General features: G+C 40.6%; 1 protein-coding gene across 1 annotated transcript; it reads left to right on the top strand.

The window, feature by feature from the left end:
• Nucleotides 1–20,916: 20,916 nt before the first annotated feature.
• Kl (klotho) lies at nucleotides 20,917–54,444 on the top strand. The gene is made up of 5 exons (XM_090341740.1): nucleotides 20,917–21,741; nucleotides 44,655–45,165; nucleotides 46,086–46,354; nucleotides 50,764–51,868; nucleotides 52,572–54,444. The coding sequence occupies exons 1-5, from the start codon at nucleotides 20,917–20,919 to the stop codon at nucleotides 52,907–52,909; spliced, it is 3,048 nt and encodes a 1,015-aa protein (XP_090197866.1). The 3' UTR covers nucleotides 52,910–54,444.
• The last annotated feature ends 17,645 nt before the right edge of the window (nucleotides 54,445–72,089 follow it).

Genomic DNA, 72,089 nt, shown 5'->3' on the forward strand with positions numbered 1-72,089 from the left:
CTGTGTTGCAGATGTAGAGGGAGCCCTCTCTCCCCATCTCTCATCATCTGAGGGTCCTGGCTCCATTATGGCAGTTTGGGGGTGACCCATATAAGCAGGCATTGGCATTACTCTGCAGGGCATTGTAAGTCTTCACATGGCTTCACCTGATGGGACAAAGACTAGGAGATGAAGCTGGAATGTATTAGGAGCTGTGTGGTATCTGTACCTACGGCAGAGCTTTGTGCAGGTTCAGGGATCTTAGGGAGGGGAATTGGCAGGGTGACGCAGGCTCTGCCTGTGCAGGTGCAAGTGGCTTCAAAATAGCAATGTGACATCTGGGTTGTTCCAATTCTGTCCTTTGTCTCCCTGAATCCCGAGTTCTCTGGAAAATATTCTGGGTGTGCTATTTGTGTTCTGCTGTTTTTTCACTGGATAGTATAATTTGCTTATACCACTAAATACATTTTTTCCCTCCAAGGGACTTAAGAATTATAAAACAAGTACCAGAAGAGGGAGGCAATACTGTCAGTGACCTCTCTGCACACAAGTAACTCTGCATTATCAAAACTTAGTACATAAGGAAGAGAAAATAAGATGAAGAAGGCTGGGTGCTGATGGCTCACACTGGTTTTCTGGGTCAGGAGGTTGAGACCTGAGGATCTTGGCTTGAAGCTAGACCAGACAGAAAAGTCTGTGGGACACTTATGGTCAAAAAATGAGCAAAATATCAAAAATGGGGTGTGGCTTAGTGGTAGAGCACCAGCCTTGAGTGAAAAAGCTAAGGGACATCTCCTAGACCCTGAGATCAAGCCCCAGTACTGGCAGTAGTAGTAGTAGTAGTAATAGTAATAATAATAATAATAATAATATTCATAGACAGATGTTTTCAAGAAAGTAATTGGCATTTATAATAATTGAGCACAGTTGTTGATTTATACTCCATAGACACTGACTGAGGCAAGAGACAAAGAAAAAAAAGGAAAAAAAGGTAATAACAGACTGGGCATAGTGTGTTATGCCTGTAACCTCAATTAACTAGAAATGGATATCAGAAACATTGTGGCTTGAGATTAGCCCAGCTAAAACGTTAGTGAGTCTGCCCCCTGGAACAAATAAGCCAGGTGTAATGGTGTTCTTGCCTGTTATCCCAGCTATATGGCAAGCACAGGTAGAAGGATCAAGATTTAATGTTTGCCCAAGCCAAAAAATATCCTTTCTGAAAAAGAAATAAAACAAAAGGAGTTGAAGGAGTAGCTTAAGTGATAGAGTGCCTGCCTAACATAACAAATGTTAGACCCTAAGTTCAAACCCCACTGTCAAAAACAAACAATAATAAGAGAAAATAGAGCCAGGTCTTGGTGGCTCATGCTAGAAATCCTAGCTACTCAGAAGGCTGAAATCTGAGGTTGGCAGAAAACTTGAGACTTTTTAATCTCCAAATAACCACCAAAAAAAGCCAGAAGTGGAGTTGTGGCTCAAGTGGGAGAGCTCTAATCTTGAGCAAATAAAGCTCAGGAATAGGGGCTGGGAGTATGGCCTAGTGATAGAGTGATTGCCTACCATGCATGAAGACCCGGGTTCCATTTCTTGGTACCACATACATAGAAAAAGCCAGAAGTGGTGCTATGGCTCAAGTGGCAGAGTACTAGCCCTGAGCAAAATGTGTCCAAGGACAGTGCCCAGGTCCTGAGTTCAAGACCCAGGACCAACACACCAACACACACACACACACACACACACACACACACACACACACACACACACACGGAAAAAAAGAACAAAATTTATACAATGTAGTTTGGGATACAAGATTTGAAATGACAACAATACCCCATAATTCTAGAGTTAAGTCACATTTAACAGTGGCATGAAGTATTTCATAGAAGAACACATGCTAGTGAATTGTCTGAGATTGAGTCATGAATAAATAATTGTTAGAAAGAATTTTGAACTTATGTGGCCTAAATTTCTCCCATGTGTCTCTAAGTTGTTATTCACAGTGTCTTTGGTAATTGATTTTGGAGATCACGATTTGCCCTACTCCAAAGTTATTCTGTATAGAACAGAAGCTTTTAGGTGCTTTGCCATTGTATACAGTAGCAGTTTGGTTCATTCTGAGTGCAAATAAATACTGAGCAGAATGACTTCATATCTTGTTTAAGTAAACAACCACCATCTGGACACAGTAGTAAATAATCTAATTATGCAAATAAAACATTACTACCTATAAACTTGTCAAACTCATACAAGAAAAATTAGCTAGGTGCTGGTGGCTCATGCCTGCCTGTAATCCTAGCTCCTAGGGAGGCTAAGGATTGTGGTTCCAAGTCAACCAGGACAAGAAAATCTGTGAGAATCTTCTCTCCAATTAGTCACAGAAAAAGTCAGAAGTGGTGCTGTAGCTTAAGTGGTAGAGTACTCACCTTGAACAAAAGGAGCTTGATGACAGACAGTTCCAGGCCCAGAGTTCAAGGCTCAGAATTGGAAAAAAAAAAAGAAAAAGGAAAAATTAGGCCCATGAATACCAAACCCAAGAATGGCATCAGTCCTCATCTGAATCATAGAAAAGGAGGGACAGGACATTTAATACTAGGCATAGTCAGTGACACACACCTACCTGATATCAGACCATCTGGGGCATATGTCATAGACTGACAGTGACCAAGTCTTGACACTGTCTCTGGGACTTCAGCTTAGCTAGAGCCTTCTGCTTGATGTGATTCACTTGAATTGCCATCGGTCCAGAATCTTGGAATGAACCCCTGGTCTTGACTCAACTCTGCCCCTGGAATTAGTTCTGTGTCCCTTGGACCAGCTCTGTCTGTGTTTTTAATGCCACCAAGCCTCAACAGCTCTGTGATTTGGTTTCTTGCTAGCATCCAATTTAACCATGTGCAGTGCTGTTGGCATCTATGTGGCTTTTATGCCTGTCTTTATGCAGGTCCTTCCTTTGTTTTAACCCATCTTTAGCTTTCTATAACATAGAACATTGTGGAGTGTAATATGTCTTCTGACACTAATGTTACTAATTGAGATTGGGCATAAAAGACCCATTATTCCTCACAGGTCAAGTGACCTCAGCAGTACTTGGTGATTTAACACTAGTGAAACTGATGTAGCTTGTGGATTTGTTGCTATTCAGTAACTTCTGACAATGTGAATGGACACAACTATCTATTTCTGAAATAATGTGCACACAACATTGTCTTTTCTATCCATCCCAACCCCTACCCAAGGAGAAGGGCTTGGATTGGGCATTACCATAGGATCAGAATAATTTACCCAGAAAAAAAATGTCTTCTTATGCACTCAATAAAATAAAATTGAATTGAATATATCATTATTGAATTATCAATTTAATTAATGTTATGAGGAAACTTCTATGGTACTTTGAAGATGTTTTGAGTTTGATTGTCCTAGAGATGTCAATAATTGAATTAGAAATGTGAGAAGGATGAAATAATTTTAGAGAAAGATCGTGAATGGCATTCTCATTAGTTTTCTGGAGCTACCATGGCAACGTACCACAAACAGAAAGCTTAAAACAATGGAACTTTATTTTCTTAGTCCTGGAGACCTAACTCTGAAGTCAAGGTTGCAGCAATGTCATTTCCCTGTGGGAGGTACCTGGCAGTTCTTGGCTTGTAGGTACTTAATTCCAACTGTGTCTCCATACATACATGGCCTTCTTCCACAGGTGTCTTGTTTCTTTTCCTGTTCTTTTCTTTTCTTCTGTTTTCTTTTTTGCATGCCAGGCCTGGGGCTTGAACTCAGAGCCTGTTTGTTAACCTTGAGTTTTTCTGCTAAAAGCCAGTGCTCTACTACTTGAGCCAGATATCAACTTCTGCCTTTTTTTTTCCAGGTAGTTAATTGGAGATAAGAGTTTCCTGGTCTTTCTTGCCCGGGCTGGCTTCGAATGATGATCCTCAGAACTCAACCTCCTGAGTAGCTAGGATTACAGGCTAGGATACTAGTCATATTGGATTAAGGGCTTGATTATTCAGTAGGACTTCAACTAACAACTTACTTCCAAATAAGATCATATTCTGGAGAGAGGACAAAATTCAACCCATAGCCTTGTCCATAATTAAATCTCCTGATGACAGTGTGTTCTGTTTAATTTTCCCTTCAGTCCTTTTAGGTAGTTTTTGTCTTCATTTTGTAGATGAGGCTCGTATAAATGGCATTATACAGTTAATATAAGACAATATATGGGCAAGCCAGGAGGCACATAATCTGGCCACACTCTCAACTTCTTTTTTTTTTTTTTGCCAGTCCTGGAGCTTGAACAAGTGCCTGGACACTGTTCTTGGGCTTTCTCAAGGCTAGCACGCTACCAGTTGAGCCACAGCATCAATTCCGGCATTTGCTGTGTATATGGTACTGAGGAATTGAACCCAGAGCTTTGTGCATGCTAAGCAAGCACTCTACTGCTAGAGCTCCTGGCCCCACTTTTCTCAGAGACATTTCTCCCTCCATTCTAGGAGCATTGACTAATCACCTACTATGTGTCAGACAGTCAGGCTGAAAATGCAGGAGGGAATCAGTTAATGTTTCTAGGGAAACTTGGTCATGAAACAAGATGAGTGGATGTGTGGTTATGTAAATGGAGACAGGCACTTACATAAAAGCAAAGTAGGAAAGAAGAGTAGGAAGCATTGAATTGAGACACTGCAATTTAAGATGGGGAATGCTCTCTTGGGAGGGTAATATTTGAGTTTTAAAGACCTGGAGAAGGCTGAAGAAAAACCACACCTTCATCAGAGAGACGAGGATCCCAGGCGGAAGGCTTTAATAGAGGCAGACACCCTGGGCAGGAGCTTGGTCAGGGAGGTGGGGAGAGGAGGAAGGGAAGCAGGGGGTGCCATGTAGGGCTTTGCTGGTGGTCCCACAGACTTTAGCTTTTCTGTTGAAAACCTTGGGTGAGGAGTTCCATGTTCTGATATGATGTCAATGGGCTCACCCCAGATGCATTATCAATTTTAGCTGAGCGGAGGGCAAGGACACATGCAGGAAGGCCAGGAGAGATACAACGGCAGTGATGGTGGTCTGGACTGCATAGAAACAGAGGAGATGGAAGTGCTTGGATTCTGGGCAGTTAGTAAATTCAGAGTGAAAAGAACTCCATGCCTCTTTGGTTATAGAGTCTGAGGAAAAGAAAAAAGGAGGAATGATTTGGAATGTGTTGGACTGAGCCACTGAAAGAATAGAGCTGTCAACACCTGTGTAGGAAGTTGGTACCATTGGAATCTGGAGTATTTCTACCTCCTTCCTGCTCCTCCCCAAAGTCCATCTGCCTCAGTCTTGGTCTCCAGCCTGCCACTTTTGGGAAGTGGTGTACACTCCAGCCCCTCCCCTCTTACTCCTTTCTTCTCCTTGGAAGCCATGAAACGAGCAGATTTCCTTTACTATGTACAAGTTGCCATTAATATTGAGCCACAGGCCTGAGAGCAATATGGCAAAACCAACCACACATGGCAACCTCTGAAATTGTGAACCAAAACGAATTTTCTCTCTTTATGAGTTGATTATCTCAGATATTTTGTTACATAAATAGAAAACTGACTAATATAGAGTGAGAGCAGTTTTTCAAAGGACTTTCAGGAGTTCTGTTTGGTTCATGAAATTGAAATGAGAGAGTAAGACAAGACAGAAGCATCCACCTGGCCTAACAGCTATCCCTTGCTTCAGAGACACTTGGAGAGAAATAGTTTTTGGGGTGGGCCATCTAGCCTACATATGAAAGTCTGAGTCATGCTTTGGAGAAGAAAGCAGCTGGCAGCTCTTGCAGCTGCCACATACAGAGCAGGTGTTCTGTGAATATTTGCTGTGTGGATAAATGAATGGGTAAATGACTGATTGAATGAATGAGATACGCAGAAGGAAATTTGTAATGTGTAATAGTACATACACATTCATGCATCACACGACTTTATTTTCAACTGCTACATGACTGTGTTAATACATGGAAGTATGTGTATGTATGTATGTATATATGTTCATGCTAGGTACAAGTTATATTAGTTCAGTTTTACAAATGTTTATTAAGACTAGTTTCTATTTCATGTATTATAAATTTATCATGTTAATTTAAATATTTCAGGAAATTTTCTTTTTCCCTCTTTTCCATTTACCTGTCTTCCCTTCCTTCTTCTCCCTCCCTTCCTTCCTTCTCTCTCCTTTTCTCCCTATTCCTCTCTCTTCTTTCCCTCTCTTACCTCTCCTTCCTTCCTTCCTTCCTTCCTTCCTTCCTTCCTTCCTTCCTTCCTTCCTTCCTTCCTTGCATGTTGAAGGCTAAGGACTCTGCAACTTAAGCCATGGTTCCAGCCCCAAGACAACTTTCAAAGTTTATAATTTAGTCATGTGATTTCCAGTGGAACCCATATCAGAAACTAGAAAATATAGCATAGAAAATCTGGCAAACAAATGTGAGTTCGTCTGAATTTGATTTAGCAGAGAAAATGTTATAGTCATGTGTCATGTTTAAGATGGACACATTGAATAATTTCCTTTTCAATAAAGTTGCTCAAACATAGTAATCATATAGTCACAAGCATCTGAAAGAAAGGCTGAGTCAAACATGAAAAATTTTCCATATTGCCAGCTTTATTACATGGCAGATAAAATTAATTAAAAATACTCTGAACATCTGGGATCTAATCGTGAAACAATGATGACAAATCTAGATATGAGTGTTCATCAAACACCTTAACTTTCAAAGTCCAGGCAATTAACTGAATTAATATGCTAATGTTAAGATCCCTTTAATTATTTACCTCAAAATGAATTGCTTAGTTATAATAATTATTGACTCGATTCTTTAATCAACCTACTTGATTCTCTGTATTCTGATTTTTATTCCTTACAAGCCATTAGAAAGAATATTAACTTGGGTCTTCATTGTGGCATACTTCAGGACTAGTCACACATTCTGGCACTGTATAAACCTCAATATTTTCCTCTTGTATTTTATTTTCACCCACCAAAAGCTGTGGGTGAAGTTCTGTATCTGAGTGACTCTTGGTCACCAACTCATGTCCTTTCAGGATTGTCCTTTAATAAGAACTGTTTCTGGCTGGGCACAGTGGCTCATGCCTATAATACTAGCTACTCAGGAGGCTGAGATCTGAGGATCAAGGTTCAAAGCCAGCTCGGGCACAAAAGGACCTGAGACTCTTAACTCCAATTAACCTCTAGAAAACGGGAAGTGGGGCTTGGTTCCAGGACAGGGTGGTAGCCTTGAGCTGAAGAGCTCAGGGACAGCCTCCAGGCCGAGTCCAAGCCCCATGACCCACAAAGAAAAATAAAAAAGAAGTGTTTCTAAAGCAATGCAATCCTTCCCCCTTTCTTTCTTTGGGGACAATGAATGTATTAGCACCCACTTTCTGTGTTTTCAAAATGTCTTGCTGAGCGCATACATTGCTTCATTGACGAGCTACTAAGTTCCACATATGTTTTACCTGTGAACTTCTTTAGTGTGTTAGAAGGCACAGTGAAGGGACTCCCTGGACACATAAACATGAGAAGGTACCCCCACCTGGCTGTCTCAGTAGCAAATGGAGAGGAAGGAGAAGCCCATCACGATTCTGTAGCCAACTGTTCTTTGACCTCAAGCTGATGTCAGAGGTCAGTTAATAAAAACTCTTCCATACCTTCATCCTCATGTTGTACAGTCTGACCAAGGAAAGGCTGTGTGGGCAATAAGATTCAGAACATTCTGACCCAGTTGTTGATATACCAGAAAGGCAGAGAGGATCTGTTTAATTCAAAGTGCTGCTTTGAATTCCCTTCAGCACCCTTTCTGAAAAGAAATGCAATATGAACTTTTTTGAGCTCTTTAGAGTTATCAAGTTCGAGAATACGAATGTGACAAGCTATGGAAACTACTTCCTTTCTGTTGTCGCACTTTTTTATTGGTGCAAATTAATTATCTAAAGGGGTAATATGTATATACAGTCTTATACTTTGGTCAAATTCATTTACTTAACTATTCTTTCTTAACACTCCCTCTTTCCCATAATCCCCCTTTTAAGTAGCTTTAATGGATTGCCTTATGCTATTTTCATACATGTGTTTCAATATTTCGATCATATTCACCCTCCTCCATCACTCTCTCCCTTTACTCTACTCATATTTCACACTGTGGAAGATGAATAGAATGTTGAAAAGAGAAAGTGTTTAGAATGGTACACCTTCTCAGATCTTCAGAGTTGTGGGTCGACTTGGACCTGTGGAAGATTTAAAGTAAATGTCATAGATGCTGACTAAAGCTGCTCCTCAATTCTGAGGGCTACTCAGGCACAGAGTAGCCTGTAGCCCGTGTGGACATCATGGATTTTTCTTCTCTTTTGAATTTTTTTTATTGTCGGGGTAATGTATAGAGGGGTTGCAATTACATGCACCAGGTAGTAGGTGCATTACTTCTCATACATTGATACCCCGCTCATGTTTTTGTCCCCATTTTCTATCCCCCCACACCCTCCCAATCTTGTCATTTGATTTTTGAAGAGGTAGGATGGGTGGATGCTCTTTCTATCACATGGCCCATCAGTACCTTAATCCCTTCGGTACCTTACAACACTCCTCCAAGTCACCGTTCGAACTTCTTGAAATCCCTGAAGCCCTACACTAACAAGCTCTGATGAGGATTGTTTGTGCTTTCTTACTGCTGCTTTCAGAGAATACCTGAGACTGGATAATTGATAAAAGAAAGAAATTTAGGGCAAGCCCTGGTGCTTCAGGCCTGTAATTCTTGATATTCAGGAAACTGAGATCTGAGAATCATACTTTTAAGCCAATCTGGGAAGGAAAGTCCATGAGATTCTTATCTTCAACTGACCTGGAAAAAACTAGAAGTGGAGATGTCGCTCAAGACAGAGTACTGGTTTTGAGGGGAAAAGCTCAAGGATAGCACCTAGGCAGAGTTCAAGCCCTAGTACTGGCACAAATAAGAAGTGCATTTCTTACAATTCTAGAGACTATGAAGTCCACAGCTGAGGGGCTTTTTAGAGTACAAGAAAAGTACAAGGCATTGCACACAGAGGTGGAACAAGTATGCCAGAAGCCCTTTTACATAACCAAGCCACTCTTGAGTTATTCTATTAACCCCCAAATGGGTCAATCCTTTTTTTATTTTGCCAGTCCTGGGGCTTGAACTCATGGCCTTGGCACTATCCTTGAGCTTTCTTAAGGTTAGCATTCTACCACTTGAGCCATAGCACCCCTTCCAGTTTTTGCCTGTGTATGTGGTGCTGAGGAATTGAACCCAGTACTAGGCAAGCACTCTACCACTAGGCCACACACACACACACACACACACACACACACACACACACACACACAGACTGGTTGATCTGTTTCTTTGTTTAGTTTTTTGTTTTGTCATTGTTTTTGTTGCCAGTACCAGGACCGGGGTACCGTTCTTGAACTTGTTTGCTCAAGGCTAGTGCATCCCCATTTGAGATGAAGCACCACTTCTAGCTTTTTGGTATTTTTTACGTTTTTTTTAGCCTTGCAGATGAGAGTATTTTGGACTTTCCTCTCTGGGCTGGTTTTGAAACATGATTCTCAGCTTCTCGGCTTCCTGAGTTGTTAGGATTACAATTGTGAGCCACTGGCATCCAACAAGGCAATTTTTTTTTGTTTGTTTTTGTTGATCACTGGGTTTGAATCTGGGCCCAGGCATGGTCCCTGAGCTATTCAGCTCAAGGTTAGCACTCTACCACTTGAGCCACTTCTGGTTTTCTGGTGGTTAACTGGAGATAAGAGTCTCATGAACTTTCATGCTCAGCCTGGCTTTGAAGCACTATCCTCAGATCTCAGCTTCCCGAGTAGTTAGAATTACAAATGTGAGCCACTGGTGCCAAGCAAGACAATTGTTTATTAGCAGCTCACAACATCGTATTTTAATTATATGCAGTCTCCTTAATCTTATTAGTACTTTCATTTATTGCAAAAAGTCATACCCACTGTGACATTTATTTTTATGCTATATGGCCTTTCTGTCCCAAAAAGTGATGATCTATTTATAGTAATATCGTAGGACATTGGGGACAAGGATTTGAGAAGTGCTTAGGCTCTTTGATGACACTGACACGAAGACTTGTTCTGATCTCCCATGGCATTTATTCACAGGAAAATGATTGCTTTGATATTTTAAAAGGTTCACGTTTTTGGTGTTGGTTTGAGAAATCAAGTTTCTCATGTCATACCACAAGGGAGGTAGAGAGCACAATGAAGGAGTCGTTGTAGTTCAGGATGGACATATGAGTGATGTAGGTGGAGGGTGGGGTGCTAAGTGTGTGTTGAGCCCTCATTGGATTTCAGACATCCATGAAGGTGGAGTCAGGAGGATTGGATCCTTCAGATAGCTGAAGGATTGGCTGAGATTTGAGAAGAGGAGGAAGGATGATCACAAGTCTTGAGGTTTCAAAAGCTTTTAGTGTGTTCATCTTATTCAAGGGGGAGACAGGAGGCAGCTGTGGTAAATATTGAAGATTTCTTTTCTCCCCCGTAGAGATTAAATTGAGAATTGAGAACCAACCAATAGATGCAGTGACACAGAGATTATTCATGAGCCCTGCATTGGTGGTTTTACGGAATTGACTAGAAGTGTGGATGAGATGGCTTAAGGAAGATTAAAGGAGCTAGCTTGACTGAATAAAAGAGGGACTTACAGAGTAAAGAGGTTGCTAGTAACCTTTTCTTCTTTTTCTTGCTAGTATTGGGCTTGAACTTAGGGCCTGGCCTTCTTGCTTAGCTTTGTCTCTCAAGGCTGGCACTACACCAATTGAACCATATCTCCAAATCCATCCTTCTAGTTCTTAGGTTGGATGCTAGGTTCACATGAACTCAATCGATAAGTACAAGTCAAATCTTACATGGATAGTATAGTTCGTTTTATTTACACACATGTGCATTTTATATTATGACTACATTGTCCCCTTCCCTCTCTCCATTCATTTGCCACTCGTCTCCTTGACCTCGCCCAGTCCCCCAACACATGTTCCAATGTGTGAACAAGTCCAGTCAACTTTCTTCTTGCTGCTGGACTTTCTCCCCTCTCTCTCTCCTCTCCCTAGTAACTAACTGCCATACTCTTGAAGTAACCCTCTCTGTGCCTGTAGTCCCATTGATTCTCTCTGCTGGAGAATCATTCCATCAGAAACACACATTCACATGAAGGTCTGCTACATGGAGGTCACTGCATCCCCTCCAGCCCCTGTTCTCTTAGCCCAAGCTCTTGAAAGAATTATCTGTGCCTACTACTTTCAATCCCTTTCTTTCCATTCTCTTAGCGATTATCTTTAGAGCACGTTTCAGTGCAACATTTGGTTCATAGGAAGAAAGAGGAAAAGGGGTGAAAAAGGGAATGGGAAGAAGAAAGGATATAGGAATTGTGCAGGGTGGCTGGAGGATGAGTTCTAGCTATGGCCTATAACCGTGAGCTTAAATGAGCTAGAGTTGTAAGAGGAGCAAATAGAGGCCTGGACTTAAGCAGGTTTGGGATTCGGATTTACAAGGGAGTCAGGGAAGGGTGTTTCAGATGATTACGTGATTTCGTGGTGGAGATCTATTGGAAGGAGGGAAGTGAGGCCATGTTGTGGGGAGGGGTAAGGCAGAAGGGCCAAGTGTTTACCGATTGAATGGGGTCAGAGAATTGTGGTTAAAAGGTGTGGCAGAGAATAAGATGGCAAGACTGGTTCTTTTTCTCTCTGTGTCTGTCTCTCTCTTGCTTTCTTGCTCTTAGTTTCTTTTTCTCTCTGTTTCTTTTTTTTTCCTTTGTGATGATGTAGTGAGAAGGTAGCTATAAGGTCAAAAAGGCACCCAGGAGGCTGATATCTGAGGATCTCAGTTTAAAACCAGCACAGGCAGGGAAGTCTGTGAGACTCTCACCCCCAAAAAACTACTCAGGTTGGTGGGTGGCTAATGCCTGTAATCCTAGCTACTCTGGAGGCTGAGATCTGAGGATCAAGGTTCAAAGCCAATCCGGGCACAAAAGGACTGAGATTCTTACCTCCAATTAACCTCTAGAAAATGGGAAGTGGGACTGGCTCAAGGGCAGGGTGGTATCCTTGAGCTGAAGCGCTTAGGGAGAAAACCCAGGCCCTGGGGTACTGTGGTAGCCTTGAGCTGAAGAGCTCAGGGACAGCGCCCAGTCCCAGTTCAAGTCCTATGACCCACAAAACCAAAACAAAAACTACTCAGAAAAGGCCAGAAGTGCAGAAGAAGCTCAGGGTCAGCCGCTAGGCCTTGAGTTCAAGTCCCAGGATTGGCAAAAACAAAATTTCAAAAAAATTCTCTTAATTTATATTCAATTTAATGACAAACAATTACATCTACTTTATTTGTATTATATGTAGCATCTGTGGAATTATTTTGAACTTTAACCAGAACTTCTTTTTTTAACCCCATGCTTATGCTTGTTATTATTATTATGTTTTTAGATACTGTCATAATTCTCCTTCCTTCTTGACATTGATTTTGTAAGAAGTCAAGCTCTATGTTTGAATTTGCATATAGGAGATCAAACCTTTACCAAAGATGAAAGCAAAAAAGTGCTGCTGAGGTCAGCGATGTCCCTGTGAACACTAATATTTGTAGATGTCTGAGCCCTAGAGTGCTACAAAAATGAGTTATAGTCTCATTGTCAGTGTTTGGTCAAATGTTTCCCTCTTCCTTTTTTATTTTTATTTATTTTTTTTTTAATTTTTTATTGTTGGGGGTAATGTATGGAGGGGTTACAGTTACATTCACCAGGTAGTAGGTGCATTACTTCTCAACCATTCATACCTCTTCCAGCTTTTTCTGTGTATGTGGTACTGAGGAACAGAACCTGAATCTTCAAGCATGCTAGGTAAGCACTCTACCACTAGGCCAAACTCCCAGGCCTGTAACAGTGTTTTTGTTCTTTTTTCTATTAATGGATACTGGGAATTTTTCTATTGCTAATTCTTGCCAACAGTGCTACATGAGTATTTAAATTAAGACTCACAAGATTTTTCCCATAGAAAGTTAAGTTAATAGCCAGGTGTTGGAGGTCTGCCCTGTAACATTTACTTACTTGGGAAGCTGAGATCTGCCAGCCCCAGCAGAAAAGTCTGTGAAACTCTTATTTCCAATGAACCAGCCAAAAGCTAGAAGTGGCTCAAGCAGTAGAATGCTAGACTTGAGCACAAAACCAAACGAGAGCAAGCATCTCTGACTTCAATCCCCAGAATGCTTGCATTCTTTATCACCACTACCTCCACAACCTCCACCATCACCACGACCACCACCACCACCAACAACAACAACACTGACAACAACAGGACAAAAAGAATGGAAGCACTAGGGACTGGGAACATGGCTTAGTGGTAGAGCGCTTGCCTAGCATGCATGAAGCCCTGGGTTTGATTCCTCGGTACCATATACACAGAAAAAAACTAGACGTAGAGCTGGGGCTCAAGAGGTAGGGTGCTAGCCTTGAGCAAAAGAAGCTCAGGGACAGTGCCCAGGCCCTGCATTCAAGTCCCAGGACTGGTCGACCACAGGAATGTCTAGCTGAAACAAAACAACAAAACCAAGATCTCCATTCTCTATGTGCAGCTATGACCTTAGTGGTATAGCTTCAATATCAATTTGCTTATGGCTGAAGTTCTGTAATTAGCTCTGGTGTCACTTGCTCAGGGTTCCAATCCCACTCAAGTTTTATTAGTCAGAGAACAAAGCACTTTGAGCTTTATTTTTATGCTACTCATACATTTCAACTAGTGAATTCCCTTTCTGTCCCAACTATGCCTTGATGACTCAGTATATTGATTTTTGAACTTATGGCCAGGAACAGGGTGACAATCTCTGAGAATGTGCCCCATGCTTACTAATTGGACCACCCAAATTCTGGACTGTTGACCTTCCTCAAGGTAATAGAAAAGCTGATTTTTCTATTATGTGAGCTGTTTCATTAGCTCAGTGAGAAATAGGTCACAGAATTGTGATTTTTAAACACTAGCATCCAGACAACCTGAAATAATGCATAAAATATGTGGAATAAATTGATTCATATAGACAGTTGGTTTTAAAATACATGTTTTTTTTTTTCCAGTCCTGGGCTTGAGCTCAGAGCCTGAGCACTGTCCTTGGGTTTTCTCAAGGCCAGAGCTCTACCACTTGAGCCTCAGCACCACTTCTGGATTTTTTCTATATATGTGGTACCAAGGAATTGAACCCGGAATTGAACTTGCTAGGCAAGCACTCTACCACTAGGCCAAACTCCTGGCCCTAAAATACATGTTTTGATCCCACTCTTCAGTAATGTCTTAATTATCTATTGACTATTCAGGAAATTCATGACATTGGCTTTTCTTTATTCATATTTACCCAACTCATTCTCAGCAGTTTAACCTTTTATTCTCAAGGACGTAAGCCACTAAGTTTTCTGTTATTTCCCACACTTTCTATCAACCGATCACCTCAAAATATATTTGTGTCTACCTTTTTCTCTCCTGTCAAATGTGCAGTCGCTGTGGCTCCCTCCACCTTTCTTCCTTTTGTCTCCTAGAATGGTACAATATTTCTGCTAGGGCCAAGACTTATGGGGCCTGTGATTCCTAAGTTTCAATGCCAAATTGTGTTGAAAGATTTATTTTGAAATCATCGGCCCTCTGGTTTCATCTCTTTCAGCTTTTCTAGGTGTTTCTCCCTTCCTTGAGATTCCACCTTCACGTTTTAAATCAACCCGCAGACATCAGTTTCTCTTGAATCATTTGTAACATTGTCCCATGTAGTTATAGTCACAAGTCTCTCTTCCACACATACCAAGTATAAATATGTAAATTCCCTTCACAGCTGAGCCAAGTAATGTACTATAATAACATTTCTATCATTTATTTATTCACTCATCTATTTTTGAGTCTAGCTCTGATGTGTATTGTCTCCTCAGACTTCTCTCCTTTTTTGTGTGTGCCGGTACTAGCAACTGAACTCAGGGCCTTGCACTCTTACTTAGCTCTTTGGCTCAAGACGGATGCTTTACCATTTGACTTAGACCTCTACTTCTGACTTTTTTGCTGGTTAGGGGGAGACAGAGTTTCTCAGATTTGTCTGCCCAGGCTTGCTGTCAACCTTGAACTGCTATTCTCAGCCAAGTTTCCACTTCTGGGTTTTTGATGGTTAATTGGAGATAAGATTCTCACAGGTTTTTCTGCCTGGGCTGGCTTTGAATCACAATCCTTAGATCTTAACCCCCTGAACAGCTTGATTACGTGAGCTTCCAGTGTCTGATGATAGCATGTGTTTGAAAGAGGGCAATGGAAACATCTTGACTCTAGTAACTCACGATCCCAAGTTCCTGATATGGATTCTCTCAGCATCTAGACAGTCTTGTGACAGGGTACAAGTTGATGTCCCGAGTTGGCATCCACCTCGGTTTCATGCTATGGCAACAGTGGAGATATTTAGGAGGACATAATAGATCCATGAGGCTGAGAGATCTAAGCCTAAGGTTTCCTGTTCCACTCAGAAAAGATGACGCCATCCACAATCACTAATACTTCATAGAATGCAGAAGCCTGCAGAGCACAATGTATGGCCTACTTTCTCTCCAGAGACATCCCTTGCTCTAGGAGCTTGTTTATGCTCCTGCCTCCACCGTTACCTTCTTCTGGCTGCCTGCTCTTGTTTTTCTGATCATTTTCTTGTCTCCATGGGACCTTAAAATCCATAAACAGCTACTGTAGACCACAGCTATGCTGTTTTGTTTCATTTCCCTTCTGAAATTCTCAGTCCCTTTTCAATTATTCCTTCATTGTACATAAATATCATATGCAGTTGGTCATCGTGCAAAACATTTCACGGTGCTTTGTTAACTCCACAAATGGCATCTTTCCTCCTTCCTTCTGCTAGAAAACTTCTAAGTAGAATGTGTACTTGTGGATTGTATTTCCTGGTTGTCTATAGATTCTCATTAACGTCTTAACCCTGTAATCTGACTTTGCCCTCCATTGTGACAAATGTTTATCCTTAAAGCCACCAAGTGTAAAGTCACTAACTTGTAAACTAATTGTCTTTTATAATAAGCTTAAGCCTCTGCTTTTTGGTAATGCTCATCTCCTAAACAGAGTATCTTTTGTACTCTGTTGGCTTTTTCTTTCTCTCTACTTCCTTCTCCCTTCCTCCTTCTTCTTTCTTTCCTTCCTTTTTCACTCTACCCTATCCACCTTTCCAGTTGAATATGTATATATATGTTTATATATATGCTAGAGCTCAGTACCTTGATATTACTGTTTATTTTATACTACCCTCATTTTTTTTGTGCCAGTCCTAGGGCTTGAACTCAAGGCCTGAGAACTGTCCTTGGACTTTTTCCTGAAGGCTAGCACTCCGCCACTTGAGCCACAGCACTATTTCTGGCTTTTTCCCATGTATGTGGTGCCGAGGAATCGAACCTGGGTCTTCATGCATGCTAGGCAAGCATTCTACCACTAGGCCAAACTCTCAGCCCCACTACCCTCATTTTATTTTATTTCATATTCTACTATCATAGTTTTTGACAGATACCTCAGAATGAATCTATTTAACATTTATCTTAGTCTCAAATTAATTGCATCTCTAGATCACCTTTCCTATTTTTATAGTCCTGTCATTTTAGCTCAAGCACAAAATATTATCCATTTTTATTGATTTTGTTATCTTAAGTAGTTGTAGAAAGGAGTTGCCATTTAACAAGGACATGCCCTTCAACATTCCCACCCCATTCTGTCCCTGTTCACTCCTTCCCTCACTCTTAATTTTCTAGGCTATGCATTGGATTCTTGTCCGCATTTTCATCCTCTTCTCTTCATTCATCTACCTATGTTCCTTTGGCCACACCTCACCCAAATATAGTACACCCTTCTGGTGACCTTTGTTTTTTACTTTAATTTCTGGTGTTTTTCTTTTTAATTTTTTTTTCAAAATTATCCTTTAGAAGCTGTACAAGAGTTGTTGCCATTTAGCAAGGCAGTTTATGAGTACAATATATTTTGATCATCACCCTTTTCAATATTCTCACCCATCCCTTTCCCTTTCCCTTACTTTCTGAATTTTTTCATGATGTACATTGGATTCTTTCTTTCCTTCCTTCTTACCTGCCTCCCTTCCCTTCCTTCTTTCATCTTCCCTTCCTTCCCCTCCCCTCTCCTTCTCCCTCCCCCTTCCTTCCCTTCTTTCTCTCGTCCTTCCCTACTCTCTCTCTTCCTTCCTTCCTTTCTTTCTTTTTTCTTTTCCTTTCTTTCTTTCTTTCTTTCTTTCTTTCTTTCTTTCTTTCTTTCTTTCTTTCTTTCTTTCTTTCTTTCATCTCCCTTTGATGTTGATCATGGGGCTTAAACTCTGGGCCTGGGTGCTGTCCCTGAGTATTTTAGCTCAAGGCTAGCATTCTACCACTTGGAGCCACAGTGCCACTTCCTATTTTCTGGTAGTTAATTGGAGGTGGTTTTGAACTGTGATCCTCACAACATGCGAATCAGAGACTGAGGCCTCCTGAGTAGCTAGGACTATATGCATGAGCCTCCTGGGGCTTGAACTCTTGAGCCACAGTGCCAATTTTCTGGTAGTTAATTGGAAATAAGAATCTCATGGACTTTCATGCCCAGGCTGGCTTTGAATCATGATCCTCAGATCTTAGGCTCCTGGGTAGCTAGGATTACAGGCATGAACCAATGGTGCCCAGCTTTGCATTAGATTCTTGAGTGCATTTTCCTCCTATCTTCTCTCCTCTCACCAATCCCTCATATTTATTTCACTGGCATTCTTAGTATTGACTTACATTGCTTGCCTTTTCCTTCCTTTTCATTTCTTTTTACAGTACCAATGGTAGGCATAGAATTTTCTTAATCCTTTGTTCAGATTACTTCAGTTACTTTCAAAGTGCTTTTCCAGGTTCTGGAATTCCTTTTTAATTTATCCTGTATGTTACTACCAAGTCAGTTAGCTGACTAACAAATATTGCCCCTTTATCACATACATTGGAGGAACCTATATAAAGTGGGGGCAATGCCTGCTCTTTCTGGATTTCTCTAGTAATTATCCAGGATCTCCTTTAGTAATGTTCAACAAACCAAACAATTTACTTAGTATCAACCTTATCCTTGCTCTCCAGTTCTGTATTTCCTTTGAGGGCAGGGTTCTAGTATGTGCTTTGAACTCTATTACTTCCTATTTTCCTGGATTATAGTTGCTGCTGCTGCTACTGCTAATGATGCCTTCTCATGGAAAGTAGATTTCTGTAATGGGTAAATGGAGAACTTGGGAGGTGGATATTGTGCTTGAACTTAGGAGAACTGGTGAATCTCCTGTCTCCTAGGCAGTAGAAGTCTACTGTGGTACCAGAAGCAAATAGAAGAGTGGGTGTGAAGGCACTGGATAAAGAAATGTGGGTGATGGAGGAAACGATCAGATTATTGACCACTTTTAGGTTGTTGACAAGCTTATTATGATTCTAGCTAGTCGGTAAGTAAAATTTCAAATGTCTCTTCCCTTGATGTTTTGATAACTTTACCTTCATATTCAAAGTAGGACAAGTAACAAGTGACTAATCCTTTCTTTGTAAGAGAACAAAAACATTTGAATGTCACATGGAAAGCAGTAGCAGTTATTTATGCTTGAGGAACTCAGAAGTTAACAAACATTTGGAAATAAAATTATCATGTCACCTCTTTGGAGTTGAACTACTTATCAACTAGAAACTCTATAGAAAAGCTACAATGTCCAAGTTAGGAGATTCAAGAACCTAAGTCCCCCTCAGAAATACATTTTAAATGGAAAACATTTAATCAACTCCAACTTACTTTTTAATCATGGCTCTAAAAGAAACTTCCCTTTATCTCCTCTTTTTTTTTATTATATCAATAGATACCATTGACTCTGAGCAAAGAGACAATACATCAATACTTAGCCTAAGCTATTTTCCTTGAGACTCATGAAGCATTTCTAATTGAAACTGAACAAAACTCCACCCCAGCAAGGCCTGCTCTTCATCCAGAAAAGGGATGCAGACATAAAAACACTATAATTTAGCTACAAGAGAGGGTGACTGCAAGTTGTGCAGTGTCATTTTTTTAAATTGCTGAAGTGTCATTGTTTGTTATCTCATGCTTATTGAAAAAGATGCAAATGTCACATTGAACCGAATAGCAATAAGCCTGTTCCCATCTGATGACTTAATCTTACTAATCATGATAATACATGCCAGTTGAAGTTGGGTTATTTAATAAAAGGCTGGAATAAATTTGTTGTGCTTATATTTCAAGTGCCTTCATCTGCAACACTTAAGACTTAGTTGACTTTAAATTTGTATGAACAGTGCAGGGAGAGTCACTATTGCAGAATAGATATGAGTCATTCAGCATACGTGTGGGGAGCTGAGACTGAGTTATAACCTCCTGCACAGAAAGGTAAAAAATATGAATAAAATCTTTCATTTGTCTGGGCTTCCCATCTTTGACTTATCTTTGTGCAGCTTTTCGCATTGGAGCTTTATGGTCTTCTGATGTGCAGGGAAAACAGCTCATCTCTATTTGTTAGTTTATTATACCAATAAATTGGCACTTGAATTCAAGGCCTCTTGCTTAGCTTTTTTCCGTGCAAGGATGGTGCTCTGTCACTTGAGCCACACTTCCAATTCCATCTTTTGCTGGAGATAAAATTCGAGCAGACTATTCTGCCAGAGCTTGCTTTGAACATCCACCTTCCGATCTCAGCCTACCAAGTCACTAGGATTATAAGCATAAGACACCAATACCTGGCTCCTTATTTTATAGACGAGAAAACAGACCAGGAGAGATTCTCCTGTGCAAAATCACTAAAGTGGTGCCTAGGTCTTGGTCTTCTCCTCCTCCTCCTCCTCCTCCTCCTCCTCCAATGCAGATGCCATTCACAAATTATTCACATATTCATACATATGGATATACATATATAAGGAACACCTGGACTTGCTTCTTACAAAGGCCTTTGTAAACACCTGAGAAGCATCTTCTCTTCCTTCTTTCTGGAGGTGGGAAGCCAGGGACTTGGGGAACTTTCTTCCCAGCAGAGCTATACAACAGGCTTTGCAGAGAAGGTACTTTGCTAAGGCATAGCCCAAAGGTAAAATTGTTATTCACAAATTGTTGGAGAGAGAGAGAGAGAGAGAGAGAGAGAGAGAGAGAGAGAGAGAGAGAGAGAGAGAGAGAGAGAGAGAGAGCAGACAGACAGACAGACAGACAGACAGACAGACAGACAGACAGGAGAGAGATATTTAACTGATTAGAAATGATTTTAAAAAGGAGAGAGAGACTGGGAGCTAGGGAGCCAACAAAGGCCCAAGGGCCTGTCTTTCTGAGAAGCCTCCCAGACTGGCTGCAGAAGCAGGGCCACCCTCTCCAGGGAAGATGGAGACGCACCCCACCCACGGGTAATTTGAGTTCTCTCCACAGGCTTCCCCCCTGGCCCTCCTTCCAGGACCTGCGATCGTCGTCAGCTCCAGCCTTGGCAGTGGGAAGTTTCCCTGGGCCTCCTTCTAGGAGAAAGAGAAAGCAGGTGGACGCTTCCTTGGCTCTGGTCGGGGAAAGTTGATGGACCAGCCTCGGTGCGCCCCGACTCCCGCCAGGCGGGCTGGGGATGGCAGGAGAAGGCGGCACGGGGCTGGGCGGAGATCTGGGCGGAACAGGTGCCTTTCTCCGACGTCCTCCTCCTCCCCAGCCTGCAGCCTGGCCCTGGCTTGGTAGCCTCCGACCCCGGGGCAACCCTGGGCGCCCTTTGCGCCCCTGTCCTCCCTCCCGGTGCCAGGGCGGAGGGAGGCGCCTGCTCCCGTAGGTAATTATTGCCAGCGGGGCCCCCGGGGAGCGGGGGTGGGCGCGCCGGCGGAGGGCGGGTGGCAGCGGCGGGGCGCGGGCATAAAGGGGCGCCGCGCGGGGCCCCAGCGCCCGGCTCCCGCGCGCCATGCCCGCCAGCGCCCCTCCGCGCCCGCCGCTGTCGCCGTCGCCGCCTTGGCGGCGGCTGCTGCCGCTGTGGCTGTTGGCCCTGGGCGGCCGCTGTCTGCGCGCGGAGCCCGGCGAGGGCGCACAGACCTGGGCCCGCTTCGCGCGTCCTCCCGCCCCGGAGGCCGCGGGGCTCCTGCACGACACTTTCCCCGACGGCTTCCACTGGGCCGTGGGCAGCGCCGCCTATCAGACCGAGGGGGGCTGGCGGCAGCATGGCAAGGGCGCGTCCATCTGGGACACGTTCACCCACCACCCCCCGGCCAGCCCCGGAGACCCTCCACTCGCCGACCCGCCGTCGGGCGCCGGATCGCCTCCCCCACCTGCCACTGGAGACGTGGCCGGCGACAGCTACAACAACGTCTTCCGCGACACCGAGGGGCTGCGCGAACTCGGGGTCACCCACTACCGATTCTCTATATCCTGGGCGCGGGTGCTCCCCAATGGCAGCTCTGGCGCCCCTAACCGCGAGGGGCTGCGCTACTACCGACGTCTGCTGGAGCGGCTGCGGGTGCTGGGCGTGCAGCCCGTGGTCACCCTGTACCACTGGGACCTGCCCCAGCGCCTGCAGGACACCTACGGCGGCTGGGCCAGCCGCGCCCTGGCCGACCACTTCAAGGATTACGCCGAGCTCTGCTTTCGCCACTTCGGAGGCCAGGTCAAGTACTGGATCACCATCGACAACCCCTACGTGGTGGCCTGGCATGGCTATGCCACCGGGCGCCTGGCCCCTGGCATCCACGGCAGCCCCAGGCTTGGGTACTTGGTGGCGCACAACCTTCTCCTGGTGAGTGTGAGCCAGGCTTAGGGTCACCTGTGCGAGGGGGGGAGGGGGGAGTCTCCAGCTTAAAGAAGGCCTCACTTGAACTCTTTTGTGGGGTCACCCATAGAAGCACCTCTCAGCCGTTCCCCCAAGCATTGTTTGAACTTAGAAAGTACAGGGAATTAGCACGGGGTGGAGGGAGGCACATGTCAAAAGGAGCCCAAGCATCAAAAGGAAATAAGCCTTTTTCCCCTGAGGAAAGGAAACTCCTTTCTTTGGTTGTTGAGGAATTCCTAGAGCTAAGGACAGCATGTATTTGTTAGTGATTATGATAGGGAAAAGAGAGTTGGAAAGAAACCCGTTAACTGGCACAGGTGAGCCTGGCATTCTGCCAGGGATCAGAGCTACTCCAGGAAGACTGTCATGCTTGTGGCATGAGGTCAACTACCATGTAGCTGTCAAACCACATCTCCAGGAGGGTGGGGTGTCAACTGTGGTGGCAGTGTGGCAGGAATTGCACCCATCAACCTTGATAAGCAGGGATCTGAAGACTGATTTAATATACTCCCAAACGAAGTCAGGCGTGAGTGATTGGGAACAGACGTCAGAGAGGGTGCAAGTTGCCTCTGAGACATCTGCATCGGCACAATGTTGTTTCTAGTTGAAAGAACTCATGGACAGTGTGAACAACAGTTTAACGCCTCTGTGTGTGCAAAAGATCTCGTAAATGGTGACACCCAGGAATATTGATCCCTCGTGATAAAATAGTTCCTCAATTATTCCTTCTTTTTCTGGTTTACTAAATATTCAGATACTCCTGAGTTTGATGGTTAACTGATAAAGGCAGCTTGCTGGCACATTTTTGGCAGGGTTTTGTATCATAGTAGAATGTTTTTATGTACATGTGTAAACATTTTCTCTAAATGTTTACATCAACAACTTTTGCTGTAATGTACCTATTTTGGTAACTTTGGGACCTACTGGATGATCTGTTTCTAAATTTTGAATCAACCACAGGTTCTGAACAAATTCAAAATGAAGACTAGATTGAAACACTTTTAATTAAGTCCATAGATAAAGGAGGCAGAACAGTACCGGGCTATTGAGCTGACTTAGTGCTCTGAGCTGCTGGTAATGTAATAAAGGCTAAATTCAATTGTATGTCAGCTTCACAAAACCTGTTCCTTACCATTTCCCATATCGCAGGGCTGGATTTGTTCGACAAGTTGCGCATTTTGTGATTTCATGCTGATATATATCTTCTCATAAGGTTACCTTAGAGCAATGGTTCTTCAGTTTTTCAAGCTGTCAGTCCTGTTAAGGAACCAACAAAACCTAAACATCACCAATTAATAGTTGGTATAGAAGAAATCTGGGAAAATTTGTGCCATGTTTTGAAGGAAACAAGGAAATTATCAGTTCATACCAACAAGTAGATTGATGGATGGGTTAGTGGAGCTAGTAAAGCATACTTGATAAACTACTCTTTAAAATTTTAAATACTACATATTCTCTTTTCAAGTGGTCTAGTACACTGCATACAAAAACAGTCAATTGTTACAACAGTAACAATTGTCCTTTTTTCATAAAAATTGTGTGAACTGATTGGTTATTGTGATATTTTAAATAATCATCTTTAGGTTCTTGTATCCACTCTTGGCCCTGTGGTTAAATTCAGACAGTTATATTTTCGAAGAATGACATGCAAATTTTTGTCAAAGGCTGACCATCCTTTCTAGAAATGCAGTGGACTTTGCTTTTTTTTAGCAATTAGTAACTGGTAGACATGCTGATGCTACAAACAGCACATTGGAGGCTGTAGACAGATCGCTTTTGCTTCTAAATTTCTTTGGGTTTGGGATTTAAGTCATTCTTGGGTCTTATGTAGATTCTTTCATGCTGTCTCCAATGTACTGGTGTGAGAGGGCATAGGGATATTGGACTTTATCTGGAAAAGAGAAAACATCTGCAGAGTTTGTGGAAGGACATTTCAATTGGGGCTTAGCTATTGCTATTTTGCAGGTTAGGAGCCATTGAACCCTTACTTAGCATGACTTGTATGGAAGAATCTAATGCTGGTGAGAATAAAATAAGTTGGCATTCCTCACCTGTGTTTCCATTTACTCTAAGTAGGCAAAAGAAACTCTTCAATTGGACACCCCTTCCCCATTCCAGAATCACTGACTGATACCCTGGAATGTGGGGGCAGAACAAATGAACTGCCAGGCAAATAATGGGAGGGCCCTGTGATCTTTTGTGGGGTCCAGGTGTTTAGTGTGAGCCTTGACATAAAGTGTGTGTATGTGTGTGTGTGCGGGGGCGGGAAGTGAATATGCTATTTTTTTTTTGTCAGTCATGGGGCTTGAACACTGTGTCTGGGCACTGTACCTAGGCTAGTCAAGGCCAGTATTTCCCACTTGAGCCACAGTACCACTTCTGGTTTTCTGGTGGTTAATTGAAGAATCTCACGAACTTTCATGCTCGGGCTGACCTTGAGCCTTGATCCTCAGATCTGAGCCTCCTGAGTAGCTAGGATTGCAGTCATGAGCCACGGGTATTTGGTCTTGGATATGCTGATTTTTAAAAAAGGATTTTCCTGCAGAACATGGAGCCCAGCTGCTTTGTGTATCTGAGTATAAGCTAAAAGGAGGAAATATCTTCTCTGTCTGGCTTGAAGTTAGGTGACTCAGCTTCTTCAAAAATCCAGCCCTTAGAAGCCAGGCACCAGTGGTTCACACCTTACAATCCTATCTCCTATTCAGGAGTCTGAGATTTGAGGCTCTTGGTTCAAAACCAGCCTGGGAAGACATATTTATGAAACTCTCATCTTCAATTAACTAGGGGAGAAAAAGCCAGCAATGGAGGCTTGGCTCAAGTGACAGAGAACTAGCCTTGAATAAAAAAGCCAAAGGAGAGCTCAAGGCCCTAGGTTCAAGCCCCAGTATTGTCACAAAACAAACAACAAACAGAATAAACAAAAAATGAAGAACCCTTCTGAGTATTACTTCTGAGTTTCTGGGAGGACCAGGACCAAGTGAAGGACACACCCATATCCAACCCTGTCCACACCACTGGGAGTTTTGCAACTATTGATGAGCATTAAGCCTTGGCATTGAAACACATGTCTCCATCATGTGTCTAACCCACCTTTCCTTCTTTCCTTCTTTCTTTCTTTCTTTCTCTTTCTTTCTTTCTTTCTTTCTTTCTTTCTTTCTTTCTTTCTTTCTTTCTTTCTGCCTTTCTTCTTTTTTTTTTGTCTGCCATGGGGCTTGGGTGCTATCCCTAAGCTTTTATACTCAAGGCTAATGCTTTACCACTTTGGGCCATATCTCCATGTCTAGTTTTTCCAGTGGTTAATCAAAGAAATGAGTTGTAGGGACTTTCCTCCTTCGACCCTCAGCTCTCTGCCTCCCCAGTTAGCTAGGATTAGAGGGGTAAGCCACAATGTCCAGTCCATTGACCTCCTTTCTCATCACACTTCCCTTGGCTTGGCTTCTAGACTCCCCCTCTCCTTTGTTTCTTTCGGCTCCTTGTGACTCTTCCTTTGTTGTTTCTTTCTCCTGAGTAGAGTGTCCAGGGTTTTTTCCTGGGCATCCCATCTAAATTCACTCTAGGAGATCCCTTTGAAAACTGTACATTCTGACAATCTAATCTGAGTCTCAAGTTCCAGACTCAAATGGACTCAAATTCCTTAACTACTTAGCTAATGGGTGAGTTACATGTGAAGCATCCCAACCGAGACTTCAGCTGCTTTATCTCTGTTATGGAACCTGACTCATGCTGATGGTGGGGCTCAAGTCTTAACTTTTTTTTTTCTAATCTTTATTTTTTTTTGCCAGTCCTGGGCTTGAGCTCAGGGCATGAACCCTGTCCTTGGACTTTCTCAAGGCTAGAGCTCTACCACTTGAGCCTCAGCACCACTTCCATCTTTTTTCTATGTATGTAGTACCCAGGAATCGAACCCTGGTCTTCGTGCATGCTAGGCAAGCACTCTACCACTAGGCCAAACTCCCGGCCCCTCAAGTCTTAACTTTAGATCTCTCCTATCTTATTTGTAATCTGTCAACAAATCTTATAGGTCTACCTACTAGAATGTGTCCCCAATCAAATCTTTTGTCATCATTTATGGCTATAAATGGGCTCTGCCCACTCACTGGTGTCCTGTGTCATGCTCTGTCCTTTGATGGGAATTTGCCATTATGTGGGAACAAGACAGGACCTTCCTTACAAAATTTTCCACCTTTCTTCAAGAACCAGTTGAACTCTTTGGTCTTACACCTAAAGATCACCTCTACCTTGTATGAATTCCCACAATACTTTGCTTCACATTACTTTCTTAATGTATTCCTCCTTTTTTTAAAATATATTTTTTCATATATTTTTATTGTAATTAATAGAAGGGTTACATTACATTCGCCAGATGGAAGGTGCATTACTTCACATACATTGATACCCTTTCTCATGTCTTGGTCCCCATCTTCTTTTTTATTTAACCATTCTCTCCTCTCCCTCTCTCCCGACTTCTCCCTTTCTCCATCTCCCTTCCCTCTCCACCCTCTCTCCCTCTTCCTCCCCCACCCTTTATCTTTCTCTCTCTCTTTATCGTGCTGGTTGGAGGAATTCCTAAAATGAGGAATCTTTCACCAACTTATCCTCTATCATGCTCCTGGAAGTCACTCTGGAGGGGCCTTCTGTCTATTAATTAGCCTGATTCTTTGCTATTGTAAATTTTTGCTTTTGTGAACCGGGAACAAGGAATGTCAAATCCTATGAAAATGTGTAAACATAATGGTTCCTCTATAAGTGGTAGCTTTATTGTAAAAGTGTCCAACTAAAAACGATTTGTAGTCCACTATATAGTATGAAGATGGTTAAGGGTCTTGGCTAGCTGTAGAAGTAGATATTGGAAGGGGCTTGATTAACTTGATTTTCATTCCTCATATCATAAGTATAAGTAATTTACGCACATTCCAATGATATATACTATGTACTTTTGAGAAGCACTTTACAAATTTCCCTCTCATGAAATGTATTTGATATGTGGATGGAACAATCTACTGGGTTAAAAGTAATTATATTGTATAGAATATGACTGAATTCAATATACATTTGAACAGTTAACATACTTCCCAAAGAATTTGACTCATCCTTTTTTTGAATATTTGATTGAACACAGTGTTTTCTGAAGTCAAGCCCAGCAAAGAAAATTAAGATAGAAAAAGAATGAATAAAATAGCTTTAAAATGATAGCTATGTTTTAACAATATTAGTTCTTTTGAGTTGAAAAAAGATGGAAAATACAAACTGATAAGCACTTAAATGATACCACTGTGTTTTTCCCAAGCGTGACATGAGGAATTTAGGTTTAGGAGAATGGAATCCATGTCTACTGGAAAGAAAGTGGATGAAGAGTAGGATAATTAAAGTATATAGTGTTATTGAGTCTTCCAAAATGCACATCTCAGGAAACCCAGAAAAAGAGAGCCCTTTAAATAGTCTATTTCAGAGGAAGCTGGTGACAAGCTGAGGGGCTGGAGGTCTCCATGTCTGGGCCCTGCAGAGAACAGTCAGGAAATTGCTGATCTGTGTTTACAGGGCTCTTTCTGTAAGGCTTTGGGGAAAGCCATGGTAGAATAGGTGTGGGTGAATAGGCATTCCTTACTGTCTCAAGCTTTTGCAGAGCCTTTTGGGGATGCTTCTCCCTTGGTCTTGATTTTGTTCAGACTCTTCATTACTTAGTCCTCTCCCATCCCCCTAATCAGAGTCCCACGTCTTTCCAGTGTCTCTTGTCCTTTTGCACCATGCCAGTACTTCTTGTCAACTTTTGCAGTGGTCAGATGACAGTAGTAGGAAAGCTCACTCAGGCTCAGGTACTTTATACCTAAAGTTATGTCAAGACAAAAACAGCCCCTAATATAGACATTTCCTGCCCAACACAGTTCTCAACACAGTTCACAACTTAGCTAGCCATAGCTCATAACACGGACCATTTCTTACCTAAAGTAAGTTTGTGTGATGTACTTTGATTCCTTTTATCTACTTATTGCAGGCTGTTAGGGGGTCCCTAATGTAGAGTAGGGTCTTTGTACTCCTTCTTGACTAGAGCCACATCTCCAAGACTCTCCATACTGACAGAGAATGGCAGGCTTCTCCTGAGGATTAGCATGCAGCTTCCACTTAAGTTACCATCAAAAGAATGATAAGGTTATCCCAGTACCTTCAGGTTACCTGTAGATTTGTGGGGAGCAGATAATCAAGTGATTAGTAGAACATACATGAATGGTTTAATAGAAATACTACAGGGCCACCCCCAAGAAAGGAGAGACAAGTTAGAGTTTTGAGGGGCAGGAGGAGGCAGAATATTGTACAGATGACATTAGGGTCTAACACGCTTCCTCAATGGGGTACTTTGGGTTATAGGGGTCCTGCAGTATCTCTAGCAACACCAGTTGTTGTTGGAGTGGGAGAACAGCTGTGGGCAGGATGTCAGTGAAGGGATGCAGCCTGATTCCAATTAAGCTTGGTTTTAAGCAGAAGTAATGGGCCCCACTGTTGGACTGGCTATGTGGACACACAAATAGGAAGCATGAGATGGGCTGTGAAAAAGCAGTCCTTGCAAAGCAGACAGTGTGGTAATGGAGCCCTAAGTGAGAAAAGCCAGATACTAGAGGAGTGAGCCTGGAACTTCCAGGACCTCTCTTTATATTTATGTGCAATTCAAAGCAGCAGCTCAGATGTGCTGAATCGACCTGAGTTAGTTATCAGATTGCTCATTCTGGACATCACATTACGCTCACACAGTCCTTGCTGACAGCAATAGTTCTTACCCTCATCTCACTCTAGGCCCTGATCAGTCTCAAGTCAGCTATAATGTCTCCTGATTTTTCTCCATCAGGATGTTACTGTTAAGCCAGATATCTTTTTTTTTTCATCTCCTTGTGTTATTTAAACTATTTATTTTTCAGGTGCTGAGACTGGGGCTTGAACTTAGGGCCTCATGCTTTCATTGAGCTTTTTATTTGCTCACAGCTAACATGCTGCCACTTGAGCCACAATTTCACTTCTAAATTTTTGGTGGCTAATTGGAGATAAAAATGCTAACAGCAAGGCACTGGTGGCTCACACCTATAATCCTAGCAACTCAGGAGGTTGAGATCTGAGGAATGGAGTTCAAAGTCAGCCCAGGGAGAAAAGTCTATGAGACTCTTATCTTCAGTTGACCACCAAAAAACTGGAAGTGGTGCTGTGTCTCAAAGTGATAGAGTGCTAGCATTGAGTGGAAAAGCTCAAGGACAGTGCCCTGGCCCTGAGTTCAAGTCCCACAACTGACATTTAAAAAAAAAACATATTATGGGGACAAAAACATGAGAAGAGGTATCAATGTGTGAGAAGTAATGCACCTAATACCTGCAAAAATAACTGTAACCCTTCTATACATTATCCTGACAATAAAATAAATAAATAAAAACCTTACTAACAAGACCAAAGGAAGATACTCTTAAGAGAGCAGAAAGAAATAGAAAGGCCCAATGCCTATGGGCATCTGATCATGCAAAATAGTACTTATTGAAATTAATGGAACAAGATGAGAGGTTTTTCTTTTTTTGCTTTTTTCTGTTTGTTTACATGCATTTGAGAGTGTAAGTGGAGGCACAGAAATGGAGGGACAAAAGTGAACAAATGCAGCAATTATACTTATTAGACACTATGTTCAATATGAACTATACAACTTGTAGGTGGAGTGGGAGGGAAAAACTGGGAGATGGTGAGGAAAAGAGTGACACTGTTCAAAAGGAAATGTACTCTTTACCTGACTTACCTAACTGTAATTCCTCTGTATATCACCTTTGCAATAATAATTTTTAAATATGAAATAAAGGTCATACTAACAAGGTAGACTCAGTTGGCCACATGATTTGAAATGCCCTTTAGCATCTCCTGAGAAAATAGTTTAGAAACTCCCTACAGGAAGACTTCCATGATTTTCCGCCACTAAGGAGTCTTTTATTCTCCAACTTAACATTGCATTTCCTCAAAATCCATCTGTGATACTTTCACTCTTGTTCTGTAATTACATGATTACATGGTGGGTCATTTCTTTGACCATTCAAAATGCTATGCCTCATACCTTTCCCCCCTGAATAACTATTTACTGCATGATATCACAGTACCAAGGAATACTCTAATGGCAGTTCTGAGAAAAATACATTTTCTCTCTAGATCTCTTTTGCTTTTGTCGTATGCATTTTTTTGAAAAAGGAAAGAAACCCCAAGATCTCTTGTGAAGAGTATTGTATAAACCCTGCATGACTGTTTCTTTTTTTATTGTAATTAGTAAAAGGGTTACATGATATTTGCCAGATAGAAGGTGCATTAATTCACATACATTGATACCCTTTCACATGTTTTGGTACCCATTTCCCTCCCCCCCCCAAACATGACTGTTTCTTATGTTTATTGATACTTTGAGAAATAAAGGACATCAGAGAGTTCAAAAACATGTCCTTTACAATTTGATTAAAAAGCTCTTTTTCTTATCCTTTCATGTTTAAGTCCTGCCACTTAAAAATTTCCCTTTCGTCACAGAGGAGGATAGATCAAACAGCTATGACTATTGCAGTTCCTCATTCTGGAAAATTCACAAGTGTCGAATAAATTTTGTCTCTACTCCTGTCTCCTGACTCAAAACCTTCCAGTTACACTGAATGCCTTATAGTTGTTCCTTGCTTTCTGACTTTTTCTGCCTGCATGCTTTTCTCACCTTACTCTCTCCTCCTAGACACAAAACCAGGTCTCACTTCCTTAGTTCTAAGCTCAGAAGCTATTTTCAACTCTGATCTCACATTTAAAATGGCTTCTTCTAGCAACATGGTCTTTCGGGAAGTAGGTAAGATGACTTCCTGAGAGTCTCTCTGTGATGGGATGGCATCAAATTTACAAATACTGCCCTTGAAACTTGGCAAGATTATGTTCTTGGACTCGTCATAACTTCAGGATAGAAGTATTGATTATAGCAATTTAAAAAAAACACAACTGGGCACTTTTTGCCTCATGCCTACATCAGGAGGCTGAAATTTGAAGATTGTGGTTTGAAGCTGACCCCAGCAGGAAAGTCCATGAGACTTAACTCCAATAAACTATCAAAAAGCAGGAAATAGATCTGTGGCTCAAGTGATAGAGCACCAACCTTGAGTGAAAAAGCTCAGGGACAGTGCCCAGGCTCTGCTTCAGGCCCCAGCACCCCTCCCCAAGTCTCCCTGCAACAACAATAACAACAAAACCCACACACAAAACAAAACTCTTCAGGTGTTAAACTGTCACTAAAACTGCAATCTAAGATTCCTTATGCAATCTCCAGATCGAAACGAATTCTTTGGTTTTAAATGTTTTGCAACACTGTAAGGTCAGTGTTATTAAGCCCATAGGTGAACAAAAACTCCAGGAATTTATTTCTGGTCACAAAGGGAGATTGTGAGGAAAAATCTCCCTAGATCTCAAAGTAGGGCAGAGGGATTAATGGTATCCAGCCTGGAGACCTTAGAGTTGGCCTTCCAGTTTAATCTTTTCCCCTGGTTCTGATTCTCAGGTGCTGCAGAGAGACCTTTGTTCAATTTTCTATGTACTACAGATTAGGGTATTTTAAACTTCCTAAGGATAGACTTTAACTTGAAGAAAACTGATAGCAATAGTACTGACATTCGCCTACCGAGAACGTGTATGATTTTTTTCCCTGTCGAGGTGTAAGTAAAAAGACGAGAACCACACAATGTTTAATTAAGAAGAAATGAAAGCACCACAAAAAAATATTGCCTCTCTTCTTGATACACCAGTCCCTGCTTGTTGTTCCTCCTCCTCCTCTTCTTCATCCTCTTTCTTGTTTTCTCCTCCTCCTTCTCCTTCTCTTCTCCTCCCCTACCCACCCTCCTCTCCTCTTCTCATCTTCATCATCTCATTTTCCTCATCTTCCCTTTCCTTTTCCTCCTCCTCTTCCTTTTCTCCTTTCTCTTCATCCCCCATCTTCTACTTCTTTCTCCTCCTCTTCCCCTTCTTTATTTTTTATTTTTATTTCTTCCCCTTCTTTTTTATTTTTTATAATTTTTTTATTGTAACTAATAAAAGGGTTACATGATATTTGCCAGATAGAAGGTGCATTAATTCACATACATTGATACCCTTTCACATGTCTTGGTACCCATCACCCTCCCCCCCACCCACCACCCACCCCCACCCCCGTGTTGGTTTTCCCCCCTTCCCTATCAAATTTCAAATAACCAAATACAAATAAATTCAATATATCAGATAACAAAGTGAGATACTGTAACAATATGAGATACCCAAGGGACAGCAAAGGAGATGAGAGATAACATAGTACATTAAGGACAACAATCATTCATTATATGGCTTTTGTTTCAGTATTTTCTTCCCCTTCTTAATGTGCTAGTACTGAGGTTTGAATTCAGAATCCTAAAGTTCTTGACTGACTTTTCTACTCAAGGCCTAAAGCTGGTACTATGCCACTTGGGCTTTATTTCTACTATTTTTTGACAGTTTATCCTCATATCTCAGCCTCCTGAGTAGCTAAGATTATTGATATGAACCACCAGCTTTTTAATACTACCCATTGTCTTCTAGTATTCTTCATAATTCACTCTTGTCTGAACAGACACTTTTTTTCATTTGTTTTGTTATGCCTAATTTTTTATGCTACATTCAAAGCTCTAGAACAGTGCCGGGTACATAGTAGGCACTCAATAAGTACCTTTGGAATAAAAGCATCTCTTGATTTAGTCTAATGAGTTTCAAGCTACTCTGACATTGTTCCACAGTTTAAAAAAAAAGCCAGGGCGCAGGGGAAGCTTATGCATTTAAGCTTGCAGACACACATGATTGATGTAGGACTTCTTCGTTACATGCTGCATAGTCAATATCATCTATTTTCCTTTATTGTCTCCTTTCTTTCTCCTTTTTGTGCTGATACCAGAGCTTGAACTTAGGGTTTGGGTTTTGTCCTTTAGCTGTTTCAGTCAACGACGGTACTCTACCACTTGAGCCCTACCTCCACTTATAGCTTTTTGGTGGTTATTTGGCAACAAGACTTTCTTGTCCGGGCTGGCTTTGAACCTGGATCTTCAAATCTCAGCCTCCTGAGTAGCTTGGATTACAGAGTAGGCTGATACCATCCTGCTTTGATATTTTCTAGCTTCATTTATTATAGTTCCCCCTAAATTTGAGGTTACTGAGGGGTAGATTTCATAATCTATAAGACAAAGGATTTTGATTTATGGCCATGCCTAGAACCTGGTACCAAAAATAGGTAAGTGAGAAATGGGGGGCGGAGGAGTGAGAGACTGGCAGATTATTTTCTGTTACTGGGTAAAGCAGATTTCATTTTCCTGTAATCTTCCTCTGCGTATTGCTGTAGAAACACACTCCCATTTAGTTTCCTTTGGGTTTAAAGGGTATTCTTCTGCAAGGGGAATGCATTATTTCAAAGGTAAAGAGCTAGCTGGATCCTGTGAACGGATAGGTGATCATCCTAAAGTGTCAGAGAGTGGGTTGGTATCTGTTGTTGGTAATTCAAAGCGGGAGAATTAGGTGAGAGGCAGAGGCAGAGGGAGAGCATTTTAAAAGGTAAAGGTGACTATTATGGGAGAAAAGCACTTATCTCAGTGTTGAAAGGAAAGAGTAGCTGTTTCATGAGGGTATTACAGAATTATGTGGGCGATTATAGAAATAGATGCTTGCTGAAAAGAATCCACTTGACAGATGAACTACAGAATGGTTTTCTGACCTTGGAAAGACGTCAGTTATCTCAGGACTTTATCTTTTGGTCTTTTCTCAGCCAGCTTCATGCCCTTTCTCTACTCATTCCTTTGTGGTTCTCATTTGATTGCTAAGAGAAAAATAAAAACAAGAGTCCAGGATTGGACCTCCTTCAATCCAATAATAACATTGTTATTAATGATATAGTCCAATAATAATTCTGACTGCCAGATGGGCTATTGTGTTAACCACCCAACACCAATGGTTTATAAGGGTTTTTATAGCAATGGGATTTAGTATTAAATAGAATGACTTAACTGATGTTGATTTAGTTCTTACTGATAAATTAATGAGGTTAAAAAAAAACCTTAATCTTTGATGTATTAACCTAATGTAAGTTATGAAATTGTTTCCCTTGAAGGAAGTTTTTGTTTAAAAACAACTTAAAAAGGTCTTTTATGTAACCTACTTTGGAAAAAAAACTCTAGATGAAATGATCTTAAGTAACAAAAATCCCCAAATTATAACATGATTTAAAAAAAAAATCTACCCTGCTCTTATCATGCCAGGTTGTTAGAATATACCTCTGGCTGACAGCACTTTTAGAAAGCCTTAAGTTTGTTGATATATATATATATATATGTGTATATATATATATATGTGTGTGTGTGTGTGTGTGTGTGCTATGTATTTGCATTTGATTAATTCCAATCAGAACTAGCTTGAGGGGGAAAAGAGGATTTATGAAAAGGACACAGAATAGAGGAAGACTCACTTCCCTGGTCACCCAGACACTCTCCCTCCCCGTGTGTGTGTGTGTGTGTGTGTGTGTGTGTGTGTGTGTGTGTGTGTCTGTATTTGCTTATCTTTTTGGATTTGTTTTTATTATCTTCAAATAGTTGTGGTAAGGAGTTTCAGTTCAACAGGTTGTGAATACAAATGCATCTTGGTCAGCATGACCCTTCTCATAGTCAGCTTGACTTCAGGATTTACATTTTTATAGAAAATATGAGTATAAAAGACCTTTCCTTCTATACTACACACAGATATGCACATACACATCCAATACACACACACCCCAGGCACATCACACATATTGACCAACACCTACAATCTGCACATAACACACTCACACATGCACACTCACACAAACACCAACACCCTCATCCAGCACCCTCACCTATTATACACACATACAAATACCATACACTGTCCAACACCACATTCACACCATACTCACAGATGATATGTATACTAGACCATTGGTTTCTGCCATCCCTCTACAGAGAGGATGCTTTCTTTTTTTCTTTTCTTTTTTTCTTTGCCGGTCCTGTGGCTTGAACTCAGGGCCTGAGCACTGTTTTAGGGCTTTCTCAAGGCTAGAGCTCTACCACTCAAGCCACAGTACCACTTCTGACTTTTTCTATGTATGTGATACTGAGGAATCAAACCCAGGTGTTCATGCATACTAGGCAAGCACTCTACCACTAGGCCAAGCTCCCCCTCCCCTTCCCCCTTCTCTCTCCTCCTTGTCTCCTTCTTCGTCTCCTTCCCCATCTCCTCCTCCTCCCCTTCCTCCTTCTCCTCCTCCTTCTTCTTTTGTCTCTACCTACTCAGTTATAGTGTTCTCTAGGTTGGTTGAACAAAAGCCTCAGCCCTCTCTTGAATTGTTGAATTGTGTTTTCTCTTCACTGAACTGATGCTTTGCCGTGTTGTACACTCTGGGTTTGCATTCAGCCCCATCTTTGGTTCTGGGCTTAGCCACGAGAGTTATGTTAACCAATGAAATATGAATAGCAGTCAATGCTGACAGGCACTAAAAATGTGCTTGTGAGTTTCTGCCTAGTATTTGGCACCTGTGCAGTTGCTGTGAGAAAATGCCCAGCGAGAATAAGGTATGTATCAGTCCCAAAGAACTGGCCAGAATCCACTATGTGAACTTTTATTATAAAAGGTTCTTTGCATCCAGCCCTCCTGCTCCCTCAGTGGCACAGGTTCAAGAAGAAAGCCCAATTGTTTCACTCATCTGTTTGGGTTTTATAGTTCTTTTGAAGACATCCAGATAATGTGAAATGCAATGCATTCAAAACATTTTGGTGCAGAGCAGTAGCAATTAGACATCTTGGATGAAAATAAACCAGAAAGATGTTAATAATTTTGGTATTCTATGAATTGTTTAAGCATTTTTTTCTACTTTCTTTTCAGAAATTAAACTGTGAAAAAAAGAGATGCTGGTGATTACCCCTGTTTGGGGGATTTAGGATTAGCAGAAAGCTGTCACAATAGGAGATTAGTAAACTAATCAATAATTGTAGAATGGCAAGGGATTGATATTGTTGGGGCAATCCATGATATTCCTCTGGTGAAAGAATGAAAATACAGCTCAACAAGCCAAGCAGACATCATCAACTTAGAAAGACAGTGTCCTAAGTTATCCTGAACATTCTCCAAATTTGAAATCTCCAGTTCCTTTTCTTATTATTTTCTTGTTACGTAAGCAATGAGTGCTCATTATGCAGAACCCAGAAAAACCAGAGAAACAGAACATTCTTTAAAATGCCCCTTGTGCCACTCAGTACAATGACTATTACCTCATTGGTGCACGTCCTTTAAACTCCTGTGTGTATTTATTTTATGTATGAATACATGATCTCATAAATTAGCAGATACTGAACGAAATTTATCTATAGCTAAATATAGTTTATTAGAGTGAATGATCATCCTTTGTTGCTAATAGTTCCTTTGTTCTACTTAATTCCCCTTTCCCCCTGGGTTATTTCTATTAACCCTCATTGTGAGCCTTGTAGGCTCAACTAACCTAAGTATTTTGACAGCCAGGCATTGATAGCTCATGCCTATAATCCTGGTTAGTCAGAAGGGTGAGATCTGAGGATTGTGATTCAAAGCTTGTTTGGATAAGAAAGTCTGTGCTATTATTTCTAATTTACTAGCAAAAACCAGGAATGTAGGTGTGGCTCAAGGGATCAAGTCCAGCCTTGAGTGGAAAAGCTGAGGAAGAGTTCCCAGGCTTTGAATTTAAGCCCCAGTACCAGTGCAAATACACACACACACACATACACACACATACACGCACAGACACAGACACAGACACACACAGATACACACACACACACACACACACACACACACACACACCCCAAAGTACACAACAAGGAGAGAAACAGATAATAGAAGAGATATAGAATGGGGTAAGATATCATCTGAGGTCCAGAGAGCTGTAGGTGGGTTGAAAGGAGGGATGAAGCTGATGGTAGCAGACCAGTTGGGCTGGTGGGGCAGCTAGATAGACATTTGTATAAAATTTACTGGTTCTTCTTGTTCTCTTGTGTGGGGGGGTGGGGGAGAGCGGGGAGGCTATACAACTTGATGACTGGAGCTAGAAATTCCACTCTTTAGATATGGAAAGAAGTCCAAAGTAAAGGCAAGTGATTTGAGCTGTTTTATTTATTTTAATTCCATCCCCTGGTTCTCGGATCAGAATTTAGGGCTTCGTGCTTGTTAGGTAACGCTCTACTACTTGAGACACACCACATGCCCAATCCCATTTTGTTTTAGTTTGTTCTGGGATGGCACACTCAAGTCACCACACCCAGAGTGGTAATCAAAATAGGACCTTGTTAACATTTCCAGGACTGGTCACAAACCATATCCTTGTAATCTCAGCCTCCAAAGCAGTGGGAATCACAGGCATGAGCCACTGCACCCTAATTCAGCGACTAGCTATGAACACCAGGGTCTCAAGGAAGGCAGATGTGAGCTCATGACCACAAGTCCTAAAGGAACCACTCATAGAAATTAGCAGCTGTTATTGTGGACAAAAGCTATAGAGATGGCTATTTGGGAAAAAAATATGTGTTAGATGATTATTTTGTGGAAAGCTGTTTGAAATTCTCTTTAAGGAACTGTTATTTGTTTTTTAAGTAATTAATAGAAGGGTTACATTACATTTGCCAGATAGAGGGTGCATTAATTCACATACATTGATGCCCTTTCTCATGTCTTGGTCCCCATTACCCTCCCCCCCTCATCTTGTTTTCCCCCCTTCCCTATCCTGTTATTTGTTTTTGTTTTTATTGTTTTTGGGGGGGGCTGGTAGTGGGGCTGGAATTCAGGGTCTGAGCACTGTCCCTTAGCTTTTTCATTCAAGTGCTCTACCGCTTGGGCCACATCTTTATTTCTAGCTTTTTGCTGGTTAATTGGAGAGATATGGACTTTTCTGTGTGGGCTGGCTTTGAACTATGATTCTTCAGATCTCAGGCTCTATAGTAGTTAGGATTACGAGTGTGAGCCATTGGTGCCAGCTAGCACTGTCTTTTCTAATTTAAGAATGGTGCTGATAGAAATAAGGGGAATAATTCAACCTACTAATGTGAGCCTTAGGCCACTGAGCATGCTAAAGAAACAGCATAGCTGTGACTTAAAGAAGTCCTTAGACATATAATCATGAAATTCTTCCAGATGTTGAGAGAAAGGGATGCCAAAAAGGCAAACAAGATTCCCTGTATGTCCTGAATGGGTTTTTTTTTCCCTTCAAAAAAAAAGTACACTATTGAGGCCTGAAATAACTTCTGGCTAGTTCTTTTTGCTTGGAAACAGACAGCACTCACTGTTTGAGTTATTTTTGTTTGTGAGCTACAGTTCATTCTTTCCTTATTAATCTCAGTCAGTTTAATTAAGATTATTTATGGGATTAAGCTAATCATTTAAGAATTGTTCCATTTCAATATTTGAAAAACAAAATCTAAGGAATGGTAACAAAAAAACATCCCTTTCAGCCTTACTTCCCATGTATATTTGAAGACTGCTAATAATAAATCTGTATATCCAGCTTGAGATTCTACCAGACTTCTTCATGGAAGCATGCAAAGTATGGCCTGTGAGAACATAATCTCTTCCTTTCCCTATTCCCTTATATTTTGCTTTCTTTGTTGTCCTTGATCCTTCTTCTTCCTCACACCACATGTGTAGCATCTGATTGGGCAGCAAGGTCTACTGTTTCTACTTCAGGAGTAACCTGAATCTAGCTATTTTTTTTCTCTGCTTGCATCACCAGTCCAAATCTCCATCTTTCACCTGCCATTATTGTCATTGCAGGAGCTGTCTAATTGCTTACCTCTCATCCCTCTTGCCTTCCAGGCTCCTATTCTACACATAGCATCTTTGAAAAATCCTGTCAAATTACATTACAACCACATTTGAATAACACACATTCATATGACACTGGCTATGTGCCAGTTATAATCCCAAGAGTATCCCTTATCTGAGATGTTTGGGATCAGAAGTGTTTCAGATTTTGGATTGTTAAAAAATATTTCCATATATATAATGAGATGTCTTGGGAATATGACTAAAGTCGACTTGAAATATACTTACTTTTCCATAACTAATACCACACACACACACACACACACACACACACACACACACACACACACACACAGACTGAGGGAATGGTAATGTATAGAGGGGTTACAGTTACATTCCTCAGGTAGTAGGTACATTACTTCTCACACATTGATACCCCCTTCTTGTGTTTTTATCCCCATTTCCCTTCCCCCACCCTCTCCCAATCATCTTATTTGCCCCCCTTCCCTTTCCTATTTCAAATAAACAAATAAATGTATACACGACATACCAGGGAACAATAGACTGAGGGAATTTTATTCAGTATTTATAGTACACCTATACTTTGATTTCTTACTTGTGATGTGTTAGTTCTCAGAAAGTTTTTAATTCAGGGGCCTTTTAGATTGAGGAGTTTTGGAAGAGGGATGTACAACCTGTCTTAAATTGTTCAACCTTCATAAAGATGTGGAGATGCTATGCTATCATCATTTGTACTTTACAGATGAGTTTCAGAGGCACAGGAAAGGCAGACATATGTGTTCAGTAACAGAGCTCATGAAGGGGCAGAGTGAGAGTCTGGGTGAGGTCACATGCATAGGCACAGCATGCCCCTTTGCAGCGTGTGTGTGTGTGTGTGTGTGTGTGTGTGTGTGTGTGTGTGTGCTGGTACTAGGGCTTGAACTCAAATTTCAAGACTCTATCGTTTGAGCCACACCTCCACCTCCAGCGTTTTGGTAATTAATTTGAGATGAGCCTCACAGATTTTCCAGCCTAGGCTGGCTTAGAACTGTGATCCTCAGATTTTAGCCCCTGGAGTAGCTAGAAGTATAGGAATAGTTATAGGGATTCTAGGAATCTTCACTTATTGGATCTTTGCTCAGGCAATCCCTCCCACAAGATGTCTTTTCATCTTGGCAGCATTCTCCTTCTTGGAGTAATGACCTCCATTCTTTCTCTATTTTCCTTAATCTCTCTTCCTTCCTAGGACTCACACTCCACGAGAACCAGGTGATAGTTTTCTCTTAGAAAAGTATCCCAGTAGCAATATTTATTGAATGAAAGAATGAATGTTCATTCCTGTAATTAGAAGCAAAACCACTGAATTCTTAAAACGAATTAGTATGACAACTTTAGAGACAAATTTGTGTTTCAGAGGAAATCAATCAGTTCTTCTTGCCATATAAATCCTAGATAATTAGATTTCTAGTCTGAATAGCTTTGCCTATGATTAAAATATTCACTTGCTATTTATCTCTATTGAGCTTCAAAATTGATACACATATTTTAATATACAATTTGATGGGTTTTGGTAACTGTGGTTTGAAGGTTAGCTTGGACAGGAAAGTCCGTGAGATTCTTATCTCCAATTAAGCATGAAAAAATGTAAGAAATTGGGCTATGGTGGTAGAGCACTAGCTTTGATCAAAATAGCTCAGGGACAGTTCCCAAGTTCCCAGGGTCAGCACACACGCGTGCGCGCGCGCACACACACACACACACACACACACACACACACACACACACCTAAGTTGTAGGACATATAGCCAAGCACATTGGCATATGCCTGTAATCCCAGCACTAAGGAAGTGGGGGGGCAGAAAAATATTGAGTGTCAAGCCAGCCTGGCAAGATTTTCAAGACCTTGCCTACACACATATACACATTCACATACACATGTACACACATGCATACACACTTTTTTTTGCTATTTTTATGTAATTAATAGAGGGGTTACATTATATTCACCAGATAGAAGGTGCATTGCTTCACAAACATTGATACCCCTTCTCATGTTTTTTATCCATTTCCCACCCCACCTCCTCCTCTCATCTTATTTTCCCCCTTCTCTATCTTATTTCAAATAAACAAATAAACATAAATATAATATACCAGATGACAAGGTAAGATACTGTAACAACATGAGATAACCAAGGGACAACAAAAGAGATGAGAAATAAAATAGTACATTAAAAACAATAATCACCCATTATATAGCTCTTGTTTCCATATCCTGGAGGTCCTTCCATTTAGCCTCATCCAATATGGCCTTATGTATCTAGGTTTTGCCCTATTGTGGACCTCTTCTAGGAGAGTACAATGTTTATATTAATTATGACAAATGAGGGAAACCATTGAGTCTGGCTTACTTCACTTAATATAATTTTTTCCAAGCCTTTCCATTTCCTTACAAATGGGGCCATGTCATTCTTTCTAATGGCAACATAGAATTTCATTGGCATACACACTCTTGTAAGTATAAATTCTCACAAGTTACAACCTTCCAGAGGCAACCATTGCTCTGATTCTGATAATCAAAGACTAATTTGAAGACTTCTAAAGAATTCATTACACAAGTATGCGAATTTGTTTTATGGTCTGTTTTTTCCTCTACATATAATCTTTTAGATTAATTCCTATACTTATTAAAACAATAGTTCATTTGTGACTGGTGGGCCTGAGTGTCCACATAGTGGCAACTATCCACCTCCCCATAGATCTTTCCTTCCTTCCTGCACAGGCCAGTTTGTGGTCTGCGGTCATCCCCTCCCAGACCAGCATGAACAGTTTTTGGAGGGGCCCCGAGGGGAAGCTTCTTTGGAGGCTCCATTCTACTCTTTCTATAAAGGTGGCAAGGTCCTTGGTAGCCTTCTGAGTAATTATTGGAGGCTCTGAGGGGCCTTCTTCCAATTTTAAGCTTGCGAGGGGAGGGGGGGAGAGGTCAGAGTCTCCTCACAGAACATCATTGAGGGGCAAAAGGATCTCCTAGAAGGTTTTGGAAATCATTAAGGGTATGGAGGCAGTCAACACGGAACCGAATGCGAGGTGTTAAAACTAATTCCTGCTGCAATTTTAAACCCAAATAGGTAAAGGGATCTTGTAACTGGACTTTATCAGGAGCTATTTGCAAGCCAAGGTTAAGAAAGGCTTTAGAAAGTTCCACAAAACGATTTTGTAGATCTAACCTGTCCTGAGCCGCCAACAAAATATCATCCATATAATGCCAAATAAAAATGTGCGGTCAGCGTAAAGGAATTGGATCCACTGCCTGTGCAACAAATTTTTGACAAAGGGTTGGGCTATTGGCCATTCCTTGAGGCAAGACTTTCCAATGAAATCTTTGCATAGGTCCCTGAAAATTAACACGAGGGAGACTGAAGGCAAAATAAATGCGATCATCAGAGTGTAGGGGAATTGTAAAAAAGCAATCTTTAAGATCAATGATCATTTTATCCACATAAAAACAATTAAGCCAATCACATCAAATAAATCATGGCTTTTTCTTTACCACAATTCACTAAGTGATGTTAATTATGGCCCTTGCCAAGCACATTTGGTAAAGGCTATTTACAGTGTACATGGCCAAGCATGCACTATTTATAATTACAAAGATACCTGCCAGTTTATTACAATAGAATTACACAGTGCCTGAAAATGGTGAAACATCTCACACATCATTTAAATCAATACAGTTTCAAGCAGAAAATGTTCCTTATTTGACCACAATTGCAATAATTACATGAAAATTCTTATAAAAACATGAATCTTCTTAATCATTTAAACAGTCCCCAACTCTTTGCCATTTAACCTCATTAATATTTCCCTCCTTGGGGAGCCAAGGACATAAGTCCTCCACATGATCAAAAAATGCCTTTAAGTCTTTCTTTTTAACCCAAGATCCTCGTGTCTTGAGGGCCTCTTTTAAACCTGAGATGATCGATTCCTGTGATGATGATGCCTGTCCCATGGCCAGTCACTTACCTTGCGCGCACAAACACACACACACACACACACACACACACACACACACACACACACACACACACCTAAGTGTAGGACATATAGCCAAGCACATTGGTGTATACCTATATTCCCAGCACTGTGGAAGTGGGGGCAGGAAAATATTGAGTCTCAAGCCAGCCTGGCTACAGTGCAAGATTTTCAAGACGTTGCCTCCACACATACACACATTCACATACACATGCACACACACTTTTTTTTTGCTATTTAATTAGAATTAATAGAAAGGTTACTTGCATCATCTGATCCCAGGTTCCATGGCTGGACACCAGTCAGATGCTGTAGATGGATGTCCTCTGATGGTATTTCACCCCCATCCCTAGACCAACAGGTGAATTACTGAGGATCAACCTAAACAACTCCTTCCCTTTTCTGTTTACATGTTAAAGTACATTGTGAAGCTTCCTGTCAACAGGAAAGGGAGGAGAGTATGATGCCAGGAAAGGACAGGAGCTGTCACAGAGGGTGGGGCCACCTGACATGATTAAGTCCCCATGTTCTTGGGTCCCACAGATATGTCTTAATGTCTATTTCCTCCTCAGCTAAGCTTATAGATAAATGTGTGCAATGCAATGAAATACAAAAGAGGTCATTGGGAAACTAAAAGAAAAAGAGACATAAACAACTTGACTTCCCTGACATGTTCAGCTGAACTCAAAAATGTCGAGGAGGCTGCTCCTGGATGCCTGCACGGAAACAAAGCAGGAGGAATATGTGGGAGAGATGGGAAGGATGTTCAGCACATGGAGCAATAAAGGTTTCTTCAGTCTCAGAGTTGGCAATGGAGCAAAAATTGATACGATCCTTTTGGAGAATATACAGAATCAAACAGAATTAGAATAAGGCTTTCAAATTATCTATGTTAGGGTAATAAAAGGTTAATAAATAGGAATTGTATTTATAGAGAAAAGGGGGCAAATAAACCAAAGAATTCAAAGATAAAGAGGAATTTCATTCAAGTAGGAAGAAAAAAATGTATACGCTTTAAAATAGAAAGGGAACAAAAGAAAAGATAATAGAATTGCATGCTGGTGACTTGTGCCTGTAATCTACCCAAGCTTGGGTAGAAATGTCCATGAGACTCTTATTTCCATTTAGTCAGCAAAAAGCCAAAAATGGAGGTGTAACTTAAGTAGTAGAGCACCAGCCTCGAGAGAAAAAGCTGAGAAAGATTGAGGCCTTGAGTTCAAGTTCCATTACCTGTGCTGAAAATAAAAAAGAAGAAGAAGAAGAAAAGTGTGGGGGGGAATCAGACATCAATAAAATTTTGTATGAGTGCAAGTTTGGTTGTGTGCAAGCCAAGACCTTTGCACTGCTAGGAGACTACGGGTGGAGTTCTGTCACCCAGCTCCTTGCAGTTGCATGTGGTTGATTTTTGTTGTTGGCTTGTCCTTTGCACTCTGGGTCTGTAGAAAGCCAGCCAGAACTATCCCAGAGTTCTGGAGGGTGGGCCAAGGTTAGATATCAGAGTTCATCCTTCAATTTATGATTCTGATTCATAGGGAAGAACAAAGATGGTGAGGACATGTGTGAGAATTTTGGCTACGAGAGATGAATAAAAAATATTAAGTTGACTCCAACAAGTTGAGGCAATTTGGAAACTCCCAGTCTCCTAGGATAAAACATATAATCTTGTTTAGAAATTCCTGGCATGATCACAAATAGGAGATTGATTCTTTTCACAAAACCTATTAATTAAAAAGTACATAATCCAAAGTTGATCAAGCAGTAACATCCAACAGATGCCTATTTCAGTAACTTTTCAAAAGATGAAAGATACCCACTCAAGAAAATCAAGTTACATTATACCTTTGTCACTGGGTGCTAGGAAAATAATGGATATATAACTCTGATCATGGTAGCAGCCCACCGTGCAGGGGATTTCTGTTGGTTCCAGCTGGTTTGGTTAGTGATGAGGTTAGGCTCTAGGAGAAGCAGATATGGGAGATTTGTAGGATCTTCTCTGTATCGCATGGTCCCTCACAGTCATCGTGGTTTTTCTTTTCCAGGCTCATGCCAAAATCTGGCATCTCTACAACACTTTCTATCGACCCACTCAGGGAGGGCAGGTATCCATCGCCCTCAGCTCACACTGGATCCGTCCGCAAAGAATGACTGATCACAACATCCAAGAATGCCAAAAATCTCTTGACTTTGTATTAGGCTGGTTTGCCAAACCCATCTTCCTTGATGGAGACTATCCTGAGAGCATGAAGCATAACCTTTCATCTCTTCTGCCCAGTTTCACTGCATCAGAGAAGAAGTTCATCCAAGGGACAGCTGACTTTTTTGCTCTTTCCTTTGGACCAACCTTGAGTTTCCAACTTTTGGATCCTGACATGAAATTTCACCAGTTAGAATCTCCCAGTCTGAGGCAACTCTTATCCTGGATTGACCTTGAATATAATCATCCTGCCATATTTATCGTGGAAAATGGCTGGTTTGTCTCAGGGAACACCAGAAGAGATGATGCCAAATACATGTATTACCTCAAAAAGTTTATCATGGAAACCTTAAAAGGTAGGCATTCAGATAATGTTTTCATTCCCTGTCAAATCCACAATCTTTAAGATTTTTGGCTGTACACTGTGAGTGTGTAGATTTTAATCATAATCACTGGGGCCATAGCAAGGATTCATTTATGTAACACTTTTCTCATTTGGAGACTTGAAGAGTTAAGTTAATTTTTAAAACCTATCTTATAAACAAGAAACTAAGTTAATGTTTGAAATGATTTGACTTACCGAGGTACTGATCTGGATTTTTCTCGTAAGTGTAATATAAATCTCAAGATAACCAGCTTTCTCCAAAGGTTTTTGAGTTACTGTTTTGGCTAAATAAAGTACTTTCTGAGGGAAAAGGAGCACTTATGTTATGTGGAAAAAACAGTAAACCAGTAGCTCATCTTTTATAAGGCTTTGTTCATTTATTGTGTTAAGCACAATGCTAGTTGCCTAGGACAGAAAGTAGAGCCAAACATCTTCCCAGCCAGGTGGAATTCTCAAGGGTTATTCCATCTCTGGAATTTATAAACACACTTATTTGTAGCTATTTAGATTTGATGTGACTCTTTTCTACGTAAGAAAAATCACAGGTTTAGCAATTAAGAAGCTTTACCCTTAGGTATGTGTGTGGGTACTGGGGTTTGAACTCAGGGCCTGGGCACTTGTCCCTTAGCTTTAAGCTGGTAGTTTACCACTTGAGCCAAAGCTCTACTTCTGATTTTTGCTAGTTAATTGAGGCAAGAGTCTTACAAACCTTTTCTGCCCCGTCTGGCTTCAAGCCTTGATCTTCAGATCTCCACTTCTTCAGTGGCTAGGATTACAGGGCTGAGCCACTGACTGCTTTCCTTAAGTAATGAAAAGCCCCAGATGCTCTTGAATTCTAAGGCACATTCCTAGCGAGGTGTCACCCTACTCTGTCCTCTTTTCCCTCTGCAGCCATCAAGTTGGATGGAGTCAATGTCACTGGGTACACTGCATGGTCCCTGATGGATGGTTTTGAGTGGCACAGGGGCTACAGCATCCGACGTGGCCTCTTCTATGTCGACTTTCTGAGCCAGGAAAAGAAGTTGCTGCCTAAGTCTTCAGCCTTGTTCTACCAAAAGCTGATCGAGAGCAATGGCTTCCCTCTTTTACCTGAAAACCAACCCCTAGAAGGGACATTTCCCTGTGACTTTGCTTGGGGAGTTGTTGACAACTACATTCAAGTAAGTCAGCTGCCAAAACCCATCAGCAGTCTCACCAAGCCCTGTCACTAGTAAGTAGTGCTTTCTTAGTAGGCTCTTGTCATGGCACAGCTTCTGGTCTTCGAGCTCAACCTGGTTCTTCCATGATCTCACGAAGCTCACCATTTGGGATGCTGTGCCATTCTTTCCCCAAACCTTCCGACTTTCAGCTCACACTTTAAATCAGTTCCAAAGGGAAGGAAATGGTGCTCACGAATAATTAAAATCTGATAAAATAGTAAAAGGAAAGAACTCGTTTGAGCATTCTACATTTGGATGCTTATTAAATCCATCTGGTTTTTCTTTACTTGGTTGTACTTGGGGATGTGAATTGGTTTTGGGCTTGCTAGGTAGGCACTTTACCACTTGAGACACACCTCCAGTGTTTTTGTTCTGTTTTTTGTTTTTTTTTTTGAGATAGGGTCTCAGTTGTTTGTTGTTTGTTTTAAATTCCTTCAGCTTGGATCTTGATGCACCTATTTCTACTTCCTTGTATGAAGGATGACAGGCGTGGGTCCCCACATCTAACTTTTTCAGCTGAGATGGATTTGCCTGAGCTTCCCCCAGGCGAGCCATGAGCCTCCTCATCTCCACCTCTCAAAGAGGATGACAGGAACAAGTCACTAGCTCCTCGCAGAAAGTAGTCTAGATTTTACCAAAGAAGATGGAGCATCCAAAATCTCAGTGGAGCTTCTAAGCTTGAGAGGGAACATAACTGTGGATTCCCTCTCTCTAGGCTTATAGAACTATAACAAGAAAGAAATCCCTATGGAAAAAAAAGAAAGGAAAAAGGGAGAAAACAAACTCTTGCTCCCATGATTCACTGATAGGAATGCCTTTTTCTGCTTTTTGTTCTTTTATTATTGAAATAGTGTGGAAGTGCTTCACAATGTTCAGTATTTGCTGAACACACAGACACACACACATACATACATACATGTATACTTACTATATTGTGTATGCATATATATATATGCATATCCCCCCCAAAAAGTTTCGAGGGGTTGACAGGACCTTTCAGTAAGCGCTTTCTACATACATAAGCCCTGTGTCACTTGGTTAAGGGGAGTGCAAGTAGGAGATACAGATAGACACACACACACACACACATACACACACACACACACACAGGAGAGAGAGAGAGAGAGAGAGAGAGAGAGAGAGAGAGAGAGAGAGAGAGAGAGAGAGAGAAAGAGAGAGAGAGAGAGAAAGAGAAAGAGACAATTGCTTTCAAAGTAGCTATGGGATCTTTGGAGGGCCAAGGTTGAGAATATAAATTACATGAGAGAGAGCAGGAATTATTTCTAAGTAGTTGTACAAAGGGATTTCAATTCAGTATGTCAGTTTGTGAGTGCAATGCCTCTTGAGCAGTGTCACCCTTCCCAATGTCACATGATTCATGATAGGGTTATTCACAGCCTTTAACCCTTTCTCTACATTTACAAGGCAATTCAGAGGCATGGTGATTTATACCTGTAATTATTCAGGAGGCTGAGATGCAAGGATTTCAATTGGAAGCCAATGTGAGCAGGCAAATCCATGACATTCGTATCTCCAATTAACCAGCAAAAAGCTGAAAGTGGAGGTGTGGCTCAAGTAGTAGAGCACCAGCCTCCAGCAGACGGTGGGGAGAAGGGAGCAAGTAAGCACCAGAGGCTCAGCATTCAAGGCACAGTACTAGTACAAAAGCCAGCAAACGAAAAGTCCTGAGGTCAGTATGAATTTTCAGTGGTGGATGAAAATTTCAAGCAGTGGGTTTTCAACCACACAATTTTATACTTTCCTCCTGGCTGGTGCTACTAAATCTTGAGGCATGCATTTTACTCAAAGGACTTGAAAAATATTATCAAACTAACCACGCAGCCTGTGAGAAGAGCGACATTGGACCCATTTACATGATCCCTTTTAGTTGGTCCCAATTTCCCAGCTGCCACTTTATTTTCCCATAACCACAAATGCTTGTAGTTAATGGAAACATAGCCTGTGTCACCTCCCAGGAATATAGTGCTTCTTTGACATGGATCCCTCTGAGGGGACTATTTCTTCCACAGCTTACTAAATGCATACTTTATATTCATTTTTTCCTCAAAGGTCCAATTTTATTATTTAATTTTTAAGGAAAAACTAACTCAAGAAACTAATAGAAGTGACATGAAATTTTGCCTAAAACTCATTTATAAATGTCCTGAATTTTATGAAACTGGTTTTTTTCCTGCCTACCATGGACTCTCATGCTTATTTTCAGATGGAATGAATAAAACATGTTTTGGGATGATTCTGGTAGAAAAGTGATGAATTTAGTCAACTTAGAGTGTTATAAAAATAATCCAGAAGGCAAAATTCTTTTAAGTTCTGAACAGTTTTCCTTGAAAAAGCAAAGTGCCATGACTCCTTTCTGTAATCCTAGATGCTCAGGAGGTAGAGATCAGGAGGATTATGGTTTAAAGCCAGTGTGGGCAGAAAAAATTGTTCAGTGCCATCGAAAATGAATAAAAAGCCAGGCATGGTAGCGTATGCTTGTCATCCAAGCTAAGCAGAAAATGCAAAATAGGAGGATTACAGTCTAGGCCAATCTGAGCCATCAGCTTGGGATCTTACTGGAAAAATAACTGATATAAAAAGAGTTTGGGGCATCACTTGAGTGGCTGAGTTATACCTCAGCATCACAGAAAGATGAGACAGAGAGGAGGGATAAGGAGAAGAGGAGACATGCACATATTTTCTCCTAAGAAGCATGATTTGTGGGTGTATCAAAGTGGAAAAAGACTTCTGACAGCATTCCCATAACATTTTGGGGAAATGCATGTGTGAGTGAGCTGCAAGGGAAAACTCTCCAGAAAAGCAATTTCCCTCTGACATACTATTTTTATTACTTTCCTTTATAAACATAATACAAATCCCTCCAGAGAATAGGCAATCCTTTTACAACAGGCCAGTAAAATTCAACAATACCGCTCCTAGAGTTTCAACCCCCAGCTTGATCCAGTCTGGCTTTTACAGGAGGGTCTGATCAAAGCACCTGTTCAGAGGACAGTTTCCCAGAGCTGGTTTGGGTTGAAGGTCATACAGCTGGGCTTTGAACTGTGTGTGAGCTGTGGATGGAGGAAGTTGTGACTTTGCTTTTACAATTTGCCCCCCTTTTATTGAAGGTCTCCTTTTCTTTTGGAGGCTTACATATTTTAAGATTGAGAGCCATGATTATCCATATTATTACAGAAAAATAATTCAAAAAAAAGACCACTAAAATTACACTGATGAGTATCACTCGCTGGATAAATGACAATATTAGTATTTAATTCACATTTTTCTCTCAGACTTTCTACTTGATCTTAAAGCCAACAAAAGGCAATAGCTGTGCTTATTTAACACCTAGAGCAAATCTCAATATAGGCGATGATTTCAAGAAGCACAATTCAATAATATCATTGACTTTTTCTGACTTAAATTCATTCAACTTTTCTATTTTTGCTTCTTTATTAGTGATACCAAGGATTTTCAATTCAACATGTGAGTTTCTGAGTTCAATTCATCATGAACATATAGTAATATATATTAATTATATATTATATTAAGTATGTATCATTACTTCTATAATTTATATAATATATATTATGTTATGATATAAGTAATGTGTTATATAATATATAATAGAGACAGAAAGACGGGCAGGCAGACAGACAGACAGATAGATATGGAGGGAAGTTATGGGTGATATAAATATGCAGTTCTTTCTTTTTTATGCTTTATTTTGAGCTTGGGTCCCTTAGCTTTATCACTGAAGGCTGGCACTGCAGTACTTAAGCTGTATCTCCACTTTTGGCTTGTTGATGATTAATTGGAGATGAGAGTCTCATGTACTTTTTTGCCTGGGATGGCTTCAAATCTTGATCTTTAGATCTCAGCCTCCTGAGTATCTAGGATTATAGATGTGAGCCACAGGCACCTTGCTATATACGCATTTTTAAACAGGATTTGTTTTTTGTTGGCAGTGGGACTTGAACTCTGGGCCTGGGCGTTGTCCTAGAGCTCTTCAGCTCTAGGTAGGCTATCACCCTACCCTTAAATAATGGCACCACTTCCAGTTGTCTGGTGCTTAACTGGAAACAAGAGTCTCAAGGTCTTTAGTGCCTGGGCTGGCTTTGAATCCCAATCCTCAGATCTCAGCCTCCTGAGCAGCTAGGATTACAGGTGTGAGCCACCATGCTCGGCTTGAGGGTTTTTTTTTTTTATTTCTTAAAGCAGTTATAGTTTATGAAAAATGGTTCAAATTTTGCATTAGAAAGGAGCCTAATGTTGTCCATCCCGCTCACTCATTTTGTTGACATAATCACACTGGATTTATTTTTTTCAGAGTTGTCCAGGTAATGCTCATGTTTCTGGGTTCTTTACAGGTGGATACTACTCTCTCCCAGTTTACTGACCAGAACGTTTACCAGTGGGATGTCCATCACAGCAAGAGACTTATCAAAGTGGATGGTGTTGTGGCCAAGAAGAGAAGGTCCTATTGTGTTGATTTCGCTGCCATCCGGCTCCAGGTGGCCTTACTGAAGGAAATGCACGTTACTCATTTTCACTTCACCCTGGACTGGGCCCTGATCCTGCCTCTGGGAAATCGATCCCAGGTGAATCACTCCATCCTGCATTACTATCGATGTGTGGTCAGTGAGCTGGTCCATGCCAATATCACACCGGTGGTGGCTCTGTGGCAACCGACATCCCCACACCAAGGCCTGCCTAGAGCCCTAGCTAAACACGGAGCCTGGGAGAACCCACACACTGCCCTGGTGTTTGCGGAGTATGCGAGTCTGTGCTTCAAGGAGCTGGGCCACCACGTCAAGTTCTGGATCACCATGAAGGAGCCCAACACAAGGAATATGACATACCGAGCTGGCCATCACCTTCTGAAGGCTCATGCATTGGCTTGGCGTGTGTATGATGAGAAATTCAGGCACAGTCAGAAAGGCAAAATATCCATTGCCTTGCAGGCGGATTGGATAGAACCTGCCTGTCCTTTCTCCCCCAAAGACCACGAAGTGACTGAGAGAGTGTTGGAATTTGACATTGGTTGGCTGGCAGAGCCCATTTTCGGTTCTGGAGATTATCCACATGTGATGAGGGACTGGTTGAACCAAAGAAATAATATTCTTCTACCTTATTTCACTGAAGAAGAAAAAAAACTAATTCAGGGTTCCTTTGACTTCTTAGCAATAAGCCACTATACCACTATCCTTGTAGACTGGGAAAAAGAAGATCCGATAAAATACAATGATTATCTAGAAGTGCAAGAAATGACGGACATCACGTGGCTCAACTCTCCCAGTCAGGTGGCAGTGGTTCCCTGGGGTCTGCGCAAGGTGCTGAACTGGCTCAAGTTCAAGTATGGAGACCTCCCCATGTACGTCACCGCCAATGGCATCGACGATGATCCCCTGGTGGATGAGCAAGACAAGTTGAGGGTGTATTACTTACAAAACTATATAAACGAAGCCCTGAAAGGTAAAAAGCCTCAGAAGCCACAATTTCGGGGAAGTTATGTCGTTTCTGGGTCTGGCAGCTAATAGGAGTACTCCAGCAGAAAGAAAGCACGGTGGCTCCCGAGGGCTGTCCATTCCTGCCACATTGAATCAATCCAAGGGAAAACTTCGAGTGTAGGAATCCAGTGCTGGTGGCTGACGATCTAGAGAACTCTAGCTACTCAGCAGGCTGAGATCTGAGAGTTGTAGTTCAAAGACAGCCCAGAGGTCGACACATGGTAGAGAGAGTCTTGCCTACCAGTGTGTGGTGTGGTTCAAGTAGAGAGCATCAACCATGAACAAAAAGAAGCTAAACAAGAGCCCCAAGCCCTACATCAGATAACTAGATAGATGATAGATAGACAGGCAGGTGGACAGTCAGATAAGAATGTAAGGAAACGTGAAAGACAAGCAGTCTTTGACACTTTCTTAACACCATGTTAACTGAATGATGTACATAAAAATTCAAACCAAGTACAGCTTAGTAAAGGCCACCTGGTGATGTAGCTCTAGATCTTGTTATTTGCCTATTTGTCCTTACATGGCAGAAGACTTTTCTGATGAAATCTGATTGAGTCTTATTAAATAATACAGAGATTGTCTCTGACTCCACTGAAGCTATGCCAAAGGAATGTGTTGTGTGTGAAATATTTTTAATCACTCTTCTTGGTCTTTTTTTTTTTCAGCCTATGTATTGGATGGTGTCAATCTTTATGGATACTTTGCTTATTCATTCAATGATCGCTCGGCTCCGAACTTTGGCTTCTATCATTATCTGGCAAATCAGTTTGAGGCTAAACCATCCATGAAACATTACAGGAGATTAATCGACAACAATGGTTTCCTGGGCTCCAAAAGTCTGGGAAGGTTTTGTCCAGAAGAATACACAGAGTGTGCTGATTGTGGCTTTTTCCACACCCGGAAGTCATTATTGGTTTTCCTTGCTTTTCTGTTTCTTGTTTTTATTGTTTCTCTTTCTCTTATTTTTTACTATAACAAGAAAGGCAGGAGAAGTTACAAATAACAAGAATGTTTTCCTAGCCATTTGTTTGGAACTAATTATGCACACATCAGCTGTTAGGCATTTGCACTTCTCAGTGTTACAAAACTAAATTTCGCATAGCTGGACTCTAGAAAATGGGTTTGTGGCACATGAGAGACGTTTAAACAGGTGTAAGGACTATAAAATTCCAATCCAGTGACTAGCATCTGCATTCATTCCTTTTTAGGTGATTGAGAAGGTGATAGGTACCATTATTTCTGCAAGAGGAAAGCATTAAAAAAATAGAAAGCACATCAATGCAAACTGTGGACAGAGATTTGAAGGACCAAATTAGGAATAGTTTTTATTTGTGTCCATTTTTAAATTTCATGTTTTTATTAAAGTAATAATTGCAACTTGTAGAATAAAAAGTTGAGTTCTAAGTAATATCCTCTCAGTTGCCATGTTGGAATCTGGTGACAATGCCACTAGCTAACCTAGTTTCCTAGAGCAAGATGGTAGACCCTATACAGGAGACATGGCACAGGGGCCCCAGGCAGAAGCATTTATTTATTTATTTCTAATTTTTATTGTATTTGTTGTGTGTGTGCCAGTCCTGAGACTTGAACTCAGGGCTTGGGTGCTGTCCTTTAACTTTTGTGCTCAAGGCTGGTACTCTAAGTCAAGCCACAGCTTCCCTACAAGGCCTTTTGGAGATAAGACTCTCATACACTTTCTGGTCTGGGATGGCATTGAACTTAAATTCTCAGATCTCAGCCTCCTGAGTAGCTGGAATTACTACTGGCAATCATTACTTTTTTCTTTTTTCTCGTGGGTCGTGGAGCTTGAGCTCTGGGCCTGGGTGCTGTCCCAGAGCTCTTCAGCTCAAGGCTACCACCCTACCCCTTGAGCCACAGCACCACTTGTGGTTTTCTGGTGGTTAATTGGAGTAAGAGTCTCTTGGACTTTAGTGACCTGGCTGGCTTTGAACTGCGATCCTCAGATCTCAGCCTCCTGAATAGCTAGGATTACAGTCATGAGCCACTCTAGCCAGCATACTTTTTTTTAAAGCAGCATTTCCATCAAAGGCTGCTGGCTCTAATTTGTATTTCTGGCTAATGAAATACTAAAGAGAGCAAGCTCTGACAATTTATACTTTATGTGAATCTTTTGAGTTTTCTTTCTAAATCCTAGGTACTTGAGGGCTTTTTGTCATTGGTCTCTGTAACAAGAGATTTTAGATAACTGTTTGCAAAAACTGAACATGAACTGTGGGACGCTGGCCTTTTCAGAAAGCAATTGTGAAATGTAGAATACCACAGGAGTTCTAGGTGAAACAAAGACGATGTGCTTTTTATGAGCAACATGGTTAATCTGATCATATACCCTTTTATTTTTGAGCAGACCTTGAAATGAATGAAATGGCCTGAATGGCCAAGATGAAACAGTAACTCATTCTGTGAAGAGCTCTTCAGAATGTGCCAGCAATTCCTTGAATTGATAGTTTTCAAACTTCCTAATAGGTTCCAAAGCAATCAGGTCTGATAATACAGGAAGGTTTTTTTTTTTTGTGTGTGTGTGTGTGTGTGTGTGTGTGTGTGTGTGATCTTGGAGATTCAATTTATGTTTCTTTTGTGTTCATGAAAGTAGCTTTGAATTAGTTTTGCTTTGAACTTTTACTCGGAAACATGCTACTGATTTCTACAAAAAAGGGCTAATTAGATCTTCTCCTTTGCTGCCCTTTGAGTATGTCTGGCTGATGATCAGGAATTCTCTCTATTACCCAATACTTGTTTTATACACAAGTCTGTATCATATCAGGCAAGATAAAGCAGTCATACAAGCATTACTCACCTCGATGATACTGATTCATGGAGTACAATAAAACATTGTACTGTATTAGTATTGTCTCCAGAAGTGGTACCATTTTTTCCATGAAAGATTATTTTAGTGGTATTCATAATAAAGTTGGAATTGTTACTAAAATCTGACAATAATTTATTTTGTGAGAATCAAAAGTTTATTTTGTGTATATATTTTTCTGATCACAAGTAATCTATATTAATTGTAAAAAATGTTAAAACAAAATCTGTATATAAAGAAAATTATGAGGCAGCCATTCACTATTTCACTATTCAGATTTACTGTGTAGTTTCTTTTACATATATCAAATGATCTATATTTATGTATTTATATGAATTCTTTCAATGTAACATTGTCATTAGTCTGTAAGAGCATGACTTTAAATATTTGTTGAAAATGGATTCTACTATATAACTATATCACAACTTGATTTAATCATTCACACTCATGGGACCAATTTCAGATTAATTACTGTCAGACAATGAATATTGTTTAAAATAACTTCTTGCTATGATTTATTTCCTTGAACATGGAGAGGAATGACAAATTGTTACAATAAATCTGTCTGCAACTTTCCCTGACTTTGCAGTTGTGTGAGACTGGTTGCCATTGCTGACTAACCTCCTTTTTGAGATGTGATCAAAGTCATGAGGAAATGGATGCGACTTCAGGAAGTGACATCGGGCTGGGTGATGGCAGAGTCAGGGAGATGTCCCTGGCTCATCCTTGTACTTGAGCAGAAAGTGCAAAGAAGAGGAAGAACTGGAAAGGACAAAATTGGGAAGCCAAAATACCAAAGAGAAAGGACACCTCAAAACTATTCAGCTTTAAAATAAAACAAAATAAACATTCAGCTGATGGTTTAAAAATATGTATACATGTATTTATAATATAATAGTATATTATCTATTATATATAATAGACAACATATGATTGTAATATATGATTAATTCTATTATATATTATATAAACAGTATATTATGTATAATGTATAATAGAATTAATCATATATATTTATATTATATAATTTATCTGAATTTATTTATTTAGCCAGTCCTAAGCCCTTTTTCCTCAAGACTAGCCCTCTACCACTTTGAGCTACAAGTCCACTAACAGTTTTTGAGTGGTTAATTGGAGGTTCAAGTCTCATGGGAATTTTCTGCCTGGGCTGGTTTTGAACTACCATTCTCAGAACTCAGTCTCCTTGGTAGCTATCATTGCAGGCATGAGCCACCAGTACCTGGCATTTTTTTCTATTTTTATAACCACCAAATAACATTTATTAAATTTATTTAATATATTGTGGAGGATTTACTGGAACACATTCAGTTCAAACATTTATGGCAAATGCCCATTGTTTGAAATGGAGGAAAAAAAGGCAAGAAAAACCACAAAAGACTGAATGAAAGATGGAAATGCCAGTAATGGCTAATGGTGTAATAAAACAGGTAAAGTTAAATTAAAAAAAAAATAGTTTCTGACATGAGTTTTGCACACCAGAAAAGACTGGATTATCTGGATAGTTAAGAGTTTCTAAGCCAGCCTCTTTTTTTGTGACTCAATTGGTTAAAGAATTTTTTTAAAAGTCTATCTACATAATAAAATCTTAAAAAAAAACCCTACCTATATATTTATTGAGATAGAAAGGTAGAAGGAAGACAGTCAGAAAGACCAAAGTTGTACAGGAGCTCTAAGCTGTGTATTCTTGGATAACAGTCCTGAGGAGGCTCAGTGTTTTCATCGTGGAGAGGGGAAGAACATTTCAGAGCACAGCTAGACACAGCTTTCTCTGAACAATGCACCTATGCTAATGCTATGTTTTCTCTAATATGTTCCCTATAGACTTGTGTGTTGAATGCTTTGTTTCCAGCTGGCGGTGCTATTTTAGGAGGTAGTAGGAAGTTTAGGGAGTGAGGTGACTACGAGCATAACTTTGAAGGTCACACCTGGTCCCTTGTCTCTTCCTAGTGCCCTCTAATTCCTGTCCAGAGGTAAGCAGCCTCTGTTAACTATTCCTGCTTCCATGATATTCTGTCTTACTCTGGGATTGGAAACATGGAGCTAGTTGACCAAGACTAACAATGCAGGCACTGTAGGCAAAAGAAACCTTCTTCCCTTAAGTTATTTCCTTCCTTCCTTCCTTCCTGCCTGCCTGCTGCTTTCTCTCCTCTTCCTCCTCTCCCTTCTCTTTCTTCTTTCTCTTTTTCTTTCTTTCTGTCTTTCTTTCTTCCTTCCTTCCTTCCTTCCTTCCTTCCTTCCTTCCTTCCTTCCTTCCTTCCTTCCTTCCTTTCCTTCTTTCTTTCCCTTCCTCCCTCTCTCCCTCCCTCCCTCCCTTCCTCCCTCCCTTCCTTCCTATCTTTCTTTCTTCTTTTTCTTTGTACAGATACTGGGGATTGAACTCAGGGCTTAGATACTGTTCCTTAGCTTTTATGCTCAAGCCTGGCTGGTATTCTAGCACTAGAGTCACAGCTCCTCTTCCAACCCTTTAAAAAACAAATTATTTATTTTTTAAGTTTGGCCCACTGGCCATAATTTTTTTTTCATTTTATTTTTTATTATCGAGGTTATGTATAAAGAGGTTACAGTTACATTGGCCAGATAGGTGCATTACTTCTCACACATTGATACTCTTTCTTATGTTTTTGTCCCCACTTCCTTCCCCCACTCCCTCCCAATCTTGTTTTCTTCCAGCGTTTTGATGGTTAATTGGAGATAAGAGTCTCATGGACTTTCAAAAGCAGTTGGTGTTGAGCCTTAGAGATCAGCTTCTTGAGTAGCTAGGATTATAGGCATGAGCCATGGATGCACAGATGTTTTCTCAAGTATTTTTGTCACAGTGATTAAAAAAAAGTCTACCTAAAAATACCTTTTTTTCTAGACTAATTCTATTTACTGTAAATATGCTTGAGATGTCTTGCTAATTGGATATTTAGAGCTCAGTATTGTAAAATCAGAGATAATTGCAGTAATAAACATTTTTCCTGAAGCCCTTTTAATTATTCTATTTTTGACTTCTCATATACATTTTTATAGAACCCCTGATAAAATTAAACTAAAACAGAAAAATCAATCTCCGCTTTAGTTCATGATATTGGATTATTTTCTTGGAGTTGAATTTTTGATAGAATTACCCTGAAGATAATTTGGTAGATGTTTACACATCAATATGTTGTGCCATCTGCTCTTTTAAAACAATCTAATGACATAGACAAAACATTAAAATTTATATCTTTTTTATTTTGTTGGTAAATAGTAAAAGCTCATTTTTTTGTTTGTTTTAAAAACCTTTGGTAGAGGGCCGGGAGTTTGGCCTAGTGGTAGAGTGTTTGCCTAGCATGCACTAAGGCCTGGGTTTGATTCCTCAGTACCATGTACATAGGAAAAAGATGGAAGTGGAGCTGTGGCTCAAGTGGTAGAGCTCTAGTCTTGAGAAAATCCAAGGACAGCACTCAGGCCCTAAGTTCAAACCCCAATACTGGCAAAAAAAAAATCTTTGGTAGAGTTTTTCATTTTACTATGATCTTTCAGTGTGTTTATTTTATGATATAATCAGTAACATCAAGTGACTTTATTTTTGTTTAACCTGTTTTTAGTTGAAATGTGGCACCTTAGGAAATTATAATCCAAACTACTCAGGAAGCTGATATCTGAGGATTACTGTTCAAGCCAATCAGGCAGGAAACTCTGGGAGACTCTTATCTCCAATTAACTACCAAAAAGGTCAAAGGGGAGATGTGGCTCAATAGCAGAGTGCCAGCCTCGAGTGAAGGGCTGAGTGAATGTCCAGGCTCTGAGATCAAACCCGATACTGGCACAAAAAAAAGGCAGGAAGGAAGGAGAGAGAAAAGAAAAAATATTGGAATAGGCTAATATTTTTTTAAAGTTAGAATTGTTCCTTTAAAAACTTCACTTGTTACATCTGTAAGTCTATTTTCTTTCAATTTTATGTTTTGTGACAGTTACCTAATTGTGGCCTAAAGCATTCATGTTTCCTAGGGCATTTCAGCTTGTTTTGGTCACCAACTGTATCTGAATCAAAGCTCTGGCTAATTTATATTAGCCGGCTATTAGATGGCAAATCTTATCATGTTTCAAGGACATCGTTCTGCATTTAAGATATGAAGGTGGATTATCACGAGACTTTATATAACCCCAAGACTTCCAATATAACGTTCCTATCAACAGGAGGCTGTAGTGGTTAGCTGGACAGTAGCCAAATGGAAGATCAAATTAGACAGAATGATGGATCACATGAACATATTCTTAGTAGAAGACAAGATGAAAAAGAAATCAGCCTTTAATTCCAAATTGGCTTCCATTCTGAAATGTTCTTGTTTTACTTATGTCCACCATGGACTTACCCAAGCCACTAATAGAAGCACTGAGAGAATTAGTCATGAGGTGGAACTGGAGTGGTATGCTGTAAAGGTGCTGGGGACACAGCAGCTGAGGGAGGAAGGCGGGAGATGCAGGGAAGCAGAAAGCCCATGAAGGCCTGGTTATGTGAGGGCTTAACCCTGCGCAGATGAGCACTTTTGGACCCTGGTGTTCCAGGTGGGTGTCAGGAGGCAGGCAGCCTCGTAGCAGCAGTGCAGCTTGGTAAGGTAGTTCTTCTCGGGTTGTTTGGGGACTCTGTGCTTTGAACAGTGTCATCAAGGGGGCCGGGAGTTTGGCCTAGTGGTAGAGTGCTTGCCTAGGATGCACAAAGACCCAGGTTCGATTCTCGGTGCCACATACATAGAAAAAGCAAGAAGTGGTGCTGTGGCCCAAGTGGTAGAGCTCTAGCCTTTAGAAAATGCAAGGACAGTGCTCAGGCCCTGATCTCAAGCCCAGGACTGGCACCAAAAAAAAGAAAAAGAAAAAGAAAAAGAAAAGGAAAAGTGTAATCAAGAACACATTTAGAGTTGGAGAAAGTAGCTCAGTAATACTAGCTACTCAGGAGGCTGAGAACTCTGAATAACAGGTCAAAGACAACCTCAGCATGAGACTCTTTTTTTTTTTTTTGACAGTCCTGGGCTTGAGCACTGTCCTTGGGCTTTCTCAAGGCTAGAGCTCTACCACTTGAGCCACAGCACCACTTCCGGCTTTTTTCTATGTATGTGGTACTGAGGAATTGAGATCGGGTCTTTATGCATGCTAGGCAAGCACTCTACCACTAGGCCAAACACCTGGCCAGCATGAGACTCTTATCACCATTTATTTAGGACTTAAAAAAAAGCTGAAGTGGAGTTGTGATTCAAGTGGTAGAATTCCAACCTTGAGTGAGAAAGCTGCAGGACGACAGACCCTAGGATCCTAAGTTCAAGCATGGAAGGGGAGCGCTTTCAGTTTGTGCGGGGAGAGCACTGTTGGAGGAGAAGCGAGGTTGTTGGAGTTGGTGCAGGGTGCTGGGAAGGGCATTTACAGAGAGCAGGTACTGGCAAGCCCTGGGATCATTTTAGAGCCTATGAGTGTGGGCTAGGGAAGAAGGGGGAAAAGCAGAGCGGAGACAAAATTGTAAGAGAGACATCCCAAATGTGTTCAGCAAGAGAGAACAGGCCTGGGGAGAGGAGATGGCAAGCAGGTGAGTGGAAAACCAGGATGCGCCATGTCAGCTGCTGTGTAGATAGGAAGTGAGGTGCTGGGGTGTGGAAGGAACATTCTCTAATAGAATAGAAGCAGGCCCAAGTCAGATAGGGACCTTCCCATTTTTACATCTATTGACAACTTAGCTTTCTCAACTGGAGAAATTTACCTAACTGGATATTGTTCTCGGGTATAAAGAATAGGATTTACCTAAGAATTGTGCATTTCAACCTCTTCTATATACATTAGAATCACCCAAGAACTTAGAATAAACTCTGCAAGACAGTTTATCCAGTTTCTCTGGCATGGGATGGGGGTGGGGGCGACTCCCAGGTGGTTTTATGTAAGAGTATCTAAAATTGAGAACCAGCTCCGTGCTGGTACTTTATGTATATAATTTTAGCTACACAGGAGACTGAGAGATGACGACCATAGTTTGAAGTCAGCCCATGTAGAAAAGTCTATGAGACTCTTCTCTAATTAACTATCAAAAAGCTGGAAGTGGAGTTGTGGTTCAAGTGGTGGAGCACTAGTCTTGAACAATAAAGCTCAAGTATAGTGGTCAGGCCATGAGTTCAAGCCCCACGGCCAACCCATACAAAAATCAAAATTGAAAACCATAATCTTAGTTACCTTACTTCTACTTTAATGAGTGTATGCTAATTACCTGGGGTCTTGGCCAAGAATTCATTCTGATTTGGTAGGTCTGGGTTATGCCTGAGATCTTGCATTTCTTCCAAAAGTGCCTGGGGTGCTGTTTGTTAGGTGGATCACACTCTGAGTAGTAGCAAGATGCTAAGAGCTCTCTGTGACTGATTGAAGACAAAGTTGAATTTGTTCTCATGGGTAACAAGGGACAAAGAGAAATGAATTAACTACTTCATTTATATTGGAATGGACAAAAGGCCAGAGAGAGGCAGGTTCTGTGGACTGGAGACAATTTAAAGCTATTATCATAAAAACTTGACAACACAAAGTTCTAACAACAAATTCTCATCTTAAATGCACAATTATTTTTTAGAAACAGAATTTTAGTTTTAGATGACTATACATTTTGTTACTGAAATGGTAGTACTGAAAATCTAAATGACTAGTTTAAAAATTTAAGTCATCTTAACATAAAAATGGAAAAAAGAAATATTCACATTTTCTTCTCTTTTGTTTAAAAAAAGTCATGTTAGAGGAATAATTGAATACGGGGCATTATGTGACATCTTGTGACATCAAACATCTTGTGTTGATATTTTAACATAAGTAGATAAAAGCAATGAAATATGGCAAAGTAATACTATGACATTAAATTTTGTAAATAATTATTTGATAATGAACTTGATAATAAAGATATGAATTATGAGACATCGGAGTTTTAAATGTATCAGAACTTTTCTCCTGAGATTAAATTTTTAAAAAAATATATTAAATAAAGTCCTTGAAGAACCTAGGTTTGAGCCAGGTGACAATGATTCATGTTTGTAATCTTAACTTCTGAGAAGTTTGAGATGTGGAGGATCAAACTTAGCGGGCAACCAAGGAAAAAAAATTTTGAGAGACTCCATTATCAATTAACCAGCCAAAACCCAGGCTGGAAGCATGTCTCAAGTGGTAGAGCCTTGGATAGGCAAGCAAGCAAGCTGCCTGAGAGCACTAGGTTCAGAGTCCAAGTTTTAGTAATGCCAAAAAAAAAATTTGAAGAACTTCTAGGTTGAAAAGTTTGTAATTTGCTAAATCAATAAACATTAGTTAATTCACATAGTTCTAGAGCAAACTCTTTTAAAACCATTGTAGATGTTTGACACATCCCACTTGCATGATTAGAATTCCATGTACATTGTAAGAGGCTCGGCCAACTCTTAAATAGAATGGGTGTGCTTTAACCAGAGACCCCGTGTGGCCCAGGCCCTATAGAAATTCTGAAACAAAAAAATAATTAGAAAGCCAATTCGAGGCTTTCTTAATGAATATCAAAAGGCCTCAGTTTATAACCATAACGCAAAATTTTGTAACACCTTCTCTTCTCTCTCTCTTGACAGGTCCTAGCTGCCCTTGGGTTTGTCAATCATGCTTTCAAACTTCTCTCAACTAATTTTTCTCCCAGTCCTGGGGTTCTATACTGTACCTGAGCACTTTTCTTGCTTTTTTCATGCTGAGTTTAATTATTTGTCAATTCCTTCCAATGCTCAGAGCATTCACCTGTAAGGGATTGATGTTACCGGTCTCCTGGGGCATTGTAAAGCTTAAGTGAGTTAATGCCGTATGAGAAAGTAGTTTGTGCATTGTCTAGGTAATTTATTCTCTGTCTCTTTTCACACTAAAGTCACTTGTCATGTAGTGAGATGAAGAAAAACAAAGAAACCAATGAAATGTTGTTCGTGTAAACTGCAAAAGGTTCCTACCAACCCAGTTGTGAAATACAATCTCTATCGTCCCTTTGTCTTCAACCTGTTTTTTTTTTTTTACCCATAGAGCACAAGTTTATATGCCAAGTCAAGATCCGCCCAGCTCACTCTTATGCAGGGATGTTGAATCTAGCGTTCGTTAGCTAAACCTAAAAGCCTGAAAGACATTATTTCTCTACATTGCTTTTTTTTTCCTTTTTGCAGGCAGACTGCTTATTTTAAAATTGTTATGATAAAAGTTATATAGAGAGGGAGTATAATTACAATCAGGTAACAAATACATTGCTTTTTGGACAATGTCACCCCTTCCCTTGCTCTCTTCCAGTTTTATTCCTCATGTCCCCACCCACAAATTGTGTAGTTCATTTTCTACCTAGTACCTAGTAAGTACCACTGCTGTATTTGTTCACCCTTTGCCTTTCCTTACATTCCAAAAGACAGATACATGAACAAACAAGACAGAAGGAAAGCAAAAACGACAAAGAAACAATCTCTTGTTTCCATTTCTTGGAGTTCATTTTAATATGTATTATTTTATCTGATCAGAGGCACATAGCATGGAACCTTTTTATTTCTTTTTTCATATATTTTTATTGTAATTAATAGAAGGGTTACATTATATTCGCCAGAAAGAAGGTGCATTAATTAACGTACACTGATACCCTTTCTCATGTCTTGGTCCCCATTTCCCTCCCCCCAACCCCACTCCTCAGCTTGTTTTCCCCCCCTATCCAATTTCAAATAACCAAATACAAATATATCCGATATATCAGGTAACAAAGTGAGATACTGTAACAATATGAGATAACCAAGGGACAGCAAAAGAGATGAGACATAACATAGTACATTAAGGACAATAATCACTCATTATATGGGTTTTGTTTCTATATCCTAGAGGTCCTTTCATTTAGGGAACCTTTTTATTTCTTCTCTAAGGGTTTCCCCTTTTGATCTCATTGAATGTCTACAGTCCTATATAATTTGTGGTATCCCAGAGTATTTTAGATCTAGTTTCCACATGTGAGAGAAAACATCCACCATTTGTCTCTCTGAGTTTGAGGTAAGCCTCACTTAACATGATTTGTTCTAGATTTATCAATTTCCCTGCAACTGGCATAAATACTATTCTTTCTAATGACTGTGTAAAATTCCATTGTGTGTAGGTACTGTACTTTTTTTTGATCCATTCCTGGACAACTGGGCTGCTTCCATAACTTGGCTATTATGAATAGTGCAGCAATGAACAAGGATGTGAAAAAATGCACTTGCACTACATTGATTTTATTTCAGAGACGTGTAAGAAGTATGTGTTTGATACATACAAAGATGTGCTACCTGAAATAGAAATGGCAATAAGAGAACTTCCACCTAAGAAAAGCCCAGGGCCAGATGGATTCACAGCTGAATTCTATAAGGTCTTCAAAGCAGAACTCACACCAATACTCCTCAAGCTCTTCAATGAAATTGAAAATGAAGGTTCTTTACCAAACTCATTCTATGAAGCCAGTATAACCCTCATCCCCAAACCAGACAGAGATTCATCAAAGAAAGAGAACTATAGACCTATTTCTTTGATGAACATTGATGCAAAACTTCTCAACAAAATACTGGCCAACCATCTACAACAACTCATCAAAAAAATTATACACTATGATCAAACTGGATTCATCACAGGGAGGCAAAGCTGGTTCAACACACGCAAATCAATTAATATAATTCAACACATCAACAGGAGAAAGGACAAAAATCACATGATTGTCTCAATAGATGCAAAAAAGGCATTTGACAAGATCCAACACCCCTTTATGTTAAAAGCTCTGGAGAAACTAGGAATCCATGGAACATTCCTCAATATAATAAAGGCTGTGTATGACAAACCCACAGCTAGTATTACACTTAATGGTGAAAATCTAAAGCCCTTCCCTGTAAAATCAGGAACGAGACAAAGATGCCCCCTCTCTCCACTCCTCTTTAACATAGTATTAGAATTCCTAGTCAGTGCAATAAGGCAAGAAGCAAGCATAAAGAGGATCCAAATAGGGAAAGAGGAAGTAAAACTATCCCTCTTTGCAGATGACATGATCCTGTATTTAAAGAATCCTATAGACTCTACTCCCACGCTCCTTGAGCTGATTCAAAACTTTGGAAGAGTAGCAGGCTATAAAATCAACCCTCAAAAATCAACTGCCTTCTTCTACGCCAACAGTGAGAGGAATGAGGCAACAATCAGGAAAGCAACTCCTTTCACAATAGCCTCAAAGAAAATAAAGTACCTAGGAATTAGCTTAACTAAGAATGTAAAGGACCTTTTTGATGAAAACTTTAAAATCCTGAAAAAGGAAAATAAAGCAGAACTGAGGAAATGGAAAACCTCCCATGCTCCTGGGTTGGAAGAATCAATATCGTGAAAATGACAATCTTGCCAAGGGCTATCTACAAATTCAACACAATACCCATCAACATCCCAATGTCATTCTTTAAATAAATAGAAGAGGCAATCCAAAATTTCACATGGAATAATAAAACACCCCATATAGCAAAAACACTTCTTAGCAGAAAGAACAGCACAGGAGGAATTATAATACCAAACTTTAGACTCTATTACAGAGCTATAATTATCAAAACAGCTTAGTACTGGCATAAGAACAGGCCTGAAGACCAATGGAATAGAACTGAAGACCCAGATATTAAACCACAGACCTATGGCTACCTAATCTTTGACAAGGGAGCCAAAAAATAGAATGGAAGAAAGACAGCCTCTTCAACAAGTGGTGCTAGCAGAACTGGTTAAGCACCTGCAGAAAACTAAAGTTGGATCCTTCTTTGTCACCCTGCACTAGAATTAACTCCAAATGGATCAAAGACCTGGAGGTAAAAGCTGACACTGAAAACTTTACAGGAAGGAATAGGAGATACACTAGGCCTCCTTGGCACAGGTTGAAACTTTCTCAATAAGGACCAAGAATCACAACAAATCAGAGAAAGGCTGGATAAGTGGAACTGCATTAAACTGTGGAGCTTTTGTATGGCAAAGGACATGGCTAGTAAACTAATTAGGAAGCCTACAGAGTGGGAGAAGATCTTCACCATCCATACAATGGACTAAGGGCTCATATCTAAAATGTATCAACAGCTCAAAAAATTGAATCACTCCAAAACTAATCTCCAAAGTAACAACCATCCCATTAAAAGATGGGCCAAAGACTTAAAGAGAATCTTCTCTGAAGAAGAAACAAAAATGTGGGGACCAAGACATTTGAAAAGGTATCAATGCATGGGAATTAATGCACCATCTATCTGGAAAATATCATGTAACCCTTCTATTAATTACAATAAAAATATATGAAAAAAAGAAACAAAAATGGCCTATAGACACATGAAAAAATGATCAGCATCTCTGGTCATAAAAGAAATGCAAATCAAAACAACTCTAAGATTCCACCTCACTCCAGTTAGAATGGCCAGGATCAAGAAAACGAATAACAACAGATGCTGGAGGGGATGTGGCCAGGAGGGATCACTACTACACTGTTGGTGGGAGTGCAAACTCATTCAACCACTATGGAAAGCAGTATGGCAGTGCCTCAAAAGACTAAACATAGAGCTCCCCTATGACCCAGCAATTCCACTACTTGGCATTTACCCAAACTTCCAGAAACAAGGACAGACTAAATCAACTAGCACAACGAAGTTCATTGCAGCACTATTTACCATAGCAAAGATATGGAACCAACCCAGATGCCCCTCAGTAGATGATTGGATCAAGAAGATGTGGTATTTATACACAATGTAATGCTATGCTGCCATCAGAAAAAATGACATGGCTCCATTTTTTAGGAAATGGAAAGACTTAGAAAAAAATCATATTAAGTGAAGTAAGCCAGACTCAAAGGAACTTAGGCTCAATGGTTTCCCTCATTTGTCATAATCAGTAGAAACCTTGGGCTCTCGTAGCAGAGATTTGCAATAGAGCAAAACCTTGATACAAAAGGCCATATAGTAGGACGCTAAATGAAAGGATCTCTAGGATAAGGAAACATAAGCCATATAATGAATGATTGTTGTCCTTAAGGTACTATGTTATCTCTCATCTCTTTTGCTGTCCCTTGGTTATCTCATATTGTTACAGTATCTCACTTTGTTACCTGATATATCGGATATATTTGTATTTGGTTATTTGAAATTGGATAGGGAAGGGGGGAAAACAAAATGAGGGGTAGGGGTGGGGGGAGGGAAATGGGGACCAAGACATGTGAAAGGGTATCAGTGTATGTGAATTAATGCACCTTCTATCTGGCAAATATCATGTAACACTTCTATTAATTACAATAAAAATATATGAAAAAAAAGATGTGCTACTTGAGTGATAAGTGGTTTATTACTGGATATTGCATAATGACAATGTCACCACACTTTGAAATCAGTGTGAGTTATTTAATACATTTATAGCAATATTAGTATATTGCTAGATGTTATAGCAATATTATTATATTGGTAGATGTCTATCCAAGTTTAACCAATATCTGCTTAGTACCTCTCCCTTCTAAGAAGTCCTTCTTTTCTCCTATTAGAGATATTTGGACATGAAATTCTATGGACTCTTTTCATTCTAATATTTCTAACTTCTTCCTTCCCTTTGAATACTTACTGAAAATATCCTCACTGAATCCTTTGCTTAAATTTGTCCAAGAGTCCCTTAACTATTTTTCTTGTTTGTATACACTCTGTAGATCAAGCAGCTGATGACCATTTCTTTTTAGTTTTCTTTTTTTCCCTTGGTACTTCTCCTGGGGCTTGAACTCAGAGCTTGGCTGCTGTCCTGAGCTATTCTGTACAAGATTGGTGCTGCACTACTTGAGCCAAACTCCATTTTTGGATTTTTGGTGGTTAATTGAAGATAAGAGTTTAATGGACTTCTTTGACCATCCTGGATATGAACTGTGATCCACAGATTTCAGCCTCCTGAGTGGCTAGGATTATAGGCGTGAACCACCAACACATGGTAGATAACCGTTTTCATTAGGTTACTTCCATCCTTTGGCTTTTTGTTTTTATTTTTGTTTTTTGATTGGTCATGGGGCTTGAACTCTGAGCCTAGACACTCTCCCTGAACTCTTCAGCTCAAGGCTAGCACTCTACCACTTGAGCCACAGCACCATTTCCAGTTTCCTAGTGATTAATTAGAGATTCAAGCTTCATAGACTTTCGTGTCCAGGGCTGACTTTGAACCAAGATCCTTAGATCTCAACCTCTGGAGTATTAGAATTACAGGCGTGAGCCCCTGGTACCTGGTAGTCACTTCCATCTTAAAATACAGATGCTTAGTCTTTTTTGTTCTCTTTTGTCAGCTGATATTTACTCTTAAATCTGTCTGGCCTAGTCACTTAGCTTTCAGCCTCATGGTCTTGTGTGGTATCTATTTCATATTCCTTATTAGAAGGTTCAGGAAAGCAAGGACCTTGTGTTATTTGTCTTGTTATTTTCTAAGATCTTTTATTAATTACTTAATAATCATGTCTTGTATGAATAAAAGCTTAATGAGATGGCCTTCGAAACTTATTACAGGTAGTTCTTTAAAAGAAGTCAACAGTTGTGCAACCACCCAGTGCTTAGCTGAACTCTCTTAAGTGAAATTTTGCCAGTCAGACTTCTCTTTAACAATATTTATGATGGTAATTGATGCTCAGGGTGATTGCCCCAAGGCTCTGAGAAATCTTGAGTCGTTTCATAGTTATTTTAGGATTACGGTAAGATGTTTATTTTTCATTAACAGATTCATTATATGTATCATTATGGATTATCAGTTTTCAAAGAATTAAAATATAATAAAAATCACAATAATATCACTGTGAACATTAATCATCCTTTGATGATGAATCAATGCAACAAATAATTAGCACAGTCTTAAAATGTGCAAGCTAATAGAGTTATTAAGCAAGATATCCTACTCTAGTAAATTTATGTATATATAAAATGCGTTGTGCACCAAAATTATTCTAGATAAAGATCAACGGATCAGCTGTAATTGATATACAGTATGTTGTTTATGTTGACTTTTTATTTTTGTGCTTGTACTGGGGTTTGAACTCAGGGCCTCGCACTTTAATTGGGTTGTTTTTTCTCAATGCTCTCCCACTTGTGCCACAGCTCCACTTCCAGCTTCTGGCTGATTAATTGGAAATAAGAGTCTCATGGACTTTTTAGCCATGGCTAGATTCAAAATGGAATTTCCAGCTCTGGGCCACCTGAGAAGCTAGGATTCCAGATATTAGCCACCAGTGCCTTGGCAGCATGATGTTTAGATAATTTTAAAGCACACATTAAGCAACATTGATTCTTTAAAATAGTATTTTAAATAGAGTATTTACTAAAAACAAACAAAACAACCTTGTGATAGAAAGTTCTAGAATCCAAGCTGGGGGCTAGGGCCTCACACCTGTAATCCTAGTTATTCAGGAGGCTGGGATCTGAGGGTTGTGGTTCAAAACTAACCAGAGCATGAATGTCCCTGAGACTGTTGTCTCCAACTAACCACCAGAAAACTGGAAGTGGCACTGTGGCTCAAGTGGTAGCATGCTACCCTTGAGCTGAAGAGCTCAGGGACAGCGCCCAGAGTTCAAGAGATAACAAGGGGCTGTGGTCCCACTCTCCCTTACAGGGCATGCCCGCCATGACCTGTGACCTCTCACTAAGGTCTCAATTTCACAACGGTTCCACCACCTCCTAGTAGAACCACCACCCTGGCAACCAGGCCTTTAACACACAGACCTCTGGGGATGCCCCAGATCTGCAGATTAGAGCCTTAGCGCCCGAGGTGGGAGCTTCTTCCTATTCTTGTTACTTTGTGATTTCCCTCACTGCCGGGGCCTACCGGCAGCAAATTGGGGTTCCTGAAATAGGGGGCAGGGACTGGAAAAATTAGAAGAGAGACAAACACATCGGGTCCGGGAGGTCTGCAGCCTAGGCAAAAACTGCAGCGCCCCGTTTATTCTCCACTCAAAGTTTATCTCTTCTGGAGACCAGGGCACTGCCAGGTGTTACATCCAGATGGTTAATCAGGGAACTGTTGGGGGTTACATTCATATGGTAAATCTCAGATCAATTGAACAGGAGAAGGCCAAAAAACAATGAGACAATCAAGCAATTATCTGATGCAAATCAAAGTACAGTTTGATTCCACTCTTGCTCCCGACATATCCCCCATCTTTATTTTAAAAGAAACACAAGTGCAATTTCTATTCTTTCCACTATCTCTAATTATCTCTAATTATCCTGTCTCACTTTCCAAAAATGACTGGTCCCTTCATCTAAAGGGGATTGATGGGCGGAGATTCAGCTTCTGTGACTTCTTCAAGCTGACTCAGGGGCGTTGTCTCTGTGCTTGACCAGGGACCTTAAGAAGCCTAGCCTGTTTTATCAGGGATTGCAAGGATTAGATATCAGGAATAATAATTTGCTCCAAACTGGAGATCATATTTAACATTTAACAACTGCACAAACCATCTTTGGCTACAATAGTGTAGCTTACATAGCACCCATTTGCAAAGGCCTTTTCTTGATTGTCTGGGGAACTAAATTTCTGCAACCTTAGCAATGCTTCAGTTGTCAGATCTAAACAGATTAATAGAGACACAAGCCTCAGATCCACAAACTTTTCCTGAATTTGTGGCTGGTGCCAAAAATAAATAAATAAATAAATAAAAATTTCGCTCAATTAGGACTTTAAACTACCCACTATCACAGAAGATTGACAAGTTCCTGCCCAGTTATGAAAGGCACGGGCATTAGTAAGGCATGCTTACAAACTATTCTATGACCTCCCGGCTCTGATTAATTTGATTGGCCAAGCACAAGTGACTAAGATCTGACACCATCTCTGCCATCCAAGCAGAGGCTTTCTGCATCATGTCCCAGTAGTGTTTCTCCACACAGGGATAAATGTCCCATTGGCATTTCACTTGCTTAGTTGCTGGACTTGAACTCAGGGCCTGGGCACTGTCCCTCAGCTCTCCAGCTCAAGGCTAGCCCCCTGCCACTTTTGAGTCCCAAACTCAGGGCCTGAGTGCCGCACCTCAGCTCTGCAGCTCAAGGCTTGCACTCTGCCACTGTGAGTCCTGAGCTTGGTGCTTGAGTGCTGTCCCCCAGCTTTTCAGCTCAGAGCTAGCACTCTGCGGCTTCGAGCTCCAAAGCAACTCTGTCCCAGCATTCTGCTGGCAGATTAGACACCACAGTCTCACAGGGACTTTGCTTTGCCCGGGCAGGCTCAAAGCTGCGGCTATCAGATCAAAGAGTCCTACAAAAGGCCACGTTACTCCAATTAAAGCAACAAGGTGGTCAACACAGAAATAGTCTCTAAGCATGAGCTTACCTAGAACCTGGTAAAAGCCAAAGTTACATCTGAATAAGGATTGCTGTCCTTCTCCATGGGCTAGCTGGAAGTTGCTATAAGGTAACTTACAAGAGCAAGCTGAAATAGCAATTAAGCAATTACTTTGGTAGTCCTAATTTTCCTTTTTTCTCTTTCTTTAAACATTTAAGACAACTTCACTTTCAAATATTGTTTAGAAACCCATTTCCAATGTTCTTAATAACTTTTACTGATACTGGCTTAAACAATTAACTCCTTAGCCTTTATTTGCAATTGAAAAACCTTTAAGAGCACAAAGAACTCCTTCTGCCCTCAGGCCCCCTAGGGCCCAAGGCACTCCTCTTGCCTTTTAGAAAAAAGGGGCTCTTTTGCAGTTTAGATTACTGTCTAAAACTCCAACAACAGTTTAAACTCAAATAACAGTTTTTCCCTAATGCAAGAACTATAGACATCAGTGCACCAAAAGCCTAAGTCTGGACTTAGTTTCCTTCCTTTTTTAAAATACACCCAATTGCATGGAGATAAACCTTTAAACATTCCTTTAAAATACTAATCACATTATCCACATTTTACCATCAGATTTCTAGTGTCAGTTTGCAAGAAAAGACAGACAGGCAAAGTTTCTGACGTTAATGAACAATTTTACATTGAAATCTCTAATACATGTTTCCAAACTTTAACTTAAAGTAATAAATCCCAAATTCCCTAACACCTCTGTGCTAAACAGGATACAATGTTTACAATGTAAACAGCTGTATGCCTTGCAATAAAATGCAGATTTCAGGATCTAGAAAAATATTTACCAGCTTTTCTTTAAGACAATGCAATAAACCTTTGAGATATAGGAAACATTCAAACTACTAATTTTTTTTTGAAGTTCAGACTTAGATTTACCCAATTCCCTTTGTGTTTCAAATGAGCTCAACCATAGTTTTATACAGCATGCTGACAATTTAACCTTGAACATGTTCACTCACACCCATTCGCACACACATTCATACTCAAAGATCTTAAAGCGCGCAAAATTAAT

This window comes from Megascapheus bottae, chromosome 11, assembly GCF_031878675.1.
Source record: "Megascapheus bottae isolate mThoBot1 chromosome 11, mThoBot2.hap1, whole genome shotgun sequence".
Lineage (NCBI taxonomy): Eukaryota > Metazoa > Chordata > Mammalia > Rodentia > Geomyidae > Megascapheus > Megascapheus bottae.

Bases quoted from the DNA above. Each gene is read 5' to 3' on its own strand.
- Kl (XM_090341740.1), top strand. From the start codon at position 20,917: ATGCCCGCCAGCGCCCCTCCGCGCCCGCCGCTGTCGCCGTCGCCGCCT. The intron at 45,166-46,085 runs GTAGGCATTCAG...TTCCCTCTGCAG, and splicing joins TATCATGGAAACCTTAAAAG to CCATCAAGTTGGATGGAGTC. The intron at 46,355-50,763 runs GTAAGTCAGCTG...GGTTCTTTACAG, and splicing joins TTGTTGACAACTACATTCAA to GTGGATACTACTCTCTCCCA.